The sequence below is a fragment of the Dryas octopetala genome, chromosome 5 (genome assembly GCF_963921425.1).
Source record: "Dryas octopetala chromosome 5, drDryOcto1.1, whole genome shotgun sequence".
NCBI lineage: Eukaryota > Viridiplantae > Streptophyta > Magnoliopsida > Rosales > Rosaceae > Dryas > Dryas octopetala.
In genome coordinates, this window is record NC_141370.1 from 5,072,374 (window position 1) to 5,133,321 (window position 60,948).

Sequence of the window (60,948 nt, forward strand, 5' to 3'; positions counted from 1 at the left end):
CAAGAATACTTATTCTCTAAAGCGACCCCCCCCCAATATGCTGCTTACTAATTTCCTCTCAATTTCCATCTGATTAATAAGGCTAAATGCTCTTTGGTGGGCATAAACTTGAGGAAGAAAGCAAAGTCGTAAGGCTAGCAGATTCATTGGGGGTGCAGAATAGGGTCTTCGCCTATGAAATACCTGGGTCTTCCTCTTGGGGCCAATCCAAGAGCACCTAATTTCTGGAATCCAGTAGTGGAAAAGGTAGAAAAAAGACTGCAAAGTTGGGGAAAAAGGCTTTTCTCTTGACAGCAGACAGACTGACCCCGATTCAAGCAGTTTTTGATAGCTTACCAACATATTACTTATCCCTGTTTAAAATCCAAAACGGAGTGGCAGGAATTTGGAGAATCAGATGAGAGAATTCTTGTGGGCAGGTGTAGAGGCGGGTAGAAGGATCATTTAGTGAGATGGAGGTGGTATCTCAAAAGAAAGAGAGGGAGGGGACTCAGAGTAGGAAATCTGGTGGTAAGAAACAAGGCCATATTTTGGGTGATTGTGGAGGTTTCATTTGGAGACTGAAGCGCTCTCTGTAATAAGAAGTAAATATGGGCTCAATGAAAATGGGTGAGATGCCTGAGCAGCTTTGGGAGGACCAAATCAGAGTAAAATTTTAAGATAACAAAAAGGAAAAACCTTATTAGTAACAATAATACAAAATACTCTAAAGTACTCAACCCACAAGACCCTAAACCCTAAACTTCTTTCATTGATGGATTCTGGTTTAATTATATATACACTCTAGATACTGAGGAGCCGTAGAATCCAAAAATTTGGAACAAGCGAAGACCATTACTACCAACACAACCACCACCACAACATCACCAAAACATGACCAAAAGGTGTCCACATCACACCACAAATGATTTACCACCTCCAAGACTGCAGCCCATCACTCCCCACCACTAGCCCCAGAATAATCCTGCTTATTCATCCGCATCACGCCATCAACCCTTACTTTTTAAAATGTCCTAACTGCCACTACCGCTGCTAAGCCGCACAGAAATTAGGCTTCTCCCCCAACTAGTCAGAAACATTCACAGAAAGTCTTAACTTAGCAGCATATTATGCATCTACTCCAGTTAAAACTAATACATGCAAATGCTATCATTACAATTACTTGTGAAGAACAAATAACAAAGATCTTTATTATTACTAGACCTCCAAGTTCACATGATATACTTGGTAAAATCTACTCTGATATCAAGCTACAACATACTAGGAATCTGAACCAGCAACAATATGCTATAATTCCAAGAATTATTATAGTTCTCATAAAATGTGAGCCTAAGTATTATATTACTTGTTTGTACCTACCACCAAGTCATAATAAGCAGTATAGTACTGAGGGAACTTTCCAGAAGCACCACCAAGGGATGTCTGTGTTGCATCTAGAAGTAGAAATATGCGCTCTCGCACTGGCAAGTCTGACTGCAACACCAGAAAAATGCAAAATAAATAAATTAGTTGTGAAATCAGCCAATTGTCAGTTATTGCTTACAAGAGAACAAGTTCACACCTTTTTCTTGACTATCTTGACTAGACTAGGAAGAATGCCAATATCGATCACCTGCTTATGAATATGTTCTCCTATATTGTTCATCAACATCTCCAACAACTACAAAACCAAAGGATAAATGGATGGTATTATATCAAACCACATAATAGATAATGGTATAAGTATTACACCCAAGTTAGAGTGTCATTTGATGTGCACAAGTTAGGTAAAAGAAAAAGAGCAATACATTGAAGTAATACCATGATGACTTTTCATCAATTTTTTTTCTCTCTGATAACTATGATGTATTTCCTCTTTTCTTCTTCCCTTTTTAGCCTGATAACATAAATCAAATATTATTACCAAATCAGGCTATACTCACCATAACTGCATAAAGTTGAGAATTTGCATTTTTACTCCCGAGTCGTTTTTTGATAGCTTTAATGACATCTCTAGCTTGCCTGCACCAACCAAAAATTCTAAGGTAAGGTGATGATAACAAAACAATACCATAAAGTAATGTTAGATCAGATCATTTATAAATCATAAGCCTCAGAAATACAATGATCAAAGCTAGATAAAGACAAATTAACATGTTCAAACCGGTTTACTTGTGCAATAACCAAGATCATACCAAACATGTAAAACCTATAAAATCTAGATAGGTAAGAGGACTTTATTTTGGTTTACATTATACTGAACCCACAATAATTTTTTATACACACACCCCTCAGTAATGCGTATAAGAAAATTGCACAGATCAATTCAATGGCAAGAGCCCAGAACAACAAATCGCATAACAAGCACACCAGCATACATAATTTTTTATGTTTTCTTCATTAGGAGAGAGAGAGAGAGAGAGAGAGAGAGAGAGAGAGAGAGAAGTGATCAGCAATTATACCTATGATCATGAGCAACTAATTCACAGATTTGAATATTCTTCATCCAATCCATTTCAGCCAGTTTCTCACTTGTTGCAGAATTGACAAGCTCAGCAGCCATCTTTTGGTTAGTTCTGGACTTCAACAAAATAAAAAAAGAGCCGAAAGTAAGAATATGAACTATAGATGTATCCAATCCTTCAATCGTATTCATCCCTATCCAAATCCTTGTATTTTGATCTGCCATTACAACCATCCATGGTTGCCCCAATGAGCTACAAGGCTTCATACAATTTACACATAAAACTATGAACTACAAGGTTCAAATTCAGGAGTGAAACACTAAAGGTGTCAATGGTTGTCCAACAATGGCTTCGATGAATTGATGAACGTGTGATTACAAATATAGTACGCACAAAAAAGAAAGGAATTATACATAACTAACCCGGGACAGATAATTGGAATGTCAGCAGCAACTTGACAATCGATTAACACTTGATATGCTACTCTGCAAAGACGGAGATGAAGAGGGAGACGAAGAAGACGAAGGTCGAGAGGATCTGGTAAACCCTAAATAGCTTCCGCATTTCTCTATAGGCCAAAAAGGCAGAGAGATCACATGGAGTTATTACTGATTTAGAAGTAATTAAATTATATATTTTTACTTTGTGCTCTATATATTTATTTCTATTTTCTGCTCGATCACGTTCTGAGAACTCTTTTGCTTTTGCTTGGAAGAAGGGTATTCTGATTTCTGGCCGCTAAAGATATATTCTTCGCAGGGGCATTCGCTGGATCTTTAACTAATGGACCCACATCATCAGCTAGATTCGAGTCAATCTACAGTCTTACAATTCACTCAAAAGGTCTGTTTGGACAAATTACTTTAAAAGAGAAATTGTAACAATAGTTTTTCGATGCTACTATTTAGCCCCAATAAAATTTGTTTATAGGGAGACTTCCATCACGATTTTTAATTTTACATTCTACCTTATGATTTTTAGAATTCTAACTAAATTTAAAAAATATTATAATCATTCCATGTTACATAATATACTAGGCGTCGAGCACTCGTCGGCCGTTGCCGAATATTCAGCAATGCATTTTTGCTTTTTCCTCGATCCCTTAGTACTAGTTTGTCGGTTTTACGTTAGGATTTAACTCTAACATTTTAAGCATGCAACTTCTACAAACCTCATTCTACATCCTAGGAGAGTAACTCATACCCTATACCTTCAAAAAATAAAAAATGATAACATATTTCTTTGACGTGACAGTGATCAAAGGAATTTATTAAGAAAAAAAAAAACAAATCCACAAAGTTTCAACTAAAAAAAGAAACGTAATAAACTCTAATTTTCTGTTGTTTTTATTCCCAAACACTTTAATGAAAATTATATTTGTCATTTTACCATATAACAAATTGACCAATAAGAACATGCAATTTACTAATAAAAAAAATAAAAAATCACTTAAACCTATAGCCAATATCATCTCTATACCCAATCCAACATTACTCTATAACCAATCCAACATCATTTCTCCTCCCCAATCAACTCTAAAAAAAACTAAACTCACTAAAATATTTTGTACATTGATGCAAATAAGTGTAATTACAACAAATAAATGTTCGAATATGCTTTGGGAGTCTTCAAATGGGGTGTTTTTATGGTATGATGTTGGGTGGTGGTGGTGATGGTGATGGTGATGGTGTTGGGTGTGTTTAATGGGTATAGATTAGGAATATGTTGTGTGTAGTGTTGGATGTGTTTGTAGTAATTAAGCGCATTCTTGGAAAAATTATTAGATATAGAAATAAAGTTTTATGATTTTAATTTTAGAATTGAGTGTAAAGAGTGTGTTGGGAATAAAAATAAATAAATTGGGTCTAAATAACAACCCTTATAGTTCTTTTAAGGATTGCCTAATTTTACTTTATTACATAATTTACCCTGTAATTAAAAAATTAAAAGAGATTTAAAAAAAGTTTCTTTTTTAACTCAAATTTTGACCTATGTTTCAATTTGCTACCCAAAGTTTTATTTGATTCAGTTGAGTACCTAAATTATTATTTTAGGTCTAATTAGTACCCAATCAATTCATGCATTGTCCATCCCCTCATGACATTTAGGCCCCGTTTGTGATTGCGGTGGAAGACCCAAAAACTGCTGTGGATAACAATTCTCAATCACCTACAGCAGTTTTGGTGTTTGGTAAAAAAATAAAAAACTAATTTTCCCTACAATTCTCAACTCCCCACAGCAAAAACAGAAAGCAGGTTTCTAAGTGTTTTTGAAAGCTGCAGTGACTCACAGCAACAATGAATATTTTATTTTACCTATAATACCCTCATTGATTTCTATAATTTTTATTTGTTTATTTTAAATTAAAAAATATGTCCATTTTTAGTTATATTTTATATTGTGATAATTAATTATGATATTTTATTTATACGATTAAAATTATAATATACCTAAGAATAGGCATACTTATTTAATAATGTTGTTCTTAGAAAAATTAATGCTAATAAAAATTTGTAGTCAAAAATTTCAAAAACAAGTAAAAAAATATTTTTTTTTTACCAAACAAATAAGTGAAATGCATATCCATTTTAGTAATTATACACAATCACAGCATTTTTATATAAACATTTACCAAACACTTTGATACTGTTTTTTGCACTCACATCACTTTTAAAAACATAGTTTACCAAATATTCAACTGCTTTACTTTACAGCTAACTTTACTTCACAGCTGTTCTCATCGATGCCAGCATAAAGCACTTGGCTTGCATATCATGAGTTTTGTGCTGAGCGTATCTTTCATGCTTCTCTTCAGGTGCATCATCACCTGGTGCCTCAAGAGGTGGAGGGTAATGTTTCACAAGGTCCTTTCCAAGAATTGCAATCCCATTTTACTGCTCAATCATCGTGTGGTTCTAGCTTAGCCACTTTTATAAATAGTTTACAACCTTGCATATCTCTTGCGGACAATGAAAAATTATTGGCTCCTGTCTCTCACGCTGAGATAGACCTAGCAATTAAACAAATTGGTGCCTTGAAGGCTCCTGGACTAGATGGATTACCAGCCATTTTTTGAAACAAATGCTCTCTTCAACATATTAACCATACTTTATATTGCACTCTTACCTAAAATTGCTACTCCGAAATGATAATATTATAGCAAGAATTCTAGTTAATCGGTTGCAACCTTTATTAGGTCATTGTATTTCTCCTAATCAAGCAGCCTTTGTTCCTGACCATGCCATTCAAGAAAATATTCTTATCAGTCATTAAATTTTATCTACTTTGCCCAAAAAAATACGAAAGCAAGGATGGACTCTTAAACTAGATATGGAAAAGGCTTATGATAGGCTTGATTGGAATTATGTTAAACTTGGATTTCACTCCCAATGGATTTCAATCAGAGGGAAATTTTTTATCATACACTTCTTCAAATCACATGTACAAGCAGGGAACCTGAACAAAGTGTATTGAACACCAAGAGCATGAGGTCTCTAAAAGGAGAAATAAAAACAGAGATATTGTCACAACCAAGTCATCCATCCAACTCTCGAGGATAGACGGGATTCAATGTACATGCAGAACTTGATTGAACAATGTTATGAGGGCTTCACAAGTTATGCACCTTCAGATTCTACTCCGGGAACTGCCTTATACTTGATGTGGAACTCTGGCATCAAGAACCGGCCGCTTGGACAGAAAAAAACTACATTATCTCAACCACAGCCCGACTGACAATGCTCCCCTGGTTGAGATCCTGGAATGCATTGCTAGACTCCTCAAATTTGTACCTTCTAGAAACAGCACTAGTTAGATTGAATACACCACTTTCTGCCAGTCTAACCAACTTAGGAAGATCCTGCCTTGCCCTTGCTCCATAAGATCCAATGATTTTTATCTGATCCACAAGATCATTGCCAAAAAAGTAAGATGTATGCTGAAATGGAACAGAGCAATCCTAGACAACTTGAGCTTGGCTGAGCTCTTTTAAAAAAGAATAATTGCAATTATAAGAGCAGATATGGATTCAATGACATATGGGGATTTGAGCCATTTTTTTTAGATGCAAGGGAAAGAAAATTTTAGAGCAAAAGGAAAAATTAATAATAATATCCTCGTAACCAAGACATGATTTAGCTCTTACAATACAGTGGTTTCCTTTTTTCCTCCAAGACCAATAACCAATCTCCAGCACCATTAATGGTCTAATTTTTTATATTCCCCTTCATACGTCTGATGTCCCACCCACACTGCACATGCATTGAGGCGACCAAACAAGAAAACCAAAGCTAAAAATGCATTGTAAAAAATAGAAAGAGCCTGAAAGTCACAGTGTTAAAAGAATCAAATGGACATAATCCAATGAGGACAGAACTCTCGAACATAAATATCTTAACAATCAGCTCTGTGAATTACTAATCAACTCTGGAGATTATGCCTTAATTTTAGCTAACCTCTAAGATCCCTACATTAGTGACAGATGGTAATTTCACTAATTGTAATCTTCAAAAGCAAGCCTCAACACTTGTATTTTCATTTCTTACTGAATACCATAATACCATTGTACACATTACAATGATTTTATACAATTTCATCCTTCCTTTAAAGTCTCCAGGCCCGATTATGCCCGGACCAAGCCCAACCTGAGCCCGATAACTTCAGGCCAGGCCGGCCCAATTCCCTATGCTGGATGATACTAGGCCTACTTTGAAACTTGGCATAATTAGGTTAGGTCACTTATGGGCTGTTGTTATGTGGGTTGTACATGTACTGTACAGCGCAGCCTTAAAGTTAATTGGATTGTTAAACCTACTACTCATTTTTCTCAAATAATTGAAAGAATAATTAAGTCAAACGTAGTTTTGAACATGAGCTCCTAATCAAGGGGGAAGCCTATGTGGTAGTTGCATACCAAATGACCAGATCAAAAGGGAAGAAACAGCATAAGGCCATATATTAGGCTGCAAAAGCTCACGGACTACAAGGACTGCACTCTGTAGCATAATACGGAACACAAATGGACCTAAGAAAATGCAAGACTAAATGGAATCTGAAAGATCAAGCATGCTACATACTACCCAAGTTCTGTAACAGTTTCCCCCAGCTTTCACAATTCTCTTATAATTCCTATAATCTTATCACAACTACACCTAATTACATCCACCTAATGGATACTGATGTGGTGCTATAAACATGACACGATATGGCAAAAATTAAAAATCCACTGTCACTAATATACATCATTGATCATACTCACCTTTCTACGAACAAGACGGTTTATATCTACTTCCCCAACTGCACCAGCTTGTGAAAGCCCAATCATTACAGCTTTTCCTCCATCTCTCACACTCTGTACACATTGCAAAAAAGTCTGTGGCTTTCCCAGGGCTTCCACAGCAATGTCAACACCCTTACCACCGGTTATTTCCTGTCCAAAACATGTGAAGTGTAACAAACGAAACAGCAAGTTAACAGTACAAGAAAAAACTGTTAGTGTTTGTATGCATGTATATCTAATTTACAAATATATGAAAGCATTTATTACATACGACATGGTTACTCTTGTTTTGAGATGAAGAGGAAACAACTACATATGAGGCTTATTTTTGGTAACATTGAATATATTTTTGGCTTTCACAATCTTTTGATGTAGCTCATTTTAGTATTTCGGTTGACCTAATGAGGAAAAAGCATGGAATTAACTTAAGCGTACATATGGTTGACTCCATTGATAGTATAATGCAGTTCGTTGGACAGTGTACTTGACATACCAAAAAGACGGCCAAAATTTTTGTGGCAAAAGTGTGAAGAAGACAAATTTTTGACATCAAAATTAGCACAAAATCACCTTGAGAAAGTACTATAGCAACATCTGGTACCGTATCTTATCTGATTAAAAAGCAAAGAAAAATGCTTAAGTATGTACCATTATTTTGTCAACAGCATCTTCTTTTGCCGCATTTATAGCATGAGTAGCACCAAATATCTTGGCTTTCTGCAGTTTCTCATCTTGAACATCCACAGCAATAATATCAGAGGCACCAAATGCTCTTGCTATCTGCAAACAGCTGTAGGAAGTGATATAGTTATAAAATCTTTAAACTAATTTAATGAGCAGAAGTAAAAGCACTATTAAAATTCAAAACCCACCCAAAATAAAACAGAAGTGCCTAGCCTTGTATGCTGAAATGACAGATATTCCAAAATTAGAAAATAAAACCCTGATGCTGAACCAGAAGAGAACTTTGAGATAAGGAAAGGAGAATCAAGAAGAGAGAGGAAGAAGAGTGGTTGAAAAAGAGAATAAACAGAAAAGTTGGAAGAGAAAGAGAGACAAAGATGGGATAAACTCAGGGTTATTCCGAATTAATGTAAAAAATCTGAAACCCAATCAAAATAAGGAAATAAAAAATCTGAAACCCAATCAAATATAGGCAAATTTTCTTTTATGAGAACAGGCAAATAAAAAATGATAAATATTTCAAAAATCTTTATTTCAACCCAGGAAATAATGATGCTCCTGACATGCAGAGGAATTGGCAACAGTCTTCAGTCAGGTCACAGTGCCTTAGGGTGTTGAGGCCATTAGGATTATGTTTATGCTTTCTACAAAATAAGTTTGGATTTATGATGACAATTTTACTATTAGGAGGTTTAAGATCTATTTCAGTTTAGATATTTATTATTGTCAACTTTATGCAGTTATTTTAAATAATAGGTTTTCAGACAATAAACTGTAAGATTTCATTTTCAAAGGATTTTGTATCATGTTGTAATCGATAAAACTGAAGAAAATTTTTTATGTGCGACACAAGTTTATGGTAAGGTAAACTATGTTACAACTTTACATGTACGCATTGGGGGATGTGAGCCCCAATATTGCACCCACCAAAGAGATGATATTAAACCAAGGAATAAAATTTCGGGTTTTGAGGAAATTTCGATGGAAATTTCGACGGAAATTTCGATGGAAATTTCGACGGAAATTTTAAAGATTTTAAATTTCGACAGAAATTAGACGGAAACGATGGAAATTACTATCAAAATACGAAAATTTTGAATGAAACTTTACTATATATTTATTTAACATATTATTTACTACATTGATAAAAAACATTGAAGAAACCAAATTATATAGTAAGTTTCATGTGATATAAGAAGAATATAATGCGCGCTGAAGGTAAATACTGTGAAATAAAATTAGTATAATGAATAAATAAAATTAATATATTCTTTATACTCTATAATATATACACTAAATCCTATATACTTTATAATCTATACTCTATATTGTTTAAGATATCGTATATGATATTAGGGTTTAGGCCCTTTATGATATTTTTAATTATTTTTTATATAAAAATGTATTAGAGTTTATTGGTTTAGAGTTTAAAAACAATTAAACAAAACCCCAAAACGGCCAAACGAAACCCGTAATCATTTTTTTTTTTCAATTGCCCAAAAACCTCAAACTAGGATATGGTATATGATATTAGGGTTTAGCCCTTTAGAGTATTTTAAATTATTTTTTTTAAGAAATATATTAGAGTTTACTAATTTAGGGTTTAAAAACAACTAAACAAAACTCCAAAACGGCCAAACGAAAACCCAAACCATTTTTTTTCTTTACAATTGCCCAAAGACCCCAAATCCCAATCAACCCTAAACCTTTTAATTTTTTTCTTTTTCTTTTTTTCTTTCCTTCTTTTTCTTTTTTTCCTTCTTTTTCTTTCTTTCCTTCCCTTTCCTTTCTTTTCCCCCGAGTCTCCAGCTCCACGCCTTCACTCTCTCTCTCTCTCTCTCTCTCTCTCTCTCTCTCTCTCTCTCTCTCTCTCTCCAATCCATCACCAACCCACCCTCACCACTTTCTCCCTCATCTCCCCCTGTCGTCGCCACCCCTGTCACCCCCCCTGCCGGCGTCTTTCTCCCCCCTGCCGCCCCTTCTTTCTCCCTCGATCTCCCCCTGCCGCCGCCCCCTCCTCTTTCTCCCTCGGTCTCCCCCTTGCCGCTGCCCCATTTTTCTCCCAAAACCCAGAAGTCCAAAACCAGATCACCGGCAAAATTATCCCGAAAATTTAACAAATATAGGTTTCGATTTCGACACCCCAAAAAATCGAAATTTAACACCTTGTATTAAACAAAGTTTTTTCCTATCCGAAAACTAGACAAAAAAAAAATTCTACAAAAAAATTAAACATAGTTTTTTCTCAATAAGAATCAGATATCTTTTCTCAATAAAAATCAGATATCATTGGATTTTATAGATACAGAAATTTGAACAAACAGATTAATTAGGTGCAAATACTCATTCAATGAGTACAAGATTTTACAAGTTTACCTCGATCCAACACCCCCAGTTCCAATCACAGCAACTGAATCCCCAGGACGCACCTCAGCCGCATGAGCCATAGCACCATAAGCAGTAAATATTGCACATCCTAAAATTGCAGACTCTGTGTATGGCAATGACTTTGGTAAAATACACAATGCATTTGCCGGCACAACACAGTACTCAGCAAGGCCTCCCATACTATACATGTATACAGGTTTTCCTACACAGCATAGATTACCTTTTAGTTATCAAACAATAAATGTGTGTACTCTATAAGATTTAAGCCAACCTTACCAAATGAGGACAAAAGAAAAAGCAGAACTTTTCAAGGAGGATGAATCTTGAAACACATTACGCACATGCAGACACATGTGCATGCAAAGAGATGGCAGCCAGGATGAAACGTGATTTGATTGAAAGAACATTACTAGACTTCTTTTCATTTCTTTTGCCTGAGGACTAATGGCCACATTCTTTCAATTATTTCTCCACTACGTGCACAAATGAAGAATCACTTTTCTACTTTTTCACAAAAATAAAAAGTTTATTATAATTATTATTTAAAGGAAACAAATTTTGGATTAAACCATTTTAACATATATCTTTTTCTTTCTTGAATAAGAAATATGAAATTTAAAAGAAAATTTATACTTTATAGTAGCTGGCACTATGCTTATTTGATCTCTTTTATTATCACAATCTTCAGATGACATGTTTTCCCATTTTTATTCTTCTTTATAATAAGTCTTCTCCGTCAAATTATACTAATGATATCTAGAAAATCAATATTTGCTAAATTTATGGAAATGGCCAAAACAAACATTATGGATCTTGAATACTACCATATACCAAAGGTGAAAAAGAAATGCAATCACCAATAAAGTGTAATATAACTGATCTTGATTGTGTTGTTTTTTGTTGGTTGTCTTAATATGATATGCTTGACTGTAGTATTTTCAGTTGGTTGTGTTATATTAGTATTAGGTTATGTGGGCTAATTAAGGAATGTTGGGCTTAGAAAAGTTTATATTTAAGTGGCAAAAGGGAAATAAGTTGAGCCCATTAGCATGTCATTTTTTTGTTTAAGAAAAAAGAAAAGAAAAGAGAATTTGAATGATGTAGTCTGCCATGTAACCATAGAACCTAAGGGAATATTGCCTAGTTCAGCAAGTGTGAACCTGAGCAAACCTTCAACTTTGGAGAGAGATTAGACAAGGAATTGAAGAGATTCCAGGTAAACTCTCAGCCAATACTATTTATTTTGTGATTGACTATGTTATTACTGCATTAATTTAAAGTTGTTTGTGCTCAGGTTCATCAACAAGAGGTTAGGAAGTAAGCCAAAGAGAACTGAATTTTGCTGATTAATGTGAGGTCTGAGATTTGTGATTAGAAGCATGGAATATAGGTTAATGGGTGGGATGGAAACAAAATAAATTAATAAATGTGGTATGGGAAAGGAAACTTTCTTATCCCCCCACAGTTCCCGGTAAATGAACTAAAATAGGAGACTATTTGAGGATTGAATACTAATATGAATCACATCCCACTCACTTTTCTGGTACATGCTGCAGGGGTTCATATTTTTATGACATTCAGAGATTGGCAGTCAACAACAAAATTTCAAAAAAAAAAAAAAAAGTGACAATCTTAATGACTCATAGCAATCAGAATCATATACCAGTTCATTTCAAATCCATTGACGACTGCATTAGAATTACAAATACTAGGAAGGGCAACTTTAGACGGCTATTAAGATTTCAACAGATAGACAATCATTTGGTAAAAGAAAAACAGTATTAAGGGAAGGTAGAAAATATTATAAAAAAAAAAAAAAAAAGCTTGCTGAACAAAAGGACTTTATATATACTGTACAGGCATGGGAAACAGAAAAAAAAAAAAAAAAAAAAAAAAAAAACAAGAGAGAGAGAGAGAGAGAAGCATGCTTACCACTGTTGCGGAGGAATAGTCGAGTCTCACCATCATAAAGGGTTCCTTTTGCACGGTTATAGGCAAAGAAATCCTCACATAAATCGTCTTGGCCCTTTTCTCAATTGTGACAACCAAAAAAAAAAATCCAACTATATGATACATAATTTTCTCCAAAAAAATAAATTGGTAAACATCACATCCGTTAAGTAATCATTAAACCATTATCTATCAATAACAGATTGGATATAAACGATCAAAGTAGCATCTCAAAGTAATGTTACCTTTGAACAGAAGAAACAGTCACCACAAGGCATGATGAAAGCTCCAACAACATGAGATCCAATTGGAAATCTGAAACATTGAGAAAATGAAAGTAACAATACATTTTGTTGGAAATTGATTAAAAATAAAAAGGAGGTTTGCTGCTACAGTTTTGTTTGAAAGGAGAAGAACCATGTGTTTATGACACATGATGAAAAAGGGTGCTGTAGCATGGTGTGATAGAGACAAGCCTTCTTGAAACAAGGAGGGTTATGACAATTGATAGGTAGGGGGCTGAGGAGCTGTGGGCTAGTTGGATCAAGTTGAAAACCAACTCTTGGTCTTTATTAGTTGGCACCTAAAATAAGGAAAATTGATGGCTGCCTTTTTTGTTTGTTGACTTCGGTGGATGAAAGAGTACACCCACTGCAATTGTTTATAAAAGGCAGCAACCCTTTCATTCAAGTAGCAAGGCATTAGACAAGCAAGCCTTGTGAGCTTCTGAGTGCAGAGAGGAAACAAGAGTGCAATACTCTTGGGTGAGATAGAGAGTTCTTGGGAAATTCTATGAGTGTGGGTGTACAAGGGTTTTTGGGATTGGGTTATGTGATGTAACTCAAGTATGTCTTGTACTATTTGTATTCTCATAGTGAAGAACAAATATTTTTGGTGGATGTAGGCGGAAATTTGCCGAACCATGTTAATCTTGTGTGCATTATTTTTATTTCTCTGTTATTCTTGATATTTCTCTAAAGGAGGATCCTGGAAGGGATTTGGAAATACTCTCAAGTTAATATTGAGAGGTCCAGTTTTCCCAACACATTTTGGTTGCTATCTGCTTCAACCACAAACCCAGCCTCCACACACATGCATGCACAACTCACACACACACACACACACACACACACACACACACACACACACACACACATAATGAATAAGTACAAGAAGATATCAATTGACACTAGTGTAAACATAAGTGATTCTCTAATCTATCAATTCTTTTTTTCTTTCTTTTTCTATAAATAAATAATATATTTGGGAGCTACCAATGTAGACAAGCAGCACACAAGCTGAAAATGTAACGTTAGAAATCTAAATACAATAAAAAGAATGAGTGTCCTCCCTGTGGAATAATGCAGCAAATGTTCATCCCATTGAAACATGCATCTCTTGAACTCCATCAAAGCTTTCAGACTGCCAAATTTTCCCGTCTTAACGAAGCACTCATGTTATCCTTGAAAAATTACACAGTAGCGGTATACCCAATTGATCCATATAAGGTGAATAGCTAAAGAGCAGTTGAATAACAAGTTGTTGACAGACTCCTCAGCTCATTTCACAGACAGGTTTATAACCATTCACCACAATAAGCACGCTGTTAGCCATGTTGGGAAAGTGGTGCGGCTCGAAATCAATGAAGGACGACAAATTCACAAAGCAGGTTGTTACACTCCAGCGTGGTGATGGAAGATGGAGCATTCAGAGGAGGTTCTTTTATGATATGTTGTACACGTTTTGGGCACAGGTTTGGTATCCATCTCCTACTCCTAGTTGGATCAGGAACTCTAATGTATTCAAGGGTTTTAGTGAGCCTATAAATAGAGAGAGAGAGAGAGAGAGAGAGAGAGAGAGAGAGAGAGATTTATCCTTAGGGATTGAAATAGATCCATTCAAGAGTTAGGGTTGAAATGGACCTGTATAGGGCTGGAAGGGCTGATTCAAGAAGATGGCGTTGGGAATTCTCAGGAAGCTTCTCCTGTAATGCTTACTGTAGTTTTTTGAGCAACAATGTTGCAGTACCATCTTTTCGATCATATGGTCTGATTTGGAATGGTACTCACTCTCGAATTTATCTTAGGCAACCTAAATACAAAGGATATTCTATGTCAGCCCATCTCCCATCCCCATAAAAACTTAGAGAACTCCTCACATCCTCTACTAACTAAATCTTGCCCACTGGATTTCTTATAAGATTATGGCTTTCAACCTCACAGTTAGATCAAATGTTCTTTCCTCATCTACCAAGCATGTCAAATATCAAATCAATCTGTTATCAATAGTTATCCTATCAGTTACTTCATACTTCTTCTATACAAATAACTTTCAGTTTTCATCACTAATGAGTCTAATGTGATGGGATTGTACCAGAACTCTTCTTGACCTGATATTTGTGAAGATTACAGGTAGGGGAGAATATTAAACCTAAACGGTGAGTATAACTGTATATTAATCCCATAAAAATTCATAGAAAGCGTAACAATTTTAGAGTGGTGTCAATAGAAATTTATTCTTTAGTCTTTATGATAGTAATTTTAGAGAACATCATGAAAATTGTTGTGGTCTAAATAAAGTGCACCTTTCTATGAGTTTGGTGTTTGTTGCCGGTCCGTGCTCGACAATCTCACCAGTAATCTCATGCCCCACGACACAAGGTCTAGCAAATGGAAGCTCACCTTTCAAAACATGGAGATCGGAATGGCAGACTCCACAGGCTACAACAAAAAGACACAAACAATATCAGACACCACTGCGCAATGAACATTAATGGCGAACACATGAGAAGTGCATCGCCAAGTTTAGTTAAAACCAAAAATAACCAATAAGGCATTGTAGAAAACATTCCATTCATTAGAACAACAAAGGGAAAAGTGAGAATTTACATGTGGGAAGATTAAAGAATCAAAGTGGGAACACCCATATGAGAAAAGGTAATCAAACTTAATTGAAAATGATCATATTACACATTTCATCAATCAATTTCATCCTGGGTACCCAAGAAACATTGATATTTCAATTATATTATATGGTTAGTATTGTCATCAGGTCCAATGTCTAGGGAACATTATCAGCCAGATAGAAGTAAACATAAATAAGATGAAACACAACAAAAAGAAATTTCTCAGTATTTTATCAAAAAATCAGAAATAAAAAAGTCAATAATCAAAGTCAGAGAGAGAGAGAATAGTATTGTACCCTTGGTTTTGATGAGAATTTCACCGGATTTGGGGCGAGGGATGTGAAATTCTTCAATGGTGAGAGGTTTATTTGGTTCCCAGAACACAGCTGCTCTCATATAAGACGGCAGACCACTACCACCACCTCCAACACCAACTGAGTGGAACCACCTGTTGTTTGGGCTTTGACCCACCAAGGACGACGACGACGATGATGATCTAAGACAACAAGAGCTTCTTGGCTTTGAGTTTGAGACGAGTCTTTTGGCGATGGCACTACGTATCATCATCATCTTGATTTGATTTCGCACTTCCTCTGCCAAGTACCAAGTAGAGTCAGATTCCGACGAGCTTCGGCCACGAGCTTAGGGCTTGCCTTCGTTGCCGCCTCGTCAAGACCTACGATCAGGTTGTTACACTCTTGCTGTTTCAGAGGATTTGCAGAATTTATGCGAAGATGAAAGACCAGAGAAACAAACCAAGTAGAGTCAGTAGACTAGTACAGTAAACAATGCAAAACCCAAATATTCAAATAAAATAGTCCGCCCACGCGCCACCTGTCCTGACATTTTTACCAGCGCCAAATGATATTCCTTTTTGCACAAATGAACACTCGCATACCTCCCCGCTCACCGCATGGGAATTCAATGATCAGCGTTCATGTAAAAAATCAAAGAAATTGATAATTATTTGGTTCTCCAAATTTTGTAAACAAAAATAATTTGTCAGATAAAGTTAAAATGATATTGACAATAATACACTGGCTAAACAGTTTTTGATTTGGCTAATTTTTTACAAAGGTGATCTTTGAATGATGCTCTAAAATATAGATGATTACGATCATTGAAATTCGTTGCTGGGTGGTTAGGTGAGCGAAGAATTTCCTGCTCTATGATGAGCGAGTGATCATTACTGTACCTTTTTGTCTCTATACTTTCATAAAATTCTCTTTTTTTTTTTTTTTTCACTTTTGATCATGTTCTCTTAATTTTGCAATTTTAAATTTTATAGTCCTAATATGATAGCAATTAAGTCCAAATCATTAATTAATTTCTATGATCACATAGAGGGATCTTTTTACTTGTAGCAACCCAGAATTTTCATCCTATCTTGTGTTAACACTTGTTTTTCAAACTCTTTTGCAAGTTGAAGCTTGAGGTTTTTTTTAAAGAAATGGTGTTCTATTTGCAATTTGTAAAGTTAACTTGTAACAAAAGTTGTTTTGAAGTTATAGAAAATTAGTACTTATTTTTAGGAGTCCATAAGATTTTTCAGAGAATTATTTGGAGTCTCGAACTATTTTTTGTGAATTTACAAAGTTTGGAGAAAATAAAAAATAAGAAAAAGAATTAATTGCTGACTGGGACTGAAAATGCACACGTGGCGCGCTATTGGACGCACGAGCTAACGCGGCCCAATAGAGGCGCTGAGTTAAGTGAGCTCACGAGCTCACAATGAGACGCGCAACACTGGATCTATCTCTCTCTCTCTCATGTTTTAATCTGGACCGTTCAGCCTTATTAAGCCTAGGCAATCTCAACCGTTGATTTCAGGTGAAGACCGGTCACCAACTAGCCAGGTCACGCTGACCCGCATGTCTTTAAACGGACGACCCAAATCCGTTTTGTCTCTGTAAACAGGTAGTCCGACCGGGTTTTTTTTTTTACCCAATTCGTGTATATCCTCTTGTAAGTGCATTTTTAGGTGTTTTGTCCCACATTGAAAACTTACAATTTCTTTCGCCTTTTTAATGTCTATAAATAAAGACCCTTATACATCATTTTCATTTGCACCACCAAGTGTAGTTTGAGATACTCACTTCTTAATTTCTTTGGGAGTTTCTCTAAGAAGAGACAAACCAAAATAGAAGAAAATTCTTATAGTTTAAGAGTTTCGAAGAGCAAGCTCTAGGAGGAGGAGTTCAAAGGAGTGGAGTCTAGTTAAGGAGGTCTACAACCGAGTAAGTATTCTAATCTTTCTTATTTATTTTTAGGCTTTAATTTTAGGTTTGTATGCTTAGATTAATTAAGCATGCTTACCTTTATTTTGGAGATTTAGTTGCTTAATTAAAGGTTAATAGCATGTTAGGTTTAACAAGTTTCTATTGTAGAGATTAAGTTAGATTAATCTAAATTAATTTGTGGTATTGCTTTGAGTTAAAGCAATTAGTCAAGTGGATTGACTTTAAGATAAAACTTGAAACTTGTAAACCCTTAACTACTTTAAAAAGAGTAGAGTTTGGTCCACCTAGGACTAGTGACGAGTGACGTGTGACTCAAGGACAAGTCATACCGTCTTTCCTTATTTGTTGTCATCCCCTAACTTAAAATTTGTTTTCTTGTTGAAATTGTCTTTTCCTGGATTACCGAGTTACTTTGTTGCCCAAATCATTAAGAGGTTAAGTTTTTCATTGTGATTAGTTGCCGATGAGTTTCTAAAATAGGACCGTGCGCTAACGTGGAAGACTGTGGAAGAGAATACGTGAAAAGTATAGGATTTCAAGTAAGGGGATTTATACTATATTCCTGACTATGGACTTTGTGTGTGTATGTATAGTTTTTAAATTGTTATAACATGCTATTTTTATGTTTATTATGATTGGTTTAAGAGTAAAGGTAGCATAACTTGTGACCTTACGTTTAAGTCCCTAAACCTTCTAGAAGAAATGATCATTAAAGTTATGAAGGGCCTAACCAAGGCAATTACATTGCGACTTATGCCCGTGTGAAGCAGATGCTCATAACTGATCAGGTGGCAGGTGGTACGGTTACTCAATTGCGAGTTCCTACCTCTGTTAACCATGACACTCTCACTATGTTTGGTTGATTATAATCGTTGTAGTACATAATGTGTATCGACAATCTAAGTTATTGTTATTTGTGGGTTTTTATGCATGTTTCTCATATACTACTGCAGATGAGGTATTCAAATATTTTTGTGGAAATATTTAGTGTTTTGGAAAACTATCTTTCACGGGTAAAGATTTTAAAGGTTTTTCAAACCTAGCAGGGTCTCTTGAGGGGAAGCAATGTTCGTATGTGATGCTTACTCCCTTCTGTTTGATAGAAACAGCATAGCATGATCTAGCTGAACATTGATCTCCCTAGATGACTACACACCAGAGAACCATCAGAAATATATTTCCTTCTAAATATCTATTTACAACCAATTGGTTTAGAACATGGTGGTAAGCCTACTAAAATCCACGTTTGATTAGATAATAATGACTCTATCTTATCATCTATGGCCTCCTTCCAGAAGGCAGCATCTCTTGAAGTCATTGCTTCATTTATACTTTTAGGATCTTCTTCAACATGCAGTATAATGGGTATTTTATTTAGAACTTGATTTCTATCTCCTTCTACTAAAAACACAATGGCTTATGAAGAAATAAAGTCAGGATTTAAATTCTTTTCTTTCCTAGTTTTTAGACTTTTTCTAGGTTCAAAAACCACATCAGGTTGCTTTCTCTTCTTATTGAGAGATGAACTAGGATTTGTTTCTACCATTGGCTTTTGTGTATTTTCTAAAACTGAACCAGGACTAGGATCTTTATAGAATCTTTCCTCAAAGAATTCTACATCCCTAGATTCAACAATAACATTTGAATTTACATCAAGCAACCTATATGCCTTAGAGTTTGTTGCATATCCAATGAAAATACTTTTAATACCTCTAGGACCCAATTTTGATCTTTTAGGATCATGGGTCTTATAAAAAGCCAAACAGCCCCAAACTCTAAAATAATTAAGATTTGGTTTTCTACCCTTCCATACTTCATATGGAGACACATGTGTCTTTTTAGAAGTAATTCTGTTTTGAATATGGCATGCAGTAAATAATGCTTCACCCTATAAATAGGAACATCAGCATTTATAATCATAGAATTAATCATATTAGTCAATGTTGTATTCATTATTTCTGCCAAGCCATTTTGTTATGGTGTATAAGGTGCAGTTTTCTGATGAATGATACCATGTTCTTCACAAAACAAAGAAAACTCATGTGAAAAATATTCACCACCTCTATCACTACGAAGGACTTTAATTTTCTTTTCTTTTTAATTCTCGAATTCAGCCTTGTATCGTTTAAAAAACTCAAAAGCTTCATCTTTACTAAACAACAAATATACATAAGTAAATCTAGAGCAATCATCAATAAAAGTAATAAAATAACGTTTTCTTCCTCTTGTTAAAGTTTCATTGTACTCACAAATATCAGAATGCACTAAGTCTAAAATTCATGTGTTTCTTTCTGCCTTCTTAAAAGATTTTTTAGTAATTTTAGATTGAGCACAAATTTCACAATTTTTAGATGAAACTTCTTTGCAAGAAATTAAACCATGCTTAGACAAATATTTCAAAGATCTAAAGTTTATATGTGCTAACCTAGAATGCCATAAATAAGAGGAGGAGTCAACAATATAAACAGAAGAATTCTCTTTATTAATACTGAGTTTGAACATTCTATCACAAGAGTAATCTTTCCCAACAAACACACCATTCTTCGATAATATAAACTTATTGGACTCTAGCAAGGCCTTAATGCCATTTTTACATAGTAAATTTGCAGAAACCAGATTCTTCCTAATGTTTGGGACATGAAAAACATTTGTCAAAGTCATTGTTTTCCAGAATTAAATTGGAGTTGAACCATCCCTTTTCCTAGAACCTTGGCTGAATTATGGTTGGCCATTAACACCTATTGACCATCATCTTCTAACTTGTAGGTCTTGAATTGTGTTTTGTCATTGCAAACATGAATTGTAGCCCTAGAGTCAAGCCGCCATTCATTAGATTTTGTTGCTGCAGCCATGTTCAATTCAGTGATCATGCCAATTTGCAATTCTGACACCATAGCAATGATTGGAGTTTCTTCTACCATATTTTCTTTATTCAATTTGGCATCCTCATTTTTCTTGAACCTGCAGTCATAAATGAAATGGCCTTTCTTTCCACAATGGTGGCATGCTCCAATTTTCTTGTCATTCATATTGTTAGGGTTAGTCTTTTTAAACTTTCCTGTGTTAGTCACTTTAAAGTTCTTCTTGAACTTGCTACTGCTCCCTTCGATATTATTAACCCTAGTGAAATCTTGAGAGGAAAAATCTTTTTGTCAATTTCGAGTTTCCTTTTCAATTTGGATCCCTTTTAAAAGATCCTGCAGACTCACATCTGCTGTCATATGCAGAAGTTTTTTCCTATAATTGTTCCTGCCATGGGGTAATTTTGACATGATAGCCCCAACTTACAATGACTCTGGAACAATTATTTTGACTTCACGGAGCTTTGTGACCAATATCAGTAAATCTTGCACTTGGTCTACAATAGACTTGCCATCATTCATAGTGAATTTATAAAACTTGAACATAATAAATTTGTCGGTACTTTTTTTCTCTGAAGTATATTTTTCTTCAAGAGCATTCCAGATATTTCTAAAACCTCTTCATATACTATTCTAATAAGGAAATTAAATAAGCAAAAACCAACATTAATAAAATTTGATACCATAACAAATAGCATATATATTACAACCATTTATTAAATTTATGTACATAATTAAATTGATAAAAGATTCAAATAGTCAAACCTGAGCCTAGTATCTTGCAATCAATCAATGGTAATGGAAATAAGTATAGAAGATAATTTCAATTTCCCTAGTGGCCAAGTGTGTGTGTCAGGCAGTGGTTGAAATAAAAATGGAGAAGAAAGCAAATCGCCTAATCCTCAAACCCACAGCCAAAGAGAAAGAATGAAAGTAAAAGTTTCACAGGGGTGAGGTTGCGACTGTTGGTGTTCAATTCATAAAGACTTTTTGGGTAGTTTTTTTACATAAAGAATTAAACAAGGCCCATGCCGTGTATAATTGTGCTGGGGTCAAAGACAATAACTGAACACCTACTATAAGCCCACTCAAAATAAGGTTATTTGGGTCATGTGACCCCATTGACCCCAGTCTCCCTTTGCCACTGACTAAAACTCAACAGTTGTATACTTGAGAAAAACAACTTTTCAATAACCGTACAGTCATATGCATCAAAACTACTCTTCAATTTGAAAAGTTACATACAAGGTTTGTTTTTATTAATCAAAGACTAAGTGTCTTTCCAATGAAAGGTTATATGTGCCTATCCAACGAAAGGCTATGTCCTCTTTCCAATTAAAATGTGTATTAATAAAACAAACCAGTGTCATTTATCAATTGTTTATTCAAATAAAAAGAAAAATTAATATTTACAATCTTAATTTTCTAACATAACGTACATGATGTTCATTGGTGGGAAATCAAATACACAGCTGCAAGCCAACTTATTTTATTTGGTTTTCAAGTTAATGTTCATACTCCAGTTATACAACAGTCCAATCAGCAGGGTTATCCAACTAAAGTGCCACTTTTGTCTGATTTAATCCGTCAATTTGTGTTGCCTTGTCATTAGCAAAACTTCGTTTTATTTCAATATTAAAATACATGTTAGGAAACACTCACCGTATACATCTCTTTCCCATAAATTGCAAGTACACACACTTACACCTACCTTATATATGTAGGAGCAATCTCACCCTCCCCACTTGTGTTTAAATATCAAACAAGACTCTGCCTCTGCCTCTTGAATCTCTAGTATAACGTTGATGACATGGCTCAGTAAGGCATGTTGAAGGTTTTTTCAGTTGGTTTTCATGTATATACTTGACTATATCATGTTATCATAACCGTTTCTTGAATTACAATATTGAGCCTATCAAACTATCAAACCTATCAACTTTGGCTCGACTTTTAACCTATCAAACATTCACCAAATTAAGCAATATTATACTTGGTTTTTAAAGCTATGTTTCTTCTCTTTATAACCATATAAAGATCATAAAACATGGACGGGTAAAACTCTAGATAATTGGCCTCAAAGTAAGCCATATGAAACAAGATTCAACCCATTTTTTTAGTTTTTATCTCAATTGTGGCTTGACTTTTATCCTATCAAACCTTCCCCAAATTAAGCAATATTATACTTGGTTTAAAGCAATATTTGGTCTCTTTACAACCATATAAATATCATAAAAAATGGATGGGTAAAACATTAGATAATTGGCCTCAAAATAGGCTATATGAAACTGCGAATTTTCAAGAACATTTTTTCAGATTTTCAAGTTTCTTTGGTTTTTATTTTCTTTCAATTTCAAACCGCAATTTGTTTAAGTTCTAATGGCCTTTTATCTTGAATTTACTCGAATATAAATTGTGATTGCCTTTTAATTAAGAAAAATGATTAATACAAATATTGCAAAGAAACAAAGTTTAGCAGCTTGAGGGCTCTTATTAACTTAGACATCACACCCTGCTCAACTTGTTCAACAGGGAATACATAAACATTGAAATTAATACAAATATTGCGAAGAAACAAAATTTAATAGCATCTTGCAACTTCATACCCTCTCAACTTGTTCAACTCGTTTATACAATTGGTGAACTTCATCTTTCAACTTCACACACCTGATTCGGGCCTCTGTCGATGATCTGCCTTTTCCAGTGATGTCACAAGACTGGACCACCCAAGTTTTGTTCCTCTCTTCATGGTGAGCATCGTGGTGTGTTTGGATCACCCAACTGACCACCGTGTGCAATGAATCGAAGCCGAGAAGGCTACAGCAGACCTTCACCGAGACTCCGACAGCAGATAAGTGTGAAATCACATGAGTTTTGCTCATTTTTCCATGTTCTCTCTATTGGTGTGGATGCCTTGATCCGATTGCTTCAAAATCAAACATCCCCAATTTGAGAAACCCTAATTCCACCGCTGTCACTATTGATTTTCGGTGACTCCAACTCTATGAGTCAAGGTTTTGGGTACCTGTGTTTTCTTCTCTTTGAGTCTTTCATGGGTTTTGATTCAATTTCTTAGTTTGGGAACTGAAATTGTAAATTTTGTACAGGTTCGCTTTGCCACCGCGAGCTCCGCCACTGGCGGCAGCGAGTTGAATACTATTTTCCCTTTTTTTTTATCTATTGAAACTATATAAACTAATTCATTTATCTGTTTATGTTGTTTTTGAGTTGTGGTTGTGAAACAGATCCGGGTAGCCACCATTAGTAGCGGCTGCCACTCATTCTGGTCATTATATGGTTATGTCGTATTGTTTGTGGACTATGCCTTGTTTGGATATTGTTGGATTGGTTTCCTTGGCTCGAGAACTCCGTTTTGATGTTGTCTCAATTACCGAACCCGAAATAAATGATTCCGGCCAAACTCGACCCTATCTATTTATTCAATCCAAATTATTTATTATTTATATTGTTTTCGATTAAGAAATAACTTCAGAAAGTAACCTAGTTTCCTTTTTACCAGAAAGGGTATTTTGGTCTTTTACACGAAACTTGAAGTGTTTGTTTCATACCAAGGTCGGTCGTATTCATTCGTTAAACCTAATCCATTTGTATTCGGATTAGAATTGGGTAAAAGTAATCCTAGAATACAACCTTGGACTCTCGGTTCAGTCCAATGGCATTTCGGTCATTTCAGTCATTTCAGTTGTTCTCACTAAAACTTGTGTTATTGGTTTCTCGTCAAGTTTGACCTTTATCGACTCTAGCTAAAAGTAGGGTTTATTATGTAATTTAGTAAAGGTACTTGAATTTGAGTAATTTGGGTTTATTTTAAGATTAGTTGGTTTTGTATTGGAATTAAGATTTTGGATCAATCACTTGAACCAGTGATGATGGTGTTGTAAAGACAACTTAGGAATTTCTCGAATGGACATGTGAGATCAAGCTAAACTCTAAAAGTCAGGTAGGGGGATCTGAGGAACCTTTGACTGCAAATTTGATTGCATTGAATCTTTATTGAAAATGCAATGTGTGTGTTAATACGTAACTTATATGAATTATCTAATTACTTGAGCATGACATGAATTAGTTAATTATTATATATAATTATGTGCATTTATTTGAATGAGAAACATAATTCATTGAGAATTGGAGTTACGGTGGTGAGAAGTGATTGAGGATTTAAATTTCATAGTGTGCGCGGGGAGTGAAGCCCCTTCAGCAGAGACTGATAAAACAATCTAAACCCCAACGTGCATTGGGACCTTCGATTGCGTATCGAAGTTAGGATATCTTGCACTTTAGCTGTGGTTAAAGTGAAGATGTGTATTGCAATTTATATTTCAATATGCATCGAGTGTTAATTTGTATAATAGAGCACTCGGGGTCACAGTGGTAAAATGCATGTTATGTGATGTGTAGATTTGTTTGTTCTATTATATGGATGAACTTTTATCCATATTATGAGGCTTAAATCGAGGAAGTGCAGCACAACATTCATGCATTTATAAGATTATTATATTATATATTATGTGCTCCATGTTGTATGCATGATAAGGTTAATTGTCCCTACTGAGTCGTTGGATAGAGCTCAACCCCTCATAGACTTTGCAAGTACTGTAGCGAAAGATAGTGCGAAGTCGACCGAGAGTAGCTATTGTAAGTAGATGTGAACCGAGTCAGAAGTTAAGTTTGATTTTGAAATTGTGAAGGTTGTAAAGTACAAAAGTACGATTTATGATGTAAATTAAGGTTGAATCTAGTTTGTGGTACAATAATAGTATGAAGTTTATCTCCATTTAGTTTATTTTTCCTCTATCACATTTTGGTTATAGAACTTAATTCTATAATTAGAGTGATTCACACCTTACTTCGAGATTAATTTTTAATCCCGGATTGGGGCGTGACAGTTTTACCAATCCATTTTTTATGATCTTTATATGGTTGTAAAGACGAAAAACATGGCTTTAAACCAAGTATAAGACTGCTTAATTTGGTAAAAGTTTGATAGGTTAAAAAGTCGAACCAAAGTTGAGATAAAAACCGGAAAATGGGATGAATCTTGTTTCATATAGCCTACTTTGAGGCCAATTATCTAGAGTTTTACCCGTACATTTTTTGTGATCTTTATATGGCTGTAAAGAGAAAAAACATAATTGTAAACCAAGTATAAGCTTGCTTAATTGGGTGAAGGTTTGATAGACTAAAAGTCAAGTTAAAGTTGAGATAAAAACTGAAAGGTAAAACAAAAATATACAATATAGTCCCGTAGCGCAACAATATTAGTTGCTGACGTGGTTATTTGAGTAAATGTAAAATTTGTAATTGACAATTTATTGATTTATGCATGTTTCAAGTTACCATATAAAAATCACAGTTTCATTTTTTTTCAATTTCAAAGGTTATTGCGAGGAGTGGACGAAGTGCTGGTCCAAAATCCTCCATGAAAGCTTGAGAGAAAGAGATGGGTCTTGGTGAACCCATCTCCATGGCCATAACCTTGAACCCATATCCATGAAAGATGATAATCTAGTAGCCAAGATCACTCTTTTCTTTTCATCTTTCTTTCTCCCACACTTGATGTGGACTAGCTTTAGAGAGATCACACTTGTGATCTTAAACCTCTAGTTTAGATGTGAGTTCTATGAGAGATTAGTGAGTTCATCCTCTTGGTAGAGTCAAACTTAAAGATGAATATGGATTGAAAGCATCCTGATGAATGTGTGCAAATCTTGGCTTCTACCCAAGTGGTCTTCAAGAGTAACTCTCATCTCTTAGCTATTTTTAGTTTTCATGTCTTATCACACCTAATATCATAGGGCTAAGGAAATAGGTGACTAAAATTGAAAATCCACCATGCTTCCACACTTAGAAATTGTTTATAGGATTACCCATCATTCCTTTAAAAGAGTAAATCGGGTGGTGGTGTGTATGCGTGTGGTCGTGGAGATCAGGTGCTTCGTGCCAAGACCATTTCCCTAGTTAAAGTTCTATGGAGAAATCACATAGTAGAAGAGGCAACGTGGGAATTGGAGAAACAGATGAGAGCTTAGTATCCGCATCTTTTCACATGACAGATACAAATTTCGAGGATGAAATTTTCTTAACGGGAGAGGTTGTAACGATCCGACCCCAAGTGTTCATTTTAAATTTAAGTTTAAGTTATTTGTTGGATTTGATTTAAATTTCTTTAAGGGGATTTTTTTTTTAGAAGTTTAAGTAAAGGGTTAAGTTGACCCAATTTTTGATTTTTTGATTTAATGGACATTTGATTTCGAGTTTAAGCGTGATGGGAAGGTCTCGAGTTCATGAGCGCGTAGACGTGAACGGTTTGTAGATCGGAGTTACGATTTGAGAGTAACGAACGAACAAAGTTTTGGGGCATTTTAGACTTTTACATTCTAGAGTTTTCTAGAAAGACCCAAACCCATTTTTTTAACTTTCAGATTTCTCTCTCTCCTCACTCACTCAAACCCCCCCCCCCAACCTCTCTTTCTTCTCTCTTCCCCTTTCTTTTCTTTTCTTTCTTTTTCCTTCTTCTTTCTCTCCCATGTTCTTCTATGTCCGCAACCACTAGCCACCACAAGCCCCTCAGGCCAACTGACACCTCCCAGCCTTCCTCCTCGCCAAGCAGCCCTTCTGCCACGGGTAAACACGCCAAGAAACACCCCAAACCACCGACCATTCTCCTCTAATCTCCGCCCAGTTTTCACCACAAATCCTTGAGTGTTTTAGTGGGTTTTTCTCCTTGAGGTATAGGCTTTCATTTCCCTTTGAGTTGGTTGTTTTATTTTGAGGATTTGTGGAAAATTGAAATTGGGGATTTAGAACCCATTTCGGGTTCCTCTTGGAATTTCAAAATTTGATGATATCATATGTAATTATGGACAATTCTCACTCCTAAGAACCTTTAATTGATGATTAGATTTGAAAAATTGAAACAATTTAGAGAAATTGATAGTTTTTAGGTATTTAGGAACTTGATTTTAAGGGTTTAAGGGTCATTTCGGGTTTGCATTGAAATTTGGCTTTGGGGATTGTTTTTGTATAATTGTTGGACAATACCAATCCCTACGGACCCCAATTGAAGTTTAGAAATGAAAAGTTTGAGAATTTTGTAGAATTTGTGGAACTTGAATTTTGTACCGCCACTTTGAGCGGCGACAGCAGTGATTCTGACCACCCCGCTGTTATTTTGATTATCTAGCATGAATTTGAGTATCTTTACTGAGTTAATTATCAATTTTGGATATGTGGAAGCTACTTGGGTTGACGAAACTTTATTTGGAATCTAAATTGGACACTTTTTGGATAACGAAGCTACCCTCAGACGATTTTCCTGATTAAGGTAGGCCACATGCAGGGTTCATTTGGTTTTAGGGTTGAATTTGAGATCTTGAGTGTCGTGGGTTGAGCCGAGAAGGTTTGAGAATAGGTTTTAGAGTGTCATAGTTTTAGAAAAAGCGATTTTTCTAACCTTTATGGAGAACGTGTGTTAGGTAGGACGTTGGGTTTCTTTCACACACACACTTTTAATTGTTGTTAGGTTGAGGCTAATTTTATTTTTCAATTTGTGGTTTATAGGTGACACTATTGAGGCGTGTGACGATTCGATGGAGGATCGGAGCTAGACTTCTCTTGTTTCCTTAAATGATTTATGAAATCCGTGACTTATTTCGGTTAATTGAGTTTTCATTGAAAAATAATAAATGTGGGTGGATTCTTGGTCTTCAAATGAATTTATGAAATTCCTTTCATATTAAATTATGTTAATTATCTTGAATTTAATTTGGGATTTTGGTGAATGATGTTGAATTTCGGGTTTTCAAATACCTTTGTATATAAGTTTTAAATCATGGTTTTATTTGAGGGTTTGTTTAAAATTGATGGATCTTTTGGAAATGACTCTAGTTTCTTACTTTATCAAAAGGTTTATTTATTATTTCGGTTATTGGTCGAAAGGATTTGATTGGATTTTGCATGTTGAATTTAAATTGAGTTATGCATTAGACTTACGGCTTTAAAGTTTTCTTGGGTAAAAAATTTATGATTTGGTTATAGAAAAATGATTTTTAAACTACTCCTTATATACCTTCCAGATTATCAAATTTGATAGGTTTTTAAGACCTATCACGATACACATATGAGTTTTGGGCTGTGTGTCAGGATGTTTCACCCTTTGGGGGCCGCTCTGCGTGCATATATGATCAGAATTGCCTGCACATGTATAAATTTTACTCTGTGCGTGTGTATTACTAAATATGGGTTTAAGTGAGAAAGGCTTTTTCGAGTTATAAGATTTTCGGTTATGGTGTTTTTATAACTCTTTTACTTTAGAAGGTTGATTTTGAGAAGTTGTATTTTGATTTATTCAATTTCTTGAGTTTAAATAGTTTTACAACTTTCGTAAAGATCGTAAGATGGTTTTGAAACTAGGGGATTTCAAAGAGTGATGTGAGGTGTTAGAATTAAAATTGATTTTTCTTAAGGTTTCTAAAAAGATTAATTAATTTAAAAATTATGTTTCCATAACTTGTCCATTCATTGAGTTTATCTCACAATTTCTTTGTTTGTCTTAAATATTTTTCCCCCCAGGTAGTAGTGGTGGTGGAGGTCGCGCCATTATACGTCGAGGCATACCTTCCGTTTTCACTTCTTGGATATTATAGGCTATTGGTCTACCTTGTTTAATTCTCTAATTTTTAGCATAACACTTATTGTATTAGTGGTTCTGATAAACAACTTGGAATTTTTGACCAAATTGTGTTTCTGACAGGTTTGAGACCCTTTTTGGTTGTGATAGAGGCGGCTGATGCTTTTAGAAGTGTTTTTTTACAAATTTTATAAAATTTGGGTTAGTTCATTTTTAGAAGAGATTCTGCCAAATTTTAAGTAGAATTTTCCTTGAATTTAGATTCTACAAACCATTTCGGGTTTCAAGATGGAACTTGGGGACGATCCTGTTACTCTTTCTCCCTTCTTTACCATATCTCATCCCTTACGTGATTTCGTTAAAGTAGATTGCATTGGAATCTGATTTTTATAATGAGCCTTAAAAAAAATCTAATTTTCTATAATGGGCTTTTTAAAAAAAAAAACCTACAATTTAAGAATATATTTTTTAAATATTTTATTTCGTGGCGGAGTAGGAGCAGGGAATAAAATTTCGAAAATTTCGGCGAAATTTTCGTTTTTGGGGAGGCCCGAAATTTTATAACATACCCGTTAATTTTCGATAATTTTTCAGCGAAATTTCGCTTAAATTTCGGCCGAAATTTTGAAACTGCCACACATGTATTTTTGTAAACTTTCGGCGAAATTTCACCTAAATTTCGGCAAAATTTGGCGAAATTTCACCCAAATTTCGTCGAAATTTCGAACCCATGAGAAAACACAGACAAAAAGAGAAGGTGACCGACCTTGGAGGTGCCCCAGAAGTGAGTCCAAGAGCCCCAAGCAGAGGGATAGGCTTCACCGATGTTGAAGGGTAGATCTTTGGGTCCAGTCCCAGATCCACCCACGACTCCCTTCAAGAATCTAAGCATCGCTGGAAACGGCATCGTGTCTGGTCCTCTTCCTCTGATTCGCACTCTTTCCCACTCTGATTCGCCGGTCCTCTTCCTCTTCCAGTCCTCCTCCTCCTCCTCTTGTCTGGTCTTAAACGTAACTTGCTTTTTTTATTTTTCATTTTTTTTCCAAATCCTGATCGGAATGGATTGTATCATGTCTTGGGCTTGGGCTTTCTTGATCCGGAACCAATATAGTTTAGTTATGGATTGTAGGCTTGTAAGTTGTAGGCTTGTAGCCATTATTATTAGATTAATTAATTAATTATTAGATTAGTTAGCCTTGTAGGCTTGTAAGTTGTAGGCTTGTAGCCATTATTATTAGATTAATTAATTAATTATTAGATTAGACTGATTAGTTAGCCTAGTTTGCTGCTTTGCCAAATTTGATTTGGCATATAATAAAAGTTTAAAACAATATAAACTATAAAGTCTATAATATGGTTTTTTTTTTTTTTTTAGAAAAACTATAATATGGGTTTAGTAATTTTATATAAGTTTATAAACTAAATATCACTATGGAGTATTTAAGTTTATAATTTTATATAAGTTTGTAAGTATATAAGTTTAATATAATTTAGGGTTTAGAGAGTGGTTTATTGTTGATGGTTTATGGTTTATGGTTTAGAATGTAGGGTTGAGTAAATTTAATAATATGCGGTATAGGGTATATAGGGAGTATAGCCTTATAGGGTATATAGAGGGTATAGCCTTACATGGTATAGGGTATATGGAGGGTTATAGCCTTACATGATATATGGTATATAGAGGGTATATAGTTTAGGGTTTAGGGTATGAGGTGTTATTTATATAATTATTAATCAGTGACCCATTTTTCTAATAGTATTTGCATCCAGCGCGCATTATATTCACCTTATATCATATGAAACCTAATATATAATTTGGTTTCTTCAATATTTTTTATCTATGTAGTAGATAATATGTTAAATAAATATATGGTCAAGTTTCATTCAAAATTTCCGTATTTTGATAGTAATTTTTTTCATTTTTGTCTAATTTTATCGAAATCAAAATTTTAATCGAAATTTTCACGAAAATTTTCGTCGAAATTTCCATCGAAAATTTACTCGAAATCGAAATTACACTCCTTGAGTAGGAGAGAAGAGATGATACCTTTCGTCGTGCTTTAAATTCACGGTTTAATTTGAACTGTCAAATCGGTGGGAATTGGCAATTATACAGTAGTGCTAGATATACCACATTTTTATACCATAATTTCATACCACCTTATGTGGCAACTTACATGACATTCATACATTGGATACTAAAAAATAAAAAATAAAACCCAAAAAGAAAAAGAAAAATTTTGTCCAATAAAGTAATGACACGTGAGATGGTATAAGAATGTGGTATAAGAAATGTGGTAAGAATAGCATTATTCATTATTCATTAGAATAACTCTCTGACTCTCTCTCAAAAAGAACGAAAGGGGGAGGGTTGGAGCCACCCAAAACTCTAACCATCTCTTCCTTTCTGTTTTTCATCCCTGAAACTAAAATTAGGGTTTCCTTAATTCAGATAAACAGACACAGAGACAATCAGAAAAACCCTAATTCTGCACAGTAGAGATGAGCAGCCAAGTGGGTGTGAGGAGAACTAGTCTGAGCCAAAAACGCGGTCCCTCCGCTTCGATTAAGAAATCGGTCCCTCCCGAAAATGGAACCTCTAATGGCACCACCAGCAAACCCTCGTCGCCTCCTGCCCTTTCGTTAGTTTTCTCTCTTTTTCTCGTTTGCTCTTTTTTGTTCATTTCCTGAGAAAATAGTTCCTGGAAAATGTTTTGCAGACATGGTTAAGAGTTTGGTTTTTCTTTTTTAATTTATATATTTACAGGGGGTTTCTGTTAGTTTCATGAGAAAAACGATGCCTGGAAGATATGCATATGAATTTCAAGCTACATTGAACTTCTTCTTTTTTTTTTTTTTTTTTAAATTTGAACATTTAAAGGTCTGGTGGTGGAGAAAGGACGGTGAAGAAGCTAAGGTTGTCGAAGGCCCTCACAATACCGGAGGGGACGACAGTATCCGATGCATGTCGGAGGATGGCGGCTCGCCGTGTGGATGCTGTGCTTTTAACTGATGCAAATGCGTTGCTTTCGGGAATTGTGACTGACAAGGTTCGAATTGTAACTGATGGTTTTGCTGTTCCTGTGAATTTCAAACTATTAACTTTGCTTATAGTATTTGCTTTCAGGACATTGCCACTAGAGTCATTGCAGAGGGGTTGAGACCGGAGCAGACATTTGTATCAAAGATCATGACGCGGAATCCTATTTTTGTTAATTCTGATTCATTAGCCATTGAAGCTCTTCAGAAGATGGTTCAGGGTTAGCTTTTTATGTACTAAGTACTGTTTTTTTTTTCTCTGTGTGTGGGTTTGTCTAAGAATTTGCATCAAAATCCACATTATAAAGGGTTGGGATGGGGCATAAAAGGTGATTCCACAACTTTCAGCAGTGAAGATTCTCATCAAATCTCCTCTCCCCTCTCCCCTCTCCCCTCCAAATTAATTTTTTTAAGGGTCCCCTCTGTTCGTTTCTCCTACAAAGTAACTGGGTGCCTCTCATTCCTTCTCCCTTTTTCCTATCCACTCCATCCATCCCCTTTTTCTTCTTACCAAGTACAATTTTAGTCTTCATACGTGCTTCTTACGTCACGAGCCCATTCACTTGGGGTAGTTTTTGATTTTTTTTTTTTCCTTTTTTTTTAACAGGTAAATTCAGGCACCTCCCTGTTGTAGAGAATGGTGAAGTTATTGCCTTGTTAGATATCACCAAATGTCTCTATGATGCTATATCAAGAATGGAGAAGGCAGCTGAGCAGGGGAGTGCCATTGCTGCTGCAGTTGAAGGAGTTGAACGCCAGTGGGGAGCCAACTTTTCTGGTCTGTAGTTATATTGGAAATCTCACATAATTACTTGAGCATGAATGGAGGTTGATTCCTACATTAAAAGTTTGTAAAAGCCTCTGTTTCATAGTGAAAATGCTCTATATTAACAGACAGCCTGTTTTTTGTTAATTTGGTTACATACATATAATACATCTGATGGAATATAACTTTCTTGTTCTGTTTTTCATCATTTATTGCAGCTCCATATGCTTTTCTAGAAACTTTGAGGGAGCGCATGTTCAAACCGTCCTTGTCAACCATCATTGGTGAAAATACAAAGTACATTTTTTTAGCTTGACTTGCCATTTGGCCCTCTTTGTTGAAGGATGCTATTTAGTTTTATATTCTTTTAAGTTAGTTTTCTATCTCCAAGTTCGTAGCTCTATGTTTTCAGGGTTGCAATTGTATCTCCATCAGATCCAGTCTATGTTGCAGCAAAAAGGATGCGGGAGTGTCGGGTTAATTCAGTTATAATTGTAACGGGGACCAAGATTCAGGGGATACTTACGTATTATTCTTTCCCTAATATATATGTATGAAAATTTTGCAATTAGATGTAATTTTGGGGTGTTGTATAATGCGTTTGTCTTCTTCTTCTTTTGCTTTATACTGACTGCAGTTCAAAGGATATCCTTATGCGAGTTGTGGCACAAAGTCTCTCTCCTGAGTTGACTCTGGTGGAAAAGGTTTATTTTAAACCATCTAATGTTTAATTGGTCTATATTTAGTACTAAGCATATAGTACTCTCTCTTTTTCTAATAAGATTTCTTATACATCACTTGATTTAACTTGTGCTGTCCCAATCAATTCTTAAGGTAATGACGCCAAACCCTGAGTGTGCCATGTTAGAGACAACGATCCTTGATGCAATGCATATACTGCATGAAGGGAAGTTCTTACATCTTCCTGTCTTAGACAGAGGTGAGCAGTACTTTTGTAGCTACAAATTTGTAACATACATTTGTTTGATGAGAAACATGCTTTCATTAAACGAAAATCAAGAAATACATATTACAATACAGTGCACAAGATATCTCTTCTATTGACATCTTTTGTGCGGTGAACAAGATATCCACCTTCTATTGACATCTATTGCTCAATTAAACAAATTTGTAATGTACATGTTTGAAATTTCTTGACATCTATTGTGCAGATGGATGTGTTGCTGCTTGTGTGGATGTTCTGCAGATAACTCATGCGGCAATTTCTATGGTAAAGTCATTCCATTTGCATGTTACCCTTTTATGGTATAAATGCATATTTTGTTCAACAGAATAAAGCAAGTTTAGAGTTTTCAGTCTTTCCTTTAGATATGGATGATATTGATCTTTCCTTTATGTGGAAGGTATTGAACTTTAAGTGATAGGATCATCCAATCTTTGATTAATTTAATCTATTCTGTTGGGTCACATTAAGGTTTTCTATTTATAACGGTCTAATGTGTGTTGAGAAGTGTTTTGCTTAGTGGATCAATGTCTAGATTGTTTGGGATAAATATCCAGGCCAGGCCATATCACTTGTTTCTCACATATGAAACTTCATTAGTATATTGGCACAATAATTCATACTGTGGTGGCTTTGGTAATGATGGCAGTGATATTTTCAATGATACGGGCCTAATGTTACCGGACAAATTATTACATAACTGGGTGATTGTAACAAATTTAACATTTGATTAAATGAAGTGGAAGAAGTAGGCCAATATAGGAAAGGAGAGGACATTCATCAATAAAAAATAATGATGAAGAGACGTAAAAATGGAGGTGAAAGCCTGGTTTGTCCAGGGATTTTAATGAGTTGGATTAGTTGTACATGGAACTTGAATTAGCTAAATGTAGGACAAAGGATGGCTGCCCTCGTTTGGAAGAGTTTAGCTATACATCGTTGATGATTCAGTATATCTCATCACATTTTTGCAGGGCTCATTTTAGTCATCTGTTCAAAATGCTTTACACATGTACCTAACCTGTGAAGCTTCAAATTACAACCATTTTATTATGTCTACTACTTGAACCTTTTGTTCTTGCTTCCATTTCATGCTTATTTGTATGGCCCTAAATGATGGAGGACATATTAGTCTACATCAATGTCAATGTTCTTTTTATGTCTATAGATTAGTCTCCTATTTGCTTCTTCTCTTAAAACTTCGAAGGACATTAGAAATTGATTAAGTAGTTGTTTTATGCCTTTCCTAGGTTGAAAATAGCTCAGGCACTGTTAATGATATGGCAAATACAATGATGCAAAAATTCTGGGATTCAGCACTTGCTTTAGAGCCACCTGATGATTGTGATACTCAAAGGTATGCAAAATTTTTCAGTAATGTCACTTAAATTTTCACCACCTACACCAACTTTTTATTGATTTTGAAAAATTTAGTGCTGATGTGAGACTGGTTCGATATGAAGTATTTAGAGGTTATGAAAATTCTATGAGAAAGGAAAAACATTTATGCAAATGGATATGGCATTTGCTTCCTTGACTATGGTATTTTCTGGTAAACTGGGTTAATACCTTGGGAATTTTGCTTGCAGTGAAATGTCTGCACTAATGACTTCTGATGGGACAGAACATGGAAAGTTTACTTATCCTTCTCTTGGTCTTGGAAATTCATTTTCCTTCAAGTTTGAAGATCTTAAGGGTCGAGTGCATCGACTTAATTGTGGTGAGTAGTGTTCTGAGGCAGAAATCATTGCAAGAATCTTGGATATGAATTTCTTTGTTTACCAATATATCTTCTCTAGCTATAAACATTTTGTGGACTGATTGCTTATTGGATTTATAGAAGTGGGAGATTGAGATGTAACTTGAAAAGACAAGTTTACAATTATTTTAACATGTGGCTTTTTCATCTTTTTTTTTTTTTCTTCTTCATTTTACTGATTACAAAAGGAAAGATAGTTTGGGAAGGAGTTTTTTATTTATTGATATTTTTCTGGGAGTATATATATATATATATATTTTGCAAGTTGATAGATAATTGGGTATAAATTACGAATTATGAGATAGCCTTCTCCTCTCAAATTCCACCCCTTTTATTGAACTGTCTCAAACCTAATGGCAATTATATGACAGTGGTGGGCAGCAGTGGATTTGGTGATGTTGGTATTAGTTGTGTAACATAATGTGCTGCATAGTGACATGTTGGTCTTTGGTCTGGTCATAGAAGTGTGCATAACTACTAGGGTGGTGGGGAGAAATTGGGGTTAGCTTTTAGCCATGTGACAGTGATAATGGACTTGGTTTATTTGTCTGTGCTTACAAACCCCAAATTTTTGCTACAATGCTATAGAATTAAACCCAATTGACCTATTTGTTTTGCCTTTTCCTAATTTTTTGTCTGTTCTCTTCAGGCACAGAAAATTTAGATGAGCTGGTATCTGCTGTCATGCAAAGGATTGGTGCTGCTAATGATCATGATCGTCCTCAGATTTTGGTAAACTTTTGAGCTAATTTTGGTCTTATCTGATTTCTATTGTGCTTTTTAAACTTCCTTATTGTATTTACTTAAGTAATTTTTAACCCAGTATGAAGATGATGAAGGTGATAAAGTTTTACTTGCAACTGATGATGATCTTATTAGTGCGGTCAGCCATGCTCGAGTAGTGGGACTGAAGGTAGTGTAAATATTGCTTCTATGCTTCATTTTTTGGATTTTAACTCGTTCCTTCTTTCTTTGAGTATTTTGACACAATTATGACTTTTGAAACTCATGATCCCCTCCCCTTTTCTAGATGTTAATATCTTGTGGACATATATGTTGATACTTTGATTCTCTTAGAAGTTTTTCTCTTAGTTGTGCACATGTTCTGTTTAGTTTATTTATTTATATTTGATTGAAAATTGAGAGTAAGTTGGGTTCAGTATCTTCTGAATTTAGGGATGTATGTTACTAGGCTATTATCAGTGATTTGCAAGCAGCTGTTGTTTGCTAATTGAGGTTTAATGTCCTGTTTGTAGGAAGAAATTGTGATATTTTGTGGTCTATATTTCATTGTACTGTTTTGGGTGTACAAGTTGTCCCAAAGTTTGTACTATTGTTTGATTGACATAAAAATTTTCTTTCAATAACCTTGTGCAGTTGATGCGGTCCAATGAATCAGTTAGTTGAATGACCTAATTGGGGTATTTGGTTGTTTTGCTTCTATATGATTGTGCTTGACTTTACCCACACCCGCGTCATATTAGGAGTGTTCCAACAGTTGGATTAGGTTGGCTTTGAGATATCATTCCAAATGACCAGATCTCATCAATTATAAACTTTTCAATTGAAACCAATCTTCCAAGGACATTGAAACAAAATAAATCCAATCCAAAATCCAGTAATCATCGGATTAGATAGGTTTGCATCATCTATCCAAAAAAAAAAGCCCAATCATGAGGGTATAAAAGGCAAGCCCAAAAAATTAGAATGCAGAGGGCCCAAACTTGCAAGGCAAACCCATAAGAAATCCATTTGGAACATTGTTCTTTCGAGATATCCAAATGTGAATAAACATTGGAGGCTCTTCTTAGTTCTTTCTGCCCGATGTGGGGTTCTGGTTCAGGTCAAGTCTTTTTCCCCATGGAAAAAGTGCTTTTGTAAAGCTTCAACATCAAAAGCCATATTGTCGTGGTTATCAATTAACTAAGCTTGCTTGCTGTTCTATGTTTTTTGATGTTCAGATGAATCCTTTTATATTTTGTTTGACGTATTTAAAAGGTCAGGGTGGGTCAGGTTTCATTGGGTTCAAAATTCAAGTGTCAGAACCAAGGAATCTGGATCCTCTGGTGAAGTATTGATTTGACTTTTAATTTTTACTTTTCCCGTTGTCAAGACATTCAAACAACGGTTCCTGGAAAGCAATGTAATAGCCTAGAAATAAGGTGCTTAAAAGAAGATTTGGATTTTTTTTGAAAAAAAAATCCATTTGTTGTATGTCTTGATAACGTGGCAAGATCAAAAGTATAATTATGAGGGAAAAGATGCTTAATGGTTTTACTGAGCATTCTGTTGTATAATTATTGTGTGCTCATGTCTTCCAGATGTTAACACTTATGTGAGCACACAGGAAATAGTGGGTGAAAATTCAATGGAGAATATGGTATTGGATGGAACTGAAGCCAGATTTATGTAGCAATCTATAGGATCAAGACTTGTTGAACTGTGACAGTTGATGATAGGATCAGATTACTAGAAGAGGCTTAGGGGCAGTATTGATGTGTCCTTATTTTCAGCTGTATTGTTTACATCCTTATGCCTCCCTCTCTGTTTCAGGTCCTAAGGTTGCATCTGGACTTCTCTGATTCTCGGCAAAAAACCATGTCACAGGCGGAAACAAACACGACCCAGAAAATGGGATGGACTTCTCGCCACACTGGAATTTTGGCAGGTGGTGTTGCTTTAACTGGCATTGGGGTGTTGGTCTACTTAAAGCGCACTAACCTGTAATGGTGTGCTGATTGTTCAAAGAAAACGTACTCAAGAGCCCTGCCAATCCTGGTAGATGTCTGTTGGGCAGAGGTTCAAGGAAACTGAATATATTGGATTCAGATCACCAGCAACAACAAGTGTTCTGTAATAGTTAAATGATACATAATTTGTAGGTTACACAAAGAGTCACATGAAGGTGACGACTGGAGAATTGTTATATTTTGTCTCTAATCCACATGAACCGCGACTTTTCTTCAAGAATATTGAGAAAATAAATTTATTTAAAGGAAAAATAACATTTTTGTTCCCTACAGTTTCAGTCAGTTTTTTACTTTTGTACCAAAGTTTCAATTGTGGCAATTTATTCCTGTATTTTCATAATGATTGTAATCAAGTCCAAAATATTAAACTCATTTACTTTAAAGATATAAATTTGATGTGGCATACACTTGTTTGACTTGTGCATGAGCATTTTGGACATTTTCGTTTTGAATAGATGGGGTTAATACTCGTGTGTCATGTTGGATTTTTTGTCTTTAAAATATATGAGGTTAATAGTTTTTACTTTTATCCTGATCGTTAGGAAAGTACAATACTAATATTACTTAAATTAAAACTATGGGACAAAAATAAAAATGATTAAAAACTGGACCAAAAATGCAGTTTACCCTTTTTGTAAATCACAACAAATTGAGTTTATGAGTAGAATATCATCACATATAGATCTGCAGTTCTGCTTAAATAGCTCATAAATATATTTCTTTTAATTTTAATTTTATGGTAAACAAATACATTAATAGACTAATTAATTGCTTATTTGCATCAGTTAGTTGGGGGAAGGTCGGTAAGGCAAACTAACTAACAAAACAAAAACCAAGAGAATTGATAACATTTCTTTCGTTAATATAAAATTTGTCTTCTACTGCTAATATAAGGGTGAAAAAATTTAAGCCTTCTAAGATTTATAGGAATTTGCTGCCTCCCTTGGAATATGGAAAGAGAAATTTTATTCATACTCAACAATTTTCTTATTTTACCCAACTTCTCAGTTTACCCAACCATCATTTTTTTAAAATTAAATATTTTCTCATTTGACCTAACCCAAATTACTATCATATCCTTATTAATAATTTTTAGGCTTAATTATCAATTTACCATCCAAAACTGTAACTCATTCCCACTTTGCCACCTGAAAGTTTTTTTGTCCCAGATTACCACCTGTAACTTACATCTGTGTCTCATTTTACCTTATTTCGTCAACAATTCCGTTAAAAATGATGACCTAGCCGTTAATGCTGATGTGGCGCGCTGGATGTGCGCCACGTGTCACATCTTTTCTTGTATTTTATGATTTTTTTTATTTTTCTATTTTTATAAACTTTGAAAATTAATTAAAAATAGCTCCGAACTTAAAAAAATACACGAAAAATTCCTATTGACTTGTCTTAACTAGTACTAATTTAATATGAGGTCAAAATGACAATTTTTCCTCTAAAAATTTCCATAAAATTTGGAAAGTCCAAATTTATTTCTAGAAAATTAAAATACTCTAAACTCTTTGAAAATTCATAGGATAATCTCCCGAACTCCAAAAAATATGAGGTCTGCACCGTTAGTTTTCTAAAAACTAACAATACATTTCTCGTGAACACTTGCTACCCAAAAGACCTCTCGGTCTTAGAGGAAAATAAATTTCCCTATAAAATATTCTAGAAAAATTCTAGAATTTTTGTAAAATCTCGAAATAATTCTCTAAAATAGGATTTTGGTAATTTCCAAAATATTTTTGAGAATTTGTCCAAGAGTTTACGAAAACTCTAGAATTTATTTAATATAGGGAAATTTATTTTAATTTTTTAGAAATAAATTTGGACTTTCTATTTTTTTTTTTTGAAATTTTTAGTGGGAAAATTGGTAATTTAACCTGATAGTAAATTAGTGCTAGTCAAGACGAGTCCGCATGAATTTTCTGTGTATTTTTTTGAGTTCGGAACTATTTTTAATTAATTTTTAAAGTTTATAAAAATAGAAAAATAAAAAAAATCTGAAAATAAAACCAAAGATGTGACACGTGGCGCACATCCAGCGCACCACGTCAGCATTAACTGCCAGGTCATCATTTTTAACGGAATTGTTGACAGAACAAGGTAAAATAAGACACAGATGTAAGTTACAGGTTACCATCTGGAACAAAAAATCTTTCAGGTGGCAAAATGAGAATGAGTTACAATTTTGAGTGGTAAATCGATAATTAAGCCTAATTTTTAATAAAGGTATGATAGTAAAAAGGGTCAACAATAAATAATTTTTAAATTCCGAAAATGAGTTTTGATGGAGAAAAATAAAAATAAAACTTTATGATAATTCTCAATTCTCAAATAAAATTAGGAAATAAAATTTGAAAAATTTCAAGGTATTACACATGGTTTATGTGAGATATCATATTACTGAGTTTAAGATCCCACCAGGTCAGGAAACAAAGTCTTTATAACTAAGAGACTCAGGCCCCATTTGTTTGACCGGAATAGTAGAATGAGAATAAGAATTGTATTCACTTTTCTGGCAATCATGGAATGGAATGGAAAAGATTTGACATTTCCATTCTAGCGTTTGGAACACGTCGGGATTTAAAGTAGGAAATGATTTACAATTTTAATTTTTGCGTTTGGTAAATCCCGGAATAAAATTAATAATTTGACATTTATTATATTTTACAAAATTTTTTGGGTGAATGTTAATAATGCGAAGGGGTTGTGGGTGTTAAAAAACTTTTTTGGTTGTTAAAATGGCAATCTGCACTCTGCAGTGATTGTTTAGAAATACCACCCTTGCTCCTGTATTTCATTTCCGCCTATTTGAAGGAATTAAATTCCGGTCAATTCTAGTCAACTCCCGACTTTTATTTCTTTTCCGGTTAACCAAACACTACATCTCGACAGAATAGGAAATCAATTCCCATTCCTAATCAAGAATACAGAAGAAAACAGATGATGAAATAGAACACTTCAATATGCAATCTTGTTACTTTTGACCATTGTTAATGAATGGCATGTCATAGGTTTTTTGACTCCTGCCTAGTTACTCTTGACCGTTCATTTCAAGAGAGTAAGGTGTAATCATTCTGCAAGAGTTTTAAATTATGAAGTTAGGCGAAGAGATGCCTAGCTATACTGAAAATTTATTTTTATTTATGAGAAAATAGACATGTGACAATTTTTAAGGGGTAGATACACAGATGACGGTGTATCGGTACTACACAATAGTTTTTCATGTAATACGATTTAAAAAAAAAATAAAAGTAGATGTATGAGAATATCAAAATTTAAACATGAAGTAGTAAATAGTAAAATGTGTCAAAATTGAGATACAAAATTATTTTTAATTATATTGGGGGCAGTGAAAAGTTTAGACAAAATTTTGTGTATAGCGTCAAATTTAGTAGATTTGTTTTTCGGTGCAAACAAAATGAGCAATTTACAATTCACACCCCTGAGGCCTAAGGTTTGGGTGTTTCACAACTTGTATCCTATCGTTTCAATTTTTAATTTAGTATCTAATGTTTTGATTTGCTCACAATTGATTACTGTCATATTTCTGATTGTCTAATTAAACGTTACTTGATGACTTGACAGTTGCGGGTCTCACATTTTTATCAACTTGTAAGGCCGAATGTCTTTTCATGTGCATTTAATTTCAGCACATCAAGTTTAATATGGTCTTTGGGAGGTTGTTCAAAAACCAAAAATCATATTGTTCGTATGACTAATCATCTGGACATAACGACAAGTTACACAAGGCTTAACATCATGTCGTTTGGGCCTAGGCCCAAAGGATAAGCCCTTCCTAGGTTCCTGGGTTCCTAGGCCCAAAGACTAAGCCCTTCCTGGGCTCCTAGCCCCTGACCTCTTAGGCTCCGGCCTCCTAGCCCCTGACCTCCTAGGCTTCGGCCCCCTAGGCTCCGGCCTCCTAGGCCCTGATCACCTAAGTTCCAGCCTCCCTAGGCTCCGGCCTCCTAGGTCCTGACCTCCTAGGTTCCGGCCTCCTAGGTCCTGACCTCCTAGATTCCGGCCTCCCAAGCTCCAGCCTCCTAGGCCCCGACCTGTGTCAACTCATTTGGATCCACGAAACAGGTGACACGTGGCGCTCCTACAGTGCGAGTCGTTACAAGAAACACGTGTCATCACCGGATTGGTTGACAATCTTCCAAAAGTATTATAAAAGAGGTACTTTCTTGTCACAAAAGGACAATTCAACCAATATTATACTATTTACTCACTCTGCTTAGAGATTCTCTCGACACTAACTTGAGCGTCGGAGGAGATTCGGCCAGTACCACATCAGTGCCTTTCCCGCTCACTTTTGTATGTTTGCGCAGGGTGCTTCGAATATAACGTTTTCATCACTATTCACTAGTCAGACCCAGTTACCCGTTCTTACCCCATTTCGACGTGTCGCCCTCTCAGTGGGAGGTCAACGGGTCAACGTTGTTTGACTCGATGTTGACTGTTTTACCATTTTTGAGCATCAACAGTTTGGCACCGTCTGTGGGAAAGTTACAACTTTTTCCCATTTGATTCTCTACCCTCAGTTGAGGTGCAAAAACCTTTCGACCTTCTGACCCCCGCAATGTCTGACGGAGGTCCTATTCTCGACCAAGTCGACAACACTCCACTGGGTGACAAACGAGGCAAGAAGGTTGCCGAACCTGATCAGGAGGTATACATCTAACGGTTGGAAGCTCAACTCTAACGAACCCAGGAACAGCTAGAGCTCCAAAAGGACACAACACAGCTGTATGAGCGACTTCTCCACGATAGGGAAGAACATACAACTCTCCGAAGTGGTGAGGGGAGAAACCCTCGAAGGGACCGAAATGTTCCGCGTCAACTGGACGCAGGGCAAGCTAGCCGCCTACCCCCAGGTTTCCAAAAGAGACTTGTCCACCCGGTCGGCCGGGCCCGATCTGGCGAGTATCCTACCTGCTCTGAAGAGTTCCACATTTATGGGGACTGTCGTTATCTGCTCGACGACAACCGTTCTAGACGAGAAGAGCAGCGGACGACCCGGTGTGAATCCAACCCACGTTCCCAAGACTTTGAGGAAGAGGAGGCTATTCGTCCCAAGCGACGACGGGGAGAAAAGCAGGCTTTCTCGACTAGACGCCGTGTAGGAGATGATGCTTTCACAGGCGAGCAAATCGCTGACTCCGGTAACAGCGGATCTCTTCCACCAGATCAGCTCCAACAACTCCTCATGGACATCAGTGAGCGCCTGAGGAGAGTGGAGGGGGAAGTTGTGGTGGACACCCATTTTTGGAAACAATGGAGCTACCTGGACCTTTCACAGCTCGCATCCTGTCCATTCTCCCAGTTGGCGACGTCCGACCTCCCAAAATAACTCCATACACAGGAAAGGTAGACTCATATGACCACCTCATGAGTTTCCGGTCAGCTCTGGAGTACAAGGGTGTCGATGACATTACAAAGTGTCGGATCTTCCCTTCTACCCTCTCTGGCACTGCAAGGGATTGGTTCTATCAACTTCCTCCCGGCTCGATTGATTGTTTCAACGAGCTCCGAGAGCTCTTCCTAGGCCAGTAATCATTTAGACCGACAGGATTTACACCACGAATGACCTGACGCGGATCCGTCAGGGCAGCAGGGAATCCCTTCGGGAATATATCACCTGATTTCAGCTAAAGCGATCTAGGTGTCGCGACTGTGATGAGAAGGTAGCCTTTGCTGCTTTCAAGGGTGGTCTCCTAGAGGGGGACTTTTTGTTTGAAATCAACCGCCGCAATCTGCACACCTACAAGGAACTCATGCAAGAGGCCATTGCCTATGCTACTGTTGAATTCAAAACGTATGGGAAGAAGCCGCCTACCATGGACCGTCCAAGTACCGACCATGCCATCATAGTGCCACCCCAGCTCGAGCCCTACTCGGGTAACCAGTATAGAGGGTCTGGGAAAAAGTTCAAGAAATTCACCAAGAAACACTTTGGTGATGGTAGAGGTGGAGGACAACGTAGAGAGGAAAATTATCAGACATCATATGCCTCCAGGTTCAAAGTCTATACAATCTTCACTGTTACTTATACAGAATTATATCCCCAAATCAATGACATACTTCCTAAGCTCTCACCCCGCCTACCACAAATACGATACCAGGCTAACAAGAAAACTTTTTTTGCCTTTACCATGACGACCATGACCATGACATCGAGGTATGCAGAGCTTTTAAGGAGGCAATAGAAACTTTGTTACAGGCAGGAAAGTTGGATGGTTTTATAGACAAGGAGGCCACTAAGAAGGCCAAGACCGAAGGACAACGACGGGGGTGAGTAAATATCATCTGTGGTGGCCCGGAATACCTGCCCATCCACCTGCCCATCCAAGACAAACCAAAAAATAAAGATGGGAAGTGCTTGGAATACCAAGACAACACCATGGATATATTAGATCACTACTGGTCTTCCACCCCCAATTTCACAACCTTCACCCTATCACTTTTCCCATGTTCAGCCACCAATCATGCACTCATCAATATTCAAAAAATCAGTTTAAGAGGAAGAGCAATAACAACCCAAGCCTTACCCGTATTTTGCGGCTTCAACAGCTCAGACGAGTTCCGACCCACTTAGCTTCTCTTAGCTCCTATGTATCTGGCCAAAAACACAATAACACTCAATAAATTACACAAGTCCAAAAATGAAGGCGTATCGCCTACCCAGTGCTCGGAAAAGTTCATACCCACCTGCCTCTACTCACAAATTTCACAAATTCACAATCAGAATTCCAAGGTCCGCATCGGGTTGGGCGACTACCATTTCTCACAATTCTACATTTTCCAAGGCAAAATCAACAAATCAAATGGCTAGGAAGAATTTCAAAGTGCCTACCTTAAGTGCTCGGAACAAGCTTCAACTTTCCGACCTTCTCAACCCAAGCTGCTACCCCGCGCACCACCAGCCCCCGAGCTGCTGCCTCGCGCAGCACCGTTTCGGCCTGAGCCCCCTTGCGCAGCGCCTCCGAGCCCCAACCAAGCCCAGCCCGATCCCAAGTTCCAGACCGAGCCCGCAACCTCCAAGCAGCCCCCCCTGGGCAGCAGCTCCGGCCCGAGCCGTCCGCCCCCAGCAACAGCCCCGACCCAACCCCTCCAAATCGAGTCTCTGCTCTGCGCACCAGCTCCGGCCCAATCCCAGGATCCCTTGCCCAAGCCCGATCCGACCACCTTAGCCTCCGACCCGAGCAGCACCACCTTCGGTTCCGCCCCTCTCCCTCCGACCCGACCTCCTTTTTTTCTGTTTCGTTTCCAAACACAGCCGGCCCTTCTTTTGGTTTTCTCCTATTCAAGACCTATATTCATTCTCTCTCTTCAGAATAATAACACAGAAACAAGTGTGAGAGTTGGGGTGAGTTTTTTATATTTAGGCTCTACCATTTAATTCCAAAATCTCATTTACAAAGGGCAACATCCCACCATTCAATTGGACGAGATTCACTGGGATTTCGCGAAGCGTCTACTACCCGGAATACAGAGTGATCAAAATTCAAAATTAAAAAAAAAAAAAGTTATGAACTTTCATATCTAACCCCCCAAGCTTTCCTACAGTACAACTTTTCTTACTAAGGAACTTGGGGGACTTCTGAACAGTATCTTAAACATGAACAAGTATGTGGTCACTTGTCATTCTGCTCGGACTTCTTTGTGTACAAAGTTCCCAACCAAGAAGTACCTTTTCCTCGGAAACTTGGGGGACTTCTGTTCGTATGACTAATCATCTGGACATAACGACAAGTCACACAAGGCTTAACATCATGTCCTTTGGGCCTAAGCCCAAAGGATAAGCCCCTTCTAGGTTCCTGGGCTCCTAGGCACAGACTTCCTAGGCTCAAAGACTAAGCCCTTCCTAGGCTCCTAGCCCCTGGCCTCCTAGGCTCTAATCTCCTAAGTTCCAGCCTCCCTAGGCTCCGGCCTCTTAGGTCCTGACCTCCTAGGTTCCGGCAAGCTCTAGCCTCCTAGGCCTCGATCCGTGTCAACTCATTCGGATCCACGAAACAGGTGACACGTGGCGCTCCTACAGTGCGAGTCGTTACAAGAAACACGTGTCATCACCGGATTGGTTGACACTCTTCCAAAAGTATTATAAAAGAGGTACTTTTTTGTCACAAAAGGACAATTCAATCAATATTATACTATTCACTCACTCTGCTCAGAGATTTTCTCGACACTAACTTGAACGTCGGAGGAGATTTGGCCAGTACTACATCGGTGCCTTTCTCGCTCACTTTTGTGTGTTTGCGCAAGGTGCTTCGAATATTATGTTTTCATCACTATTCATTAGTCGGACCCAGCTATCCGTTCCTACCCCACTTCTACGTGTCACCCTCTCAGTAGGAGGTCAACGGGTCCACATGGTTTGACTCGACGTTGACTGCTTTACCATTTTTGAGCATCAACACATATCAAACAGTTGAACCACTTCTTATGAGATAGTTTGGGAGGTCATTTGACCTTACAAGTTAGCAAAAATGTGGAATCTACAACAGTCACGTCATCAATTAATGTCGGGTAATTTAATTAAATGACCTATTTTCATACAACTTAAGCTTTTTTGACCCCTTTCTCAAAAACTTACTTTTCTAACCCCTTTTCATTTTTTGAGACTAAAATACCCATAATTGAAAAAGTGGTGGACAAGTGCTATAGCATTAAGTGGTCAAGTGCTATAGCACCTGTCGACCAGAAAGTCCACCGAAAAGTCCACTTAAAATAGTGCTATAGCACTTGTCGACCATAAAGTCCACATCTGCAATTTTTACATGTTTTTCTTCTTTTCTATTGAATCCAAATCCATATATGGTTTTGAGATCCATTTCTCTGAACTGTGCATTCAACTAATAATCATTATTTACCAATTTAATTACTTAATAATTCAAATATAACCTAACAATATATTATAGTCATAATATCGTATTGTCTGTTTAAAAAAAATGTGAAGTAAATACCATGTTGTGCTTGGCTTCCCATTGTTGGAAATGACACACACAGCAAGTAGCTAACTAGCTAGCTAGAGTTTTCTAGATAAGGTTTTGTTTTATTTAGTTTTCAGATATGGTTTTCATTGGCTGGCGTGGGGAGGGGGAGAGGGAGAGAGAAGGAGAGAAGAAACGAAGGGTCAGAGGCGAGCTGGGTTGTGTTGGGTGCGGGTGAGGCTGGTGGTGGTGGTGCGAGGTTGTGCAATGGTGCAAGAACTGTGCTGGTGGTGTGAGGCTAGTGGGTGGCAATGGGTTTTGGATGTTGGGGTTGTTGGTGGGTGTTGGGTGTTGAGTTTTCAATGATGGAAGAGAGAGGGAGGGAGGGAGAGAGAGAGAGAAAGAAAAAAAAAAGTTACAGTAAAAAAAATTTGGGTTTTTATATAAAGGGTGTTATGGATATTTCACACAAAAAAAAGTTAGAAAAACTTAATTTTGATAAAAGGGTCAAAATAACTTAAATTGGATCAAAATGGGTCATTTAATTAAATTACTCATTAATGTCTGATTAAATAGTTAAAAGATAATAATAATAGTTAATTATATTACGTATTAAATTAAAAAATTAAAACTATAGGTTGAAAGTTGTAAAATACTCCGCAAATGACACGGTGCTCAACAAAATTTCTCTTGAACTTTCTCTCTCTATCCAGCAAGCAGGGTGTTTGAGAGTGGTGAGAAACTTGTTGCACGCGACGCAAGACACGTACACAATACACTCACGACAACCCACTTCATTACACCGACTTGTATTATGGGCAGGCCAGCCCACAGCCCACTGGCATGCCTCACTCTCTCTCTCTCTCTCTCTCTCTCTCTCTCTCTCTGTTTCTTACTTTATTTTGAGAAAAAGGCCACAAACGACTCATTGTCATCATTGCCTCTCCCAACGGCAAAAGTAAAAAGTTACAAAGTAAAAAAAAAGATAGATATATACTTTCTCTCTCTTCCCCCATTCTCGGCCCATTTTCAGTCAATACTCCAAACCCACTTTTCTACCCCTTTAAATAACTCCACCACTATCCCACATTCTACCATCTCTGGTTTTTTGCTTCCTCTCTCTCCAAAACCAAAAAATGGCGAGTTTGAGTGCCAAGATTTCTCTAACTCTCTTTGTGTTGGCGATATGGGGTTTCGGACAAGGCCGTTGTGGGTCCTCACACCAAGCCCCAGCCCCTGCAGTGGACTGCTCCAGCCTCATCTTGAACATGGCAGACTGCTTGTCCTTCGTCTCCAATGGCAGCACCGACTCAAAGCCACAAGGGACTTGCTGTACAGGCCTCAAGACCGTCCTCAAAGCCGACGCTGCCTGTCTCTGTGAGGCCTTCAAGAGCAGCGCTCAACTCGGCGTCGTTTTGAATATCACCAAGGCCATGTCCCTCCCCTCTGCTTGCAAAGTCTCTGCTCCTTCCGCCACCAACTGTGGATGTACGCTACCCATTTTCTTTTCTTTCCTTTTTTGCTTTTAATTTTTTATTTTTAACCTAAAAAATTAACAGATTTATCTTACTTTATTTTTATTTTTTCTTGGTTTTGTTGCTTTTCAGTATCTGTCACTCCTGCCGCTGCACCTGGTATTTTCTTATTCCTATCTTAAGAGATAATGTTCTGCTTTTTGTTTATTTATTTTTTATTAATAGTAGTCCAGAATAAAATATTGAGTTTATATATACTTATCTGTTGCCTCATCTGTTGCATTTTAAACTTTGAATTATATTGAGAGAATATGAAAATTCATGAAATCCTGATTTCTCTTTTTTTTTTTTGGTCCAATTATTTTATTCCTACCCAAAATAAATGAGAGTATGAGGCCGAATCTTATATAAATTTCAAATGTATAAAGGAATATGATAATGACATGCCTTGAGATTTAGGAAATTTGGTCTCCTTTCTTGTTTGTTTTTATAGGAAAGTTGGTTTTGAGATTTTTTTTTTTTTTTCCTTTTCAAAAAGTACATCGGATTTTAATTTCAATAATACTACCATCACCAAAAGTTTCAAAAATTTTAGACAGCAACTGCTGTGGTTACAAGATGTATGAACCTCCTTTGTCCCACCTCATGCCACCTGAGCTAAAAGACAACCGGGTTTAACATGCTTTCTAATCTGATAATCGTTTCTATTATTTAATTTTTGGGTTAATTTCACTTCAGTACTCCAAGTTTGCTCTAAATTTCAGTTTAGTATGCATTTCCTTAAAATTTTGCAATGCCATACATACCCAATGTTTTTGTTTAGTTGCAATGTTACACCTCGGTTAGTATGATCCCATCCATCATTTCTAGATACCATTGCACACCACTCCCACACTAATCCTGCACCACCAGTCCAAGTTTGGATGAATTAATTTCATTTGGTGTTGCAGCTCTCTCGCCAGAATCTTCTCCAACATCAGCTGCTGCTGTACCCGAGTCGTCTGCGGGAGTGAATGGGCAAGCACCTGCAGCTGCTCCGGCGAGCTCAGGTTCTCTTATGCTCTTCAGTTCATTTGGATCCATTCTTATTGGTCTTGTAGTTGCATCATTCCCTTTTTTTCTGATGGAATATGTTGCCATCTTTTGAGAGCAGAGGGAGAGAGGGAGTGTGTGTGTGAGGGAGATGATCTGAGAGACTTGTGATGTTCATTTTACCACTTGGGAGTTCTCACATGACTTGTGTAGATTTTAACATTTGTTTTGATGGTTGGACATCTTTTTCTAATATATTAGTGTCTATCTATTCTTATATTTTTGTGCTCCCTTTTGTTTTGAAAAACTCATAAATTTTTCATGAGTTTGAGAAGTAGAGAACAGTTAATTTTTGCGAGTTGTCCATTTTTATCTCTATGTAATCATGTAAAGGCTTCCTGTTCATTTCCATGTCTTCAAAGTTCAAATAATTTGGACCAGGAATAAATTGGGTCCCACAATTGTGAGAATTGATAGAAAGTACCATGATTTGTTAAAACTTTTCAACCATGTGAGCAACAAAGGCTCATTAAAGTAGCAATTTAGTCCAGCAGGGTTGATGGAACTTTTCGGCGAGACCACATCATAACTCAGAATCAATTCAACTTATTGCCTGATGCTCCTTTAAAGTGTAAGCAATCTTGGCCATACACGTGGCCAAATTCTAGTGGGCCTAAGGAGTCTTGGCCAAACATGCAGCCTAGGATCAAATTTTCGTGGTTTTCATAATTCAAAAATTGAAAATTTGAAACCGAAATTTTTTTTAAAAAATTGGTTTGATTTTGGTAAAAATGGAAAAAAGTTGATAAACAAACCGATTACCGAAAATTATTACTGAAAAAAACTAAATTGATTATTATCGAAAAAATTGAAATATATACAAAAAAAAATTGAAACAATTATCAAAATTTAGTTATATATGCTTATAAAATACTAAAATGTTAGTGGTACAATAAATATTAAACTACTAATATCTTAAACAACTATAAGAAAATATAATTATATAATGTTATCATATTAATATTATAAAAAATGTGAGTTAAGATATAGAGTCATTCTCTAATAAAGTAAATGTTATTATTTTTAGAAAAATAAGAATCTCATCTTTAAGTAAATAATGCATATAAATATATATATCTACTCATATTTATCGATATATATACAAACTAAATTAATAAGATATGTACTAATACATATTATTAAACTAATTATACTAGTATATATTATTACTAATATTAATATTATTGCAATTAATACTAGTACTATACTAAACTACCAATACTACTCGTGAAAATATATATTAATCAAACATTAGATTTTATGCATCATATTTGATTAAATTTTAATTTATATTAGTATATAATAATTAGTATTATTATAATTAAGTCGAAAATGAACCGAAGATATACCAAAGTAAATCGAAAATGAACCGAAGATATACCGAAGTAAATCAAAAATGAATTGAAAATATCCGATACCAAAATTACCGAACCGAAACCGAACAATACCGAAATCGAAAAATACTGAATTTTTTGGTTTTGGTTTGGTAATCTCTAATACCGATCTGAACCGACCGATGGGCAGCCTAATGCAGCCTGCTATAAATATGATTCATACTTGGGACTATAGTATCAAATAACTAAGAATTTCTATTTCTTGTTCAAATGTGGTTTACCATGGGACTAGCCTGTCCTATTCTGTTCATAGGACATAGTTCTACCCATGCAGTACTGTGCTGCATTCCAAACGAGGCCTAAAGGCCTTAGAAAAGGGCCTAAACAAATAGCTTCAAGCAAATAGCTTTCATAGTTTTGTTTAGGAACTTAATTTTGTCAATTTCCTTTGTTCTGTAAGCTCTGCTAAGAACTTTTAGTATCGATTTCCCATTGATTTCAGCATTTTTCTCAAATTCCAATCAATTGTTGTTGCTGTTTTATTTTTCTTACTTTCGAAAGTAAGAAAGAACTTAAACAAGGGGGTCGTTCAATCGCCTTGTTACAGATTTGTTCTTGGCGTAATATTTATTTTTATTTATCTTTTTCATTAATTTTTCCTATTTCGGCTATTTTAAGTTGGAAGGAGAAATTATTCTGTATAATCGATATATCGCCAAGTGGTGTAACTAATCCAAAGTGTCATAATATGAGTGAATGTTATTAATATTATACCCTACTAATATAAATATATCGTTCCATAATATCCTTACACGTTAAATTAGTTACACCACATGTCGATGTATCAGTTACACCCAATAATTTTTCCTAAGTTGGATAGTGACATGATCAATGCACATCCAAAAAGACGTATGTATCATTCACTGTTTTCATCTTTAGGCTGTGTCATTTTTTGATCAAACAATATATTTAATCATTCTCCTTGGTAGTTGGTAGTGAAGTCAACATTTCTAACTCATTGTAAGAGTTACAGAGCCACAATTAAAAAAGAGAAACGGAGAAAACATTATTTACATTTGAATACATTATCTAATATAATACAATTTCATAGGAAGATGAACCAGGGAAGCTTATTTTTAAAAAGAAGAAACTGAAACCACAATTAATTTAAGGGAAAAATTTTCAAACAGGACACCTAGTTTGGGGTCAATCTTAGTTTAGGACACCAGTTTGGGTTTGTGCTAGTTTAGGACACATATTTAGGATTTGTATTAATGTGGGACAATCCGTCACTTCCGTCAAGAATTCCGTTAAAAATAGACATGTGCATGGCACATGACCTATTTTCAAGGGACAAAATGGACAATTCACCATAATATATTAAAATAATTAAAAATAAACAAGATTAAAACTAAAAATATATTAAAAAAGTTTAAAACTATAAACACAAAAAATACAGAAAAAAAAAAAAGGATTGAAGAGGGAGATGCAGATCTCACCCCCCCCCCCCCGTTTTCACTCAGCCCCAACCACCTCCGGCGGTGGCTTTACTGCCGGCGACGACCCACCCTCTCTCTCTCTCTCTCTCTCTCTCTCTCTCGGGCAGCACTCCCTGCACACACCCAGCTCCACCCAAGTCCAGCCCCTCCGGCCACTTTCCCCGACAACCCAAGATCATCGGCGAGCTGTTCTCGCCGGCGCCAACCCCCCCAGACCAGTCCCCTTTGCCAGCCCGCCGCTCTCTCTCTCCTCTGTTCTCTCTCTCCTTCGCGCCCCCTGCAAGCGCACATGGCCCAGCCACCTGACGCCGACCACCTTCCCGGCCGTCTCCTCACTTCTCTCTCTCTCTCTCTCTCTCCTTCTCCCTCTGTTCCATCTGCGCACCCCTTCTCCACCCAGCCCCAACTCGTGTTTGATTGTTTCTCAATCTCATTAATCAGATCTGTAATTTTAGATCAAGTAATTTGGGTTTTGTCTAAAGGCGTATGCTTTGATTCAGATCTGTAATAATATGAAGATGGTGAACTATTTAGTTTAAATTGATGGAAAGGGTTTTGGTAGATCTGAAATTGGGATGTATATGTGTATTGGGTTTTTGCAGACAACATCGAGGCGTTTGGCTGATAGGAAGGTGGAGAGGTTTGAGAAGAACATAATGAAGAGAGGTGCGGAGATGAAGAGAGAAAGAGAGAGAGGGGGGAGGGTGGGTCGTCGCCGGTGGGTAAGGCCACCGCTAGAGGTGGTTGGGGCGATGTGCAGAGAAATAGAGAGAGAAAAAGGAGGGTGCGATCTGCAGAGAAAAAGAGACAAAGAGAGGAATAGAGAAATGGAGGGAGAGAGAGAGTGAGATAGAGAGGGGGGATGGTGGGGTCACTGCCGGCAAGTATGGCCACCGGAGGTGAGTTGGGGCTGGGTGGAGAAGGGGTGCGCTGCCATCTTGTTCTTCTTTCTTTTTTGTTTTAGTTTTATTTTTAATTATTTTAATATATTATGGTGAATTGTCCATTTTGTCCCTTGAAAATAGGTCATGTGCATGGCACATGTCTATTTTTAACGGAATTCTTGACGGAGGTGACGGATTGTCCCACATTAATACAAATCCCTAAATATGTGTCCTAAACTAGCACAAACCCAAACTGGTGTCCTAAACTAAGATTGACCCCAAAGTACGTGTCCTGAATGAAAAATTTTCCCTTAATTTAAAAACAGAGAAGCTTACTTTGAATATTCCAATTCTGCTCATAAACTGGTGAATCTCAACTTGCGATATAATCTATTTGCCAATATCTCTTGCTAATCTTATAAATTATGGACCTGCAGGGTTAATCGCATCTATTGTGAGAGGAATGTGCCCGTAGGCATTGGACCTTTCCTGGTTGAATATTTGGCAGGTGTTAGCAGACCTAGAGATGTAGTGTAGTTATCTTTTATGTATGTATAACAATAGCTTGCCATTCATTCTCTACAATTGGGGACATGCCTGCATCTACCTGATAGAAAAAACTAAATGAATTGGGACATGACTGAATGTGTCATGCAAAACATAAACAATATGCACAAATACAATATGATACAAACTGTAGATTACTTCATCTTTAGTTTTGGTCTTTTACTGGTAAATCCTACTTTAACACGCCCTCTCTTAGGCAGCTTCACTCCACCACGTCGAAACATCTGCCACCAATGCATCTTCCTTACAACCTTGTGCTTATTAAGGACATGACCATGAGGGCCATTTCTTAACCCTCCTTTACCTTTTGACAACTTGTTGGACTTGTTTGAATGCCTGGTGTGCCTCAACAGCCCTTCCACCAGTGCATGAAAATGCCCAACCTGCTGCTTATTATGTGACAGGCCTTTCACTTTCACCACTGATTTTCTCACCCCTTCACCCTGCTGCTGCATATGACTGCCATGCTTGTTTTTGTGACCGTCAAACATTTTCTGCAGGTGCTTCCAAGTTGAATGGCTGTGATTATTGTCATGATCATTGCCATCATGGTGATGATGATGATGATGGTGATGATGGTGGTGAAAGATGAGTCCCAACCTGTTCTTGAGCCTCCTTAACCGTCCTATCGGCCTGTCCGGATATTTTCTATGGCTATAGAGACTCTCCTCCGAGCTACTATTCTGTGAACTGCTTTCTTGTGCCACTCTTATTGACCTTCTTGAAGAAGAGAGATCGCCTCTCACAGTCATATGATGACTACGTCTACTTGAACTCCAGTAATCCTTAGAATCATTACTACCAGTGCTGCTTTCATTTTGCTTACTTGTCCACGTTGACCAAGTGCGGGAACTTGAGCTTGTCTCCTCCAATGCTTGCTGATGTGGCATGATCTTGTTCCTTGGGCCCACATAAGACATCTTGTGGGTCCCCCTCCTCTCACTTGGCTTGTGATCTAACAGAACCGGCCTCATGATTGTCTGGTGATGTCTCTGGCTCGATTTTCTTTTCCCAGTCCGACTCAACTTCTTACCTGGTCTAAGTGCAGCTGAAGAATCTATGGACCCCATTGACTGAGGTGGCCTGGACGGTTTAGATCTCACTGTCTCTTTTTTAGCCGTTAGATTTTGGACTGGACTGGTTTGCCATGTTTGGCCAGGCATCTTGACCACATGCACGGGAGGGTTCATAGCCAACTCATCCTGTCTTGGTGGAACCCTTAGCCCGTTAACATAACTTGCCATCTGATTATCCTGACTTGGGGAGTCATGTCCCCTAGAAGCAAACTCAGCAACCTTCCCACTCAAATTCTCATGCTTTTGAGACAGTTGACTTGCCTGACAAGTCAGCAATTGAGTTCCACCCAACAAAGACTGGCCCATATGACTCAGCTCTCTTCTAGTAACTGCCTCCTCTTTTGTCTGTACTGTAGGTGTAGGACTAACTGAAATGTCAAGCATGAAGGAACTATGTTCATCAACATCATTATGGACAGAATCAGCCAGGTGAGAAGAACTCAATTGCAAAGCCAAAATGTGGGATTCTATTTGTTTAATTGCATTTGCAACTACCTTAGAGAAATCACTAGCCTCTTCTGACTTTCTCTTGTCCTGACCAATTTCTTGCTTGCCAGTCCCTGTTGTTGGAGAGATTGAGGGACAAGCAGCCAAACTAACAACGCTTGGATTACCAAGAGTTTCCCCAATAATATTCTCCTTCCCTATGGCCTTTCTATTTGATTCTTGCAATATTTTAGCATCCTCATTAACACGATTGAGAGGGCTAAGCCAATCATGTTGATGATCTTGATTCTTACTTCTTTTGCCTGGTACCTTGGCTCTCTCATTGGAGAGTTTTGTTTCCCTGGCTGAGTACTGTTTCTTCAGATTGTTTTCTATGCAGATTCTGCACTGTTTCTTTTTGTACTCAGGTAGGTCTGAAGAAATGCTTACTTTAGATCCTGAAATTGCTCCAAGAGGCTTCTTAGGCGACTGCTCATCCTTTTTTGAAGTGACCTTGCAGATTTTGGAATCCTTCCCATAATTCGGGACATTATTAAGAGAAGATTTTACTGTATCTTGTGAAAAAGAAGAATTGAACTTAGGCACAGCCTTGGGTTGCTCTGGTTGAGAAGAGCAGGGCGTGTTATAGACGGCTGATTGATCTGCTATGATCTGAAATACCAATACATTAGAAACAAAGTCAGAAATAATCACCACAGGATGAATTTACTTACGCCTTACAAAGCCATGGCAGATTGTAAACTCAGAAAGAGAAACAGGAATGGATAGCACAAAGGAGAGCTAGTGCTGCAGAAGTACACACAAATGGCTCAATAAATACCTTTGAATGAGTATTGAAAATCCTTTCAGTAGCATCATCTAGAAGATCCTTTAATAGTTGTCGTGCTCTTGCATCCAAAGCTTTTCCCACCTTCATGAACAAAATATTAGGCACCAAAAGAGCATAGAAAATCATCTAAGCTGCAAATTAATTTATTAAAAAAATAACAAAGTTCTCTGTGACTAGGTAAGAAAAGAAAAATAGATACGTCACCCTCAACAGAATGATCCTTTACTGGGCCAGGGTTATAAATAAGAACTCATTGCTTAAGATCAGTGATGCAACAAAGAGAGCCGTAGAATATGTGCAACAAAAAGAGCCATATAATGTGCAACAAAAAGAGCCACATAATGTGCTACAAGAAGAACCATAGAACCAGTGATGCAACAAACTTTCAGCAAAATACTCAAGCCAAAGGCAAGGTGAAGCTTCACACAGACCCCACCCCCATCCCCTAATTATATTTTTTTTTTCACAAGGAGAAAAAATTCCATGTGTTAGGGCCGTATCCAAAAGTTACATCAAATTTTGAAAGCAAAAAAAAATTTACATAAAATTTGAGCATGAATGTATATAAACAGTTAGAATCCTTGTTACAGTTCAAGTTATCTAAACACAAGAAACAAATAATAGTTTATTTACATTGGTACTGAATGTTGGATAAAGCAAAATAGACACAGTTAGTGGATGGATTATTAGTTGGAAGAAAAAGAGGGACAGTTAGCGGATGATACTATCTTCTTACACGGAAGGAGCAGAATTTGTGCAACCCATTGACAGTGGCTGACACCTTTTGTGCGTTGTCATGATAGAAAATTCACAACAGAGGAAAGTAGAAGAGTTAGCTTCATCTTTGGGCTGTGGAGTGAGGAGTTGGCCATTGAAATATTTGGGGTTTCATCCACGGACAACGAGCTTTTGGAACCCAGTGGTGGAAAAGGTAGAGAAAATATTGGAAGGTTGGAAGAGAGCTATTGGGGAGGCAGGCATAGATATTAAAGCTTGCCAATTTATTATCTTTCCCTCTTTAGAACTCCATGTAAAGTGGCAGATAGGTCAGAGAGATTACAGATGAATTTGTTGTGGGGAAGGTATTGAGGAAGGAAAGAATGAACACCTAGTAAGTTGGGATGTAGTTAGTGTCTAGAAAGAAAGAGAAGGGAAGATTAGGGGTGGGTAATTTGGTAAAAGAAATGAGGCTCTACTTGGGAAATGAATGTGGAGGTTCTCTTTGGAGATATTCTTTATGGCATTATGTCATCAGGAGTAAATGTGATTTAAGTCATGGAGCGACATTTCTCACAGAATTAACTCATTTCTACTTGTCGTTTTGTGGTGAGAAAATGAGGAAAGGGTAAGGTTCAGGATGAAATATAGGCAAGGAAAACTCCATTATTCATTTATCTTCCTTGTCTTATCGACTCTCAAGTTATCACAACATCTCCGTTACTCAAATGTGCACAAATCCCCATCTTCCATCTATTTGCAACTTTTCTTTTTGTAGAAACTTAAATGATGCTGAAATAGTGGTACTTTCTTCACTAACTTCTTTAGAAAATGTCAAATTGTCATCACCTAGACCTGCTAGGAGAAGTTAGAAGTTCATCCAAAGTTTTCTCTTGTGATTTCTTTGCGAGGAAGTTACTCGACATCCCATCTCTTCATCTTTTCATCCTCCTATAGTTTGGAAAGCTAAAGTACCACCTAAGGTACAAGTTCTCATCTAGATTATTGCTCATGGAAAAATTAACATTGTGATACGATACAAAAGAGGAGACCTAATGTTTGTTTATCTCCCCATTGGTGTATTATATGCAAAGAAGGGGCTGAAAATTCCAATCACTTCTTTAGACTTATGGTGGAGATTGATGAGGGAGTCTGATTAGAGCTGGGTTTTTTCCAGCAAATTTCTCTGCTATTTTGAGTTAAAGGGTTCAGGCTTTTGGGGGCAAAGAAGAAGGGTGAAGTTCTTTGGAACTGTCGTGTGATTGCGGTGTTTTGGGTGGTGTGTATGGAGAGAAATACGAGCTTTGACAACAATTAGGGGAGGGGTGGAGGTTTTGGGAAACAAAGTTCGATTTTGGTCTTCATTGTGGGCGTCAGTCTCTTCAGAGAATTGGGACATTCCTTTGTTTTGCTATTTTTTCTGATTGGAGGCCTGTATTTCTGTTGGAGGCAGTCCAGTCATTCTATTGCAATCTTTCATATTAATATTAGTTGCTAGATTTGGATCTTAGTGGACATCCTGTCCTCTGTTTTGTATCTTTTCCCAATATTAATAAAATACAATTATGTTTAGAACTAGAGACATCAGTGAAAATGGTCCCAAAAAAGATTGTAAAATTGATAGCAAACTGGAAGACATAATCCACATATAGACCTGGTGGGTCAAACTCCATGATATGATAAACTAAAGAGATAGGACAATTTCAAGAGCGTAGCATTACTAGCTATTCATGTGCCAGCTCCTCCTTATAAAGATACATGAGCGATGTAGAAAAACTGACCAGAGTCTAAGAGTGCTTACATTCTTTGAATCTATATGTTGCGGACCATCTTCGCTATTCTGAAGGAGTCCATACAATTGTCTCAAAGCATGGAGATTAGACAATACTTCCACAAGATCCATGCTTTCTGATTCAGAAACCAAATCAATGAATTAACATTAGAATATCAAAACCCAATAATTGAAAAAGAAGAATCTGACATACCTTTACATCCCATCCTACATACTGTCGAGTATGTGAATCAAACCCCTATTGTGGAGTCTGTGAATACACAGCCTATTGACAACCCAAAAGGAATCCCATCTACCATTCAACCCCAAACTAAAACTCTTTATACATTGCACCAATTTATGAGAGTTTCGGCACCCAAACTTTGAGCAGAAACCTTCAATCAGCAGCAGTGAGCTTTGTGAATGCTAGTCTTCTCTTTCTTTGTCTCTTTGTCTCTGTCTCTGTCTATCTCTCTCTATCGCGCGTCTGGTGTCTTAGCAGTTAACATAGGAACTTCTTTTCTCTCTTTCTTTGAATCGGCCAAACAACTTGATATGGGTGTTGTGTTTGCACTTTTTTTTAAGCCTTTGATGAGAAAATTACAGTTTAATCCTTCTAACATTTCTTATTTAAAAAAAAAATCTTATGATTTTTTTTTTCAAATAAAACCCTTATTTTTTTTAAATAAAATCTTTTGATTATTGCTTTATCAAAGAAATATGTCATTATTTTTTAAGGGTATAGGATACGGGTTAACCTCATATCTTCTTAGCGTATAGAATGAGGTTTGTAGAGACTTTCCGCTCAAAATCTCAGAGTTAAAACTTAATATAAAATCGACAAATCAGAGCTTGACAAAGAAGTAAAAATACACTGTCGAATAATCGAAAATGGCAGCCAACTACTCGGCGCCTGGTATGTGTGAAAACAATAGAAAATGATGGACCAATATTGTGTAACATGGAATGGTTACAATATTATTGGAATTTAATTAGAATTTTAAAAGCCATAAGACTTTATTCAGTATAGTATAAAACTAAAGGACCTAAATGGAAGTCTCCCTTGATTAATTGATTAATGGGGGGTGGGCCTTATAATAGGTCTTTAATTAGTGGGTTTGGGCTTCTACTACAAAGATTGAGTTTAAAACAACAGGTAATTAGAAGTAGGTCCAATTTGAGAGGGTCATTCGGACTAAAATTATATAGGAATTTAGATTTGTACTTAAATTCAATTTTTTAGGCTAAGGTCCAAAAAATGAACTTGTTAAAAAATTTGACTCATATTATCTCTTAAAATTAAGATAATTAATATGAATTAATTTTAAAAATTATGAAAGATAATATTCGTTTAAATTATACAAATATAAAAAATATGCATTAATCCACGAAATCGAAAATAATCAAACAAGTAAAAAAAAAAAAAATATATATGTATATATATATGTACATTTCAATTGTACCATTACCTAGATTTATATATATAATATATATAGGTACATTTCAATTGTACCAATACCTGGGTTGGTATATGTATATATATATATATATTCGATTATGTGCTAGATAGGTTTCAACCGCTGATCGCTCAGCCATACTGCTTCCTTTCTCGAGTTTTAAGGATAAATCCCTATCTTTTCACCTCA

The 60,948-nt window shown here is 36.4% G+C and overlaps 5 protein-coding genes across 7 annotated transcripts in view; 2 read left to right on the forward strand and 3 right to left on the reverse strand.

The window, feature by feature from the left end:
- Positions 1–3,009, reverse strand: part of LOC147283709 (ENTH/VHS/GAT family protein) — a 14,620-nt gene extending 11,611 nt beyond the window's left edge. The window contains exons 1-5 of one of the 2 annotated variants that reach the window (XM_086244537.1): positions 2,867–3,009; positions 2,442–2,555; positions 1,923–2,001; positions 1,562–1,660; positions 1,360–1,473 (exon numbers count right to left, since the gene is read on the reverse strand). In XM_086244537.1, coding sequence (XP_086100663.1) covers positions 1,360–1,473; positions 1,562–1,660; positions 1,923–2,001; positions 2,442–2,542 — 393 coding nt within the window. In that variant the 5' untranslated portion in view covers positions 2,543–2,555; positions 2,867–3,009. Of the gene's footprint in view, positions 1–1,359; positions 1,474–1,561; positions 1,661–1,922; positions 2,002–2,441; positions 2,561–2,866 lie in introns of both variants that reach the window. The other variant, XM_086244538.1, reaches the window with a different exon arrangement.
- Positions 3,010–5,773: 2,764 nt separating this feature from the next.
- On the reverse strand, positions 5,774–16,406 carry LOC147283710 (GroES-like zinc-binding alcohol dehydrogenase family protein). Its single transcript, XM_086245267.1, has 8 exons — positions 15,946–16,406; positions 15,329–15,464; positions 12,990–13,059; positions 12,727–12,820; positions 10,783–10,996; positions 8,371–8,512; positions 7,702–7,872; positions 5,774–6,342 (listed from the first exon to the last, which is right to left on the reverse strand). The coding sequence occupies exons 1-8, from the start codon at positions 16,217–16,219 to the stop codon at positions 6,151–6,153; spliced, it is 1,293 nt and encodes a 430-aa protein (XP_086101393.1). The 5' UTR covers positions 16,220–16,406; the 3' UTR covers positions 5,774–6,150.
- Positions 16,407–31,725: 15,319 nt separating this feature from the next.
- LOC147283711 (CBS / octicosapeptide/Phox/Bemp1 (PB1) domains-containing protein) lies at positions 31,726–39,091 on the forward strand. The gene is made up of 14 exons (XM_086244351.1): positions 31,726–32,039; positions 32,279–32,447; positions 32,525–32,657; positions 33,044–33,214; positions 33,421–33,499; positions 33,615–33,728; positions 33,840–33,906; positions 34,037–34,142; positions 34,375–34,433; positions 35,417–35,523; positions 35,756–35,886; positions 36,575–36,657; positions 36,749–36,838; positions 38,479–39,091. Exons 1-14 carry the CDS (start codon positions 31,900–31,902, stop codon positions 38,650–38,652), a joined length of 1,623 nt encoding a protein of 540 aa, XP_086100477.1. The 5' UTR covers positions 31,726–31,899; the 3' UTR covers positions 38,653–39,091.
- Positions 39,092–48,484: 9,393 nt separating this feature from the next.
- On the forward strand, positions 48,485–50,471 carry LOC147283712 (non-specific lipid transfer protein GPI-anchored 31-like). Its single transcript, XM_086244333.1, has 3 exons — positions 48,485–49,099; positions 49,219–49,245; positions 50,037–50,471. Exons 1-3 carry the CDS (start codon positions 48,748–48,750, stop codon positions 50,231–50,233), a joined length of 576 nt encoding a protein of 191 aa, XP_086100459.1. The 5' UTR covers positions 48,485–48,747; the 3' UTR covers positions 50,234–50,471.
- A 4,035-nt stretch (positions 50,472–54,506) lies between these two features.
- Positions 54,507–59,765, reverse strand: KPL (kokopelli). 2 transcript variants are annotated; one of them, XM_086244703.1, is made up of 4 exons: positions 59,517–59,765; positions 59,333–59,435; positions 56,806–56,895; positions 54,507–56,636 (listed from the first exon to the last, which is right to left on the reverse strand). In XM_086244703.1, exons 2-4 carry the CDS (start codon positions 59,432–59,434, stop codon positions 54,597–54,599), a joined length of 2,232 nt encoding a protein of 743 aa, XP_086100829.1. In that variant the 5' UTR covers position 59,435; positions 59,517–59,765; the 3' UTR covers positions 54,507–54,596. The 2 variants fall into 2 exon arrangements, with proteins under 2 accessions (XP_086100829.1, XP_086100828.1); XM_086244702.1 differs by having other exon boundaries at positions 59,333–59,439.
- Positions 59,766–60,948: the final 1,183 nt, after the last annotated feature.

Excerpts from the sequence above, each read along its gene's own strand:
- LOC147283712 (XM_086244333.1), top strand. The coding sequence starts at position 48,748 with ATGGCGAGTTTGAGTGCCAAGATTTCTCTAACTCTCTTTGTGTTGGCG. Across the intron at positions 49,100-49,218 it reads TTCCGCCACCAACTGTGGAT|TATCTGTCACTCCTGCCGCT; the intron begins GTACGCTACCCA and ends GTTGCTTTTCAG. Across the intron at positions 49,246-50,036 it reads CACTCCTGCCGCTGCACCTG|CTCTCTCGCCAGAATCTTCT; the intron begins GTATTTTCTTAT and ends TTGGTGTTGCAG.
- LOC147283710 (XM_086245267.1), bottom strand. The coding sequence starts at position 16,219 with ATGATGATGATACGTAGTGCCATCGCCAAAAGACTCGTCTCAAACTCA. Across the intron at positions 15,465-15,945 it reads AATTCTCATCAAAACCAAGG|CCTGTGGAGTCTGCCATTCC; the intron begins GTACAATACTAT and ends TTTTTGTTGTAG. Across the intron at positions 12,821-12,989 it reads ACTGTTTCTTCTGTTCAAAG|GGCCAAGACGATTTATGTGA; the intron begins GTAACATTACTT and ends AATTGAGAAAAG.
- KPL (XM_086244702.1), bottom strand. Across the intron at positions 56,896-59,332 it reads AACATATAGATTCAAAGAAT|GTGGGAAAAGCTTTGGATGC; the intron begins GTAAGCACTCTT and ends TTGTTCATGAAG. Across the intron at positions 56,637-56,805 it reads TTTTCAATACTCATTCAAAG|ATCATAGCAGATCAATCAGC; the intron begins GTATTTATTGAG and ends TTGGTATTTCAG.
- LOC147283711 (XM_086244351.1), top strand. The coding sequence starts at position 31,900 with ATGAGCAGCCAAGTGGGTGTGAGGAGAACTAGTCTGAGCCAAAAACGC. Across the intron at positions 33,215-33,420 it reads GTGGGGAGCCAACTTTTCTG|CTCCATATGCTTTTCTAGAA; the intron begins GTCTGTAGTTAT and ends CATTTATTGCAG. Across the intron at positions 36,839-38,478 it reads CTCGAGTAGTGGGACTGAAG|GTCCTAAGGTTGCATCTGGA; the intron begins GTAGTGTAAATA and ends TCTCTGTTTCAG.